At 30.2% G+C, this 57,756-nt stretch overlaps 1 protein-coding gene across 3 annotated transcripts; it reads left to right on the forward strand.

Annotated features, from left to right (window-relative positions):
- Positions 1-482: 482 nt before the first annotated feature.
- On the forward strand, positions 483-39,399 carry LOC132727799 (uncharacterized). 3 transcript variants are annotated; one of them, XM_060713383.1, is made up of 2 exons: positions 483-693; positions 36,761-39,399. In XM_060713383.1, the coding sequence occupies exon 2, from the start codon at positions 36,796-36,798 to the stop codon at positions 38,530-38,532; it is 1,737 nt and encodes a 578-aa protein (XP_060569366.1). In that variant the 5' UTR covers positions 483-693; positions 36,761-36,795; the 3' UTR covers positions 38,533-39,399. The 3 variants fall into 3 exon arrangements, with proteins under 3 accessions (XP_060569366.1, XP_060569367.1, XP_060569368.1); XM_060713384.1 differs by lacking the exon at positions 483-693 and adding an exon at positions 33,697-34,423; XM_060713385.1 differs by lacking the exon at positions 483-693 and adding an exon at positions 35,589-35,714.
- Positions 39,400-57,756: the final 18,357 nt, after the last annotated feature.

Raw genomic sequence — 57,756 nt, forward strand, 5'->3', positions numbered from 1 at the left:
TTGAATTAAGAAAAAATGAAATCTAAACATATTTTTTTCAATCTGTTTAACTTTAGTTATTATCAATGCAATAGTTTTCTATGAAAATGCACCGAGCTCTTCATTAAAATAAAGATAAAAGTATAAAGATACAATCTAATGCGCACGTTTTTCTTTCATTTTGACATAAATTTTTATGCACCGAGTTCTTAAATAAGATTAAGCATGTTAAAATTTATAGTATATAATTTGATGTGCACTATTTCTTTCATTTTGACATAAATATGCAAACTTGTATCTTAAGACTGGCGCCAAAAAATGTACATAAACTTTACACGGGCAGTGTCAATGTAATAATGACAAGTTAGTACGCATTACGTAAATAATTACCGAACATTAAATAATACATGACATTCTTGACAGCTTTATAATTCACCGTACTTAGTACTATACTATTATTACTATTATTTTATGACGGGTAGCAATAATTGGCCTTTTTATCAACAATAACATATTTTTATCCTTAGTAAACAAAATATAGGAGAAATTATTTACACCGTGTTAGTATGTGAATTCCAAGACAATGCCTAAGATTCCGATAAAGTTGCGTAAAGAATGTGCGTTGGTAATGAATGTATTTTCTGAAGGATAGGAGTGAATTCGCCGCGTTGTTAATAAATACATACTACAGATATTTCGGATTTTATGCAACAGGTAATGGCGAAATAATTTTCTTTGATTTATATGAATATAATTAATTGTATATGCAGTGGTTTTTAGGTAAATGAACTTTAAAATCTCGCAACTCGTAAGATATATAAAAATATATGTTTTTGTATTTATCCACATTGTAATGATATTTTAATATGTATAATTTTTTGTCAAAGGAATATAGAATCTATTGTAAATACTATTACAATTACTTTTTATCTTTTCAAGCATAATGCAATAAGTTTATATGTTAAAAAGACATAAAAATTGGTAAAAAATGTATACAGCCTTGCTTTAGAAAATATTTGAAAGGGAAATAGCTCCTGATTAGTGAACAGAACAAATTTTAAAAAAAGATAAAATTTTAGAAAAATGTATAAAATATCGATGTATATACAAAAGCAGATAAATTAATAAATAATAATATTTTAATGATTTACTTTAAAATGCAAAAATGAAGGTTAATTTAGTATGTTTATCTCTGTGTTTCTATTCTATTACTAAAGGGAAATAAGAACTTTTTTCTATATATTTATGACAATTGTGTCTTATGCTAGCATAAATAACTTAATTTACTCAAATTAACATTTATTTACTATTAAAAACCATTTTTAATTTTCATTTTAAATAAGCATAAATTTAGATGCACGATGCTTGAATGTATGTTATGAAATTATATAATAATTTATATTTTTACACTTTCAACAATTTCATGATTCCATGATAAGACAATTAACATGAAACTAAGGTCACATACATGATTATATAATTTAGGCGATATATTGCACCAAAAGCTTATCCGAATAATTAGTTTTCCGAAGGCAAAGTAAATGTACGGAAAAAACAAACTTTGTAAGTACGACCCGGTAATAATTAGTATTTAGAGAATGTATTGACAACTATAAAAATCATGTAAATGGAGATAATTGCTTGGTACTCACGTTATTTTTATATAACACTGTGGAGTTTTATAGAATGAATTTATCGTTGGTAAGCTTTATATTTAGAAATGAGATATATGAAGTTACTCATGTTATTCATTTCTTTAAAAAGAACTTGAATTAAATTTATTTATTTTAAATATATCCTAAATGCTTTAAAGTGTCTATGCAATAAGATGACAACCATCTTATTTTTCTTTATGTTTTATATATCTTCAAGGTCGAGTGGTTAAAATCCCCTGCCACTTACCGCTTTGGGTTCAAATCCCGCCATGAAAATATGATTAGCGTCCGCGCCGAAGCGCGGCGCCCCTTTATGGAATGAAATCAGATTTTGTGAAAGGGCGACAGCAACTTCTCGAGCCTTTTAGTCGGTCATAATAAAATCCGATCATTCCGATCGGTATGAAGGTGCTTGTTTATTATTAATTAATCCGTGGTACAATAAATAGCGAACTTGCAAACATTTTCAAATGAAAATAATAACCTTTTCCGTCAATAAATCGCGCTCTTCGTTTTTTTTTATTTACACAGTGGGTTATTATGGTATGTTATTGTTGTACATTTATCCGAAAGCTGTAAATAGAATGATGAGTTGATGACCTAAATATTCCGAAAATCTATTTATAGAGGGATGTGCTCCTATCGGTAATTCCCGGTCTCTCCCGGCCGGTCTATTTTGAATAGTACCACACGTTTATTGTCCGGTCTCTCCCGGTTTTGGAGTAGATTACAGAACAAAACAAATATTTTACAGATAAATAAGCTTTTTTCCAAAATGAATGTTTGTCAGTTAATTTGGTTACAATGATTAATGAACACAGATCAACTCTCAAATTTATTGATTATTATTATACATAAACATACAATTCGAAAAAAACAAAAAAAAACAAGAACAACAACAATAGCATGTTTCATTTTATCTATATGCGATAAAAACAATAAATATGTACAATAATTGAGAAAAAAGGTACATTTTTATAGTAATAATACGACACTATCAACGTTGAAACATTTTATTTAATTTGTTATTCGTGGTTAACTAGTAAAGATGCCGAGGAATTATTCAAAGTTACAAATTAGATTTTATGAATTATTCAATTGATTGATAATTTAAAAAATGATAAAGAAAAATACAAATGTACATGGTTTAAGAATATAAGAATAAACAATATTATACATTGAAAGATTAACCATTATTTACTGACTTTTTCCAGTTAATTTTTGACTTATAATCGTCGGTCAATATGACAATTGAATTCTTAAAATTTATTTTACAATTTAAATTAAAAAAAGTAAGTAAACATAAAATAGCACATAAAACACAAAAAAGAAAAGAAAACAATATTCATAAAATCTGTAATTTTTTTATCAAAATTAATAGATATTACAATTATTGTATAATAAACAATTATGCTCAACATGATCAACATGGTAATATAACCAGTGTCATATTTTTACTAAGTGTGAATAAATACCTTAAGAGGGAGTCTTCGCTAATAGCGATAACATAATAAGGGACAATTACACAAGTGTGGTGTTGATCATGCGTTGCACATATGGATTATAAATGATTGTTTACATGTATATCCGTTGCTCGTCCATATGGTCTCTTTCCAGTGGCGAGGGTAAACAAACGCAAACACACAAAATCCGTTGCCATTTAAAACCACGGTCATAAAGAAATAACAAGTAATATTCTAATCTCTAGCATGCCAATCAAAGTTCATAATGAACAATGTCTTTCGTCCGCTCATTCATAAGTGATATACAATTCTGGTAAAAACCATTTAAAAGTTAATAAGAATATTTTGTCATATGTCTATTAGTTCATCTTCACTAGCTGCATTTCTTGCTTGGACGCCCTTTGATGCTTTGCATCAATGCTTTTCTTGTACTTTCATGTAATGAAGTTATCCAGCCAGTTTATGGAAGGTCGGTGGTTCTACTTAGACTGTAAATAAACTATTGCTGAATGGGAACCCGATGTCTTTCCAGACCAGTTAGCCTGGCAAACCGCCGTATTACCTTAACAAAGTGTCAGTGTAACTTAAAACCAAGACAAAAAGGATATGAATGTATTTTCATATCTTTAACATCAACTTTATATGTTTTAAATAATTGAAATATGTTTTTTACTTTTCAACTGACATGTTATTTTCACATACACTACTTCCTGACATGCCTTGTAAATAACTATTCATGGAAAGAGCATTTGACATTTCTCACAAGAAATTACCTTTTCTTTTATTTAACCGGAGGCGTGATGTATTTTGTTTTAGTTGTAAGGAAACCAAGCTTCAGTGAAAATTAGATTAATTTTATGCATTTTAGGATAATGTACTTTCTTTGTAAAACGTTTTTGCGACTCTAGAGACCAAGAAAGTGTTGATTATTCTGCAATCTGTAGTGTGACTGTAAATGACACTAACGAGGCTTGCAGTCCTAAGAGAAATGCGTTGGCAGAATGATTCTATTGGTCTTTTAAAGACTATGTAAACAGTAACAAAACAACTGATTATGTTTGACATGAATCATCCAAAACATGACTGGAATAATAATAAAGCAATTTCTAATGTATTAAAACTTCACATTGCCTATTATTTTGATGATCTTAGACCTTGGTTTCAGTTTGATGGCAGGTAAGAAGAATTTACGAGATGCAAATCGTGTGTTAAGTGATATTTAAGTGAGAAAGAATTAAGAGAGGAAAATTGTCGAAATATTTGCGTGAAAATATTCTTGAAATTTATTGAATGAAATGTTTAAAATAGACTTCCGTCATATGAATGAAACGATTTGGGTGTAAATCTAGCTAGCTTTTATGTAATGTATTAATGAAGTATTCGACCCTTACTACAGTGTTTAAGGATAAAACAGTTTACAAGTTATCTACAAGTTACATATGTATCTAATATAAACTTTTATTATTGTGGCGGCTTCAGGAACCGTGACGAAGTTGATAGGTCAGGGTCAAGGTCTCAAGCTCCTCTCGGGCTACTATTGTGTTTTCTCGCATGATTTCATTGCAGATTTATTCAAAGTAGCGGATACGAAATATCATTTTAAAAGAAAATTCCTAAAATTGAAAACAATAAGACTAAATGGACAATACTTAGAAAAGTTGCCAAATTTTGATTTAATCCGCCCAAATAATGATCACGTGTTGTAGTATGTATTACCACATTTATTGCACTATAATGTAATTATTAATTAACTTCCCTCTTACGATTTGATGATGAATTATAAACATAAACGGCTGTTCAATTAACTTCTCCTTTTTTTTAATCTCGTCCGTTCTTTACGACCTCGTAATTATCCAGGAAGATCATTCCAGAAATTAGCCAAGCAGATGATATCAGTAAAATATTAACACCACAACAAGATGTTTTTGTCAGGTATTGGCTAATTCCTTTGCTGTTTTGTTATTTGTAGAAATGTTTACCTAAACAATGTGCACCTATGAGCATAAAAATAAATCCTTGGTGTCTGGTATTTTAGGAAAATACAATATGGAATTTATCAACATTCCTTTTGTACCAAAAGGATGTGAAAGCGTTTGAAATAGGTAACCTAAAATAGTCGAAAAGCAATTTCAGTTTATGGGCGGCTCCTTTTAGTTATAATATACAAAAACAATACAGAACATATATTTACCAATCAATAACATTATTGTAAAACTCGGAGGCTTTAAGATCGCAATTACATTTTTAGTAATCATTAACCAATTAAAAGGAGCAATATGTTAATTTGCATAAAATTGTCTTAACTGTGCTCGATTTATGACTTTCTTTCTCTCTCTTATCCTTGATAAATAAAGTAACCACACATGTTAAGACACATACATGTTTGTTAAAGACATAACGTGCTGTATTTAACATTTGTTAAGCGATTCGTGCAATGTATAAGCTTGTTTTACTACGAATCGACGCTCTCTTGATAGGACGAAATATCAGAAAAAAATGTTTATCGTTACTAACGAATGAACACGAAATTCAAAAAGAATATTTGAATTTTAAATGTCGCCTATAATTCAAACCGTTAAATACATAAAAAGACGGTCTAGTACTTAAAGGCCCGTAAAATACATAAAATGCCATCTTTACCGCTGTGGCTTTGAATTATGTCAGGAACCTGGATTTTTTCGTGTAAAATGCTATCCTGCTAGGTTACAGAACATCGGTGATTATACTCGAATGTCCGTTCGTGCCTGAAATAATGCACAGAGGGGCACCTGAAATCTTACTCCACCTGCCAAATACGACGTAAAACGCAACAACAACAACAAAGGGTCACATACCACGGAATATGATACAAACTTGAAGCGACAATGCATGTGTGAACAAGTGAACTAAATTGAGCCTAATCATGATTGTGCCATATATTGTTTATCAAAAATCAAAACAGACATCCCCCCATTTTTTGTCCGTTTTTCCCCTATTGCTCCCTTTTAGGTCATAACATTTCACTCCCCTCCTTCCGACACCCTTGTATTCTCTCCGGGTTTTGGCTCAGTGCATTCTTTGTGCCCTGCTATTGCAACTGGTTTTTGTCTGGGGCTGCATCCTTTGAACGTTGTATTTGCCTTGTTGATCTTCGTCCTCAGTGTTTATGCTTTAATACGTTACGGGACTCATATAGTCGTGATTTAGCATTGAATAATAACTTATAAAGGGAATATCGTTCCAGGCCAAAGCTACTGTTTGTTTTAGAAATGATAAAAGCTCAATAAACTTTGAATTGTTTTTTACATTTAAAGAAAGGAACAGTAAATCGAAGAACATTTAGACAAGTATTCGTAAATCTATCAAACAAATTAAACATAAACGCCGAGCTTAAAAAATCATGTGACATAAATTCGTGTTTTTCTAATAATTATAAAGTTCTTGTCTCGACGGAGTCAGATTTCATTGTTAGTTAGGAATCGCTAATTTTATTGATCTATTTCTCTTGTAAGCAAACAAATAAAACGTTTCACTAAGAAGATTTTATATTATCGTAAATCACTATGATGGAATGCAAACTGATGCCCCTAGCCTTAAAGAGATAGAAAACCACCTCCATCACCTACAACAAAAACAACAACAACAAGTTTAAAGCGTTTTGAAATAAATATGTACGTATTTAAAAATTGGCGATCATGCAACATCAAGGAATCATATAGATTTATTTGTTCATTGATAGATTTATGATTCTTGAAATAATAACGCTGCAGACAGCTTACTGTCGGAAGAATTTCGAAAATGCAGTAAAAGAAGAACATGGAAATAGTTAAAGTTTATACTCTGCTGAATAATAATTGTTTTTAGTCATTCAACTTCTGAAACTAAATGATTGCTAAGTTCAATTCCCTTGATTGCATGATTATATTTCATATCATTACTTGTATACTTTTTTGTTTACATTGTTTGATACAATTTCATACCCTTGATTTTATACCCTTGATTGTATGAGTTAAGTTTATACTCTTGATTGTTCCATTATAAGTTCATATCCACAAATATGCTTAACAATCTTAATAATTACAGTATTATATACTTTGGTAGCCAAAAAATAAACTATCAAACATATATATTCTATTAAGTCTGCAATAAAACTTTCAAGTAAAAAGAGCAAAGATTAACAGTTGCATACAGCAATAAAGCAACAGACACAGTACAGTTAATGTCTTTAAAAAACAACAAGTATATAATGGCTTCACAAAAACATTGCATTCTGGAGATTATTGAGAATGCAGCTGTCATATTATATTAAATAATTTATAATATAAGCTATTGGTATGCTATTGCTGTATAATTGCAGCTATGTAAAAAAGAAGAAGAAAAACAAAAAAAAAGAAATGCATTATTATAAAGAAATATATATACATGCCCTACAAAATAAATCGCGTTAAACTCGTTTGCATATTTTATTTTATATTTCGTATAGCAACACCCCCCCCCAATAAATAGCAACAGAAACAACAACAAGAACAACAAAACAAAACATAAGTTCTAAGAAATTAAAATGATTTCAAACATATTTTATTCAAGGTCATAATGACGTCTATAAGTTTAAATCTGTGGATTAATCTACTAAATGAAAAACTTTAAAATATGTTAATCGCAATTGCAATCAGAACATCTCGGCTATTGTTCATAATAACCGAAGTTTGATGGAATGAGCCGAGAAGATGCGATTGTCTTAAATGCATAGACCTTCATGCCAATTCACACATTTATTCCCATAAAAATAAAGACACTCAACACATTGTGCTCGAGGTAGGCTTCTCACAGGAAATTTCCTGTCTTTAAACGAGGACATGACTTAATGGAGATAAGTTTGTTACTACAATTAGATTATTCAAAAAACAGTTTGCTGACAATCAATTCTCATTAATAAACCCTAGAGAGATTGAAAAAAGTTCGTAATGTAAGGAACAATCCCTTGGAATAAATGTTGAGATAAAATCCTAAATATGTGAGAAGTAAGTGCTTGTGGGTGTGTTTTTTTTTTGTCTTTTTTTTTAAGACAACATGTTTACATGTTTACAAAGTGTACGATTTTCAGGCGCAATTTTAAAGACGCTTGTGTGAAAATATACATTATAAGTGACTACAAAGTAAAAATAGTAGTAAACAGTTACATTATGTTAAAAAAGTTGCGTGCAGTTGAAAACATTTGGCACTGTTCTTAGTAATCATGTGAATTAGTTTAGTGGTATTTATCTAAAAGAGAAGATTGGGATTTTTAAAACTCAATAAAGCATTAATACTGTAAATAGTTTTGTAACCGTCAGATGATCATCTGTGGATGTTTCTAACTTTAAAACAAACTTATTCCACCATTGTATGTTTAAATGTTGTGTTGTATTCTGCTTGATTCAGTGCTTTTAGGTGGGTGGGGGATAGGCAGGGGTCGTGGACGTTAGCTGCTATAGTTTTAGTTTTTGTCGCTTGCATGAATTTATAGTAGAACTCATCTCAACATATGTTTTATTAACGTTTCACTGCAATACTACAGTATCATTTTATGTCAATACCGTACCGTGGTGATAATACATAATTTTATGGAATATATAACAAGAGAGATTAAAAAAACATATTTATTTATATAGTTTCAAAGGTTCCTTTATCTTATCAAAAATAATCATATTATAAATGCTTTCACAATTCAAAGAGTTGCAAAACTCCGTCAGAAACGCATACCTTACTTTATTAAGAAAACAGATGTCAAATAACATTAACTATAAAACAATGTGGGTTCGGTATGATAATCATTTGGATACGAAAGACCGGTGGGGACATTTCAACTTCACGAATTCCCGATTTCATCTTCGTGAATTCACAATTCTATTTTCATGAATTTAAGATTTCATCTTCACGAAGTCGCATCGTTCAAAACGTGACCTTATGAAGTTGAAATCGTGAAGTTGAAATTGTGAATTCATTAAGTTGATATGTTAATTCGTGAATTCTGTATGTTGAAATATTGAATTCATAAAGTTGAGATTGTGGATTTGAGAAGATTAACCCGAGAATTCAAGAAGTTGAAATGTTACCACCGGTCTTTCGTATTTGGCCATAGAAATTAGTTAAACCTTTGACTAGATAAAACTTAATTATCATGTACCACATATGTAGTACATAAACTTATTAATCAAATATATATTAATATAATAATTTGAAATTTTGATGTTGAGTAAGTCTATGTGTAAACTTTTCAATACAAGTAAGAGATAAATGTCAACGTTGTACATGTACAGTATGTGTAGCATTTTCATACGATCTGAATACCTTGTATTATAACAAATTGTAGAATCATATTTTTGTACAAAAATTTTGAACATAATGATTATAATATCAGCTCCTATTTTCTCTGAAAAGCACTCTTCATCTAGAACTTCTTAAAATACTAATATGTTTAATGTGAAAATTATTTATGATGTACAGAGATATGATAAATAACAATAAAAATCTGCCAGTAATAATTATAAAGACTTTAATATAGTTTGCATAACACGGCATAAATAAACCATTGACATTTGTTAATAGTTCTGAAACATGTGTTCAGAAAAAATGTTTACCACAAGTCACACTGTTCTACATTCTAAATTCCTCATGTCAAATTAAAGTTTTCTAATTCTATATCTGACAAAATATTTCAGTGGAAACGCTATTAAAATTTATAATTACTTTGCACCTAGAAAAGTTCCTTTGGGATAAAATCATTGGGAATCTGTGAAGGAAAGAAATGATATGTGCGTAAAATAATTGAAGCTTTCTGTTTGATTAAAGCAAGTAATTAATGTTGACGGATCTATAGACATATTTGTATTTGATATTATGATGATGTTTACAAACACGTGTTCGGCATGGTCGAATCTAAACTTAAACAAGCTTGAGAATTGTAAGGTAATACACTATAAATGTACAATGTAAGGCTCAACTATATAAAATTATATTGCTTTTGTAGATTAAAACACATGGCAACACTCAGCTTTCTTTTGAATTGCGTTCAAACTTGGCTACAAGTTATATTTTATAACCTCCTGTTCTACACTTGAATGCAATAATTAGAAAGCAATGGCTAACAGTAGATCTTATGAAGATATTCAACGTTAAATATAAAGTTCCATCACCGGTCTTAATACAACGTCTTCGTTGACTGGTGCTTTATTTGGTGCAATTATAATGCGACTGTTTGGCTGGTACAAATGTAGCATTTAAACTACTTCTATAAACATTACTCTTTAGGGTTCCTCTAACTCTTATAATATGTTCAGCATGTTTTTTTCAGAGATCAGAGATATTGTAATTCCTATCATTGAAGATCGTTCAACAAGACATTGTTGTGATGTTTGTGGTACTTTAAGTTCTTCTATTTGTTTTCTACTTAGTGGTTCAAGTACTTCTTCCTTATATACTGCACAATCACCCTTAATATATGTGGCTTGCTTTTTAAATTGATCTTTTGACACCTTATCTGTGATATGCAGACTTCATAACCTCTGATCCCCTTTCAAATTTTTTTAAGTTTCGCCTATTGCTTTTCTCGTTCAGGGCACACGCATTTCTTAACTTGGCGACCATATCCCGTTTTTAATGGAATTGCACGTACCTGCCACAGTGAAGGTTCCACGATAACCGCAAATTTTTGACTAAATTATATAAAAATACTATTGAGCTTAATGTGATAGATAGTAAACAAAAATAAATTAATATATAAGTAGCTCAGTAATTCAAAGACATTTTTACAACTTAACGTATGATAATTGCTGTATAAGAGCATTCAATTCTGATGATTATTTGGCATGCAGCTGTCATATTTATCATCCAATTTTCCGTTTCCTTGGTTATTCTTGTTTTATTTGTTGCTATGCTAACTGTAACAACATTTATTAAACTATTTTTTAACTCGAATCGGCCTAGGCAAATGTTTGAAAGTCTTCTTTTGTATCTTTAATCAAATACACGTACACAATTTAATCATTAAATGAATTAGAAAAACAAGAATGTATGATAACCGGAATAATGATAAAAAGACAAAACTCTTTTACAGTTCAATTCTTAAAATTTAATAATTTTTGAGGAAAAAAACTTTTATTTTAATTTTATCAACTGAAGCTTTTGTCCGGGAGATCTGAATGAGCCTGCCCATTGAGTAATTTTGGTTGTAAAACAACGTTTAGAATTGAGTAATTTCTTATGTTGATCGTAAGATTGCTTATAAAAGCTTTCAAAGTCCCTGGCTCGATTCCAACCAACATCGATAAGAGGCAAGTGGTTTGAGATCAACGGTCTTAACCACTCAGCTACAGACCTCCCGCAATAAGTCATCTATATTTATAGACGTAAAATCAATGAAAATATTTTAAGAACTATCATAGTGAATTCATTTTCCCGTTATATAATAACTCTTTTCAGTAGAGGTTTTCTTGGAATCTTCACTGATGACCAATATTACTATTTTGCCATAAGGTCCAGTGAAGCCTCGAGACAAAATAATTCCATCGCCCTTAGGACCCGAGTTTTTAATGCGTACTCGTTTTGGAAAAGAGCATTTGACATTTCTCACAAGTAATTATCTTTTCTTTTTTTATCGGAGGCGTAATGTCTTTTGTTTAAGTTGTTTAGAAAATCAAGCATCAAGCGAAAATAAGATAAATTGTATGCATTTTAGGATAATTTCTTTGTAAAACCTTTTTGCAACTCTAGCAATAGAGAAAGTGTTGATTGTTTTGAAATCTGTAGCGTTAATATACATGACACTAACGAAGCTTGCGATCCTAAGAGGAATGCGTTGGCAGAATGATTTTATTGGACTTTCATAGTCTTTGTAAACAGTAACGAAATTACTTATTATATTGAATATGAACCATCCAAAACATGACTGGAATAATAATGAAGCGATTTCTAGTGTATTGACATTGCCTATTATTTTGATGATCTTAGACCTTAGTTTTAGTTTGATAGCAGGTTTGAAAAATTTACGAGATATAAATCATGTGTTAAGTGGTTTTTAAGTACGAAAGAATTTAGAGGGGAAAATTGTCGAAATATTTGCGTGAAAATATTTTAGAAATTCATTGAATGAAATGTTTGAAATAGACTTCCGTCTTATGAATGAAACGATTTAGGTGTAAATCTAGTTTGTTTTTATCTAATATCTTAATGAAATATACGACTTTTACGACAGTATTAAACGATAAAAAGTTAAAAGGTTATCTACAAGTAATCTAATATAAACTTTCAATATTATGGCGGCTTCAGGACCCGGGACAAATTGTCTGTCTCTTATTTGATAAATCGAAAGTTCAAGCTTTTTTCGGGCTTCTATATTGCGTTGTCGCGTATGATTCTAATGCAGATTTATTCGAAATAGCAGCCACAAAATTTCATTTTGAAAGAAAATTCCTTAAATCCGAACAGAAAAAAAATGAAACTAATGGACAATACTTAGAATGAAACTTTATCAAATTTTGTAAAAAAAATCGTTATAGTAATGATCACGTGTTGTAGTTTGTATTACCACATTCATGCCCTAACGTGTAATTTCAAAGCAGAAAAAATGACTCCACCAACGAATTCACTCAAAAAGAATATTTGAATTATATATGTCGCCTATAATATAAACCGTTAAATTCAAAAAAAAGAAAGACGAGTTCTTTAAAGACCTATAAAATACAAAAATGCAGCCTTCACCGCCGCCACCACTACCTCTAACAACAACAAAAAATGTAAAGAAAAAGATTACAAACAGTTAAAAACATATGTTCGTAGTTAAAAAAGGGCGATCATGCAACACCAAGTAATCATATAGATTTTTTTGTTTATTGATAGATTTATGATTCTTGAAATAATAACGCTGCAGAAAGCTTACTGTCGGAAGAATTTAGAAAATGCAGTAAAGCAAGAATATGTGTAGATAGTTAAAGTTTAAACTCTACTGAATAATTATTGTTTTTAGTCATTTAACTTCTGAAACTAAATGATTGCTAAGTTCAATACCCTCGATTGCATGATTGTATTTCATATCCTTACTTGTATAATTTTTGTTCATACTTGTTTGATACAATTTCTTACCCTTGATTTTATAACCTAAGATTATCCCCTTGATTGTTTCATTTAAGTCCATACCATTATAGTATAATTTAAGTTCATATCCTTATGTTGTGTATTTTAGGTACATAAATTTGATTGTATAATCTATGTCCATACTCTGTCTTGCATGAATTAAGTTCATACACACGATTGTACAATTCCAAGCTCATACTCTTGAGTGTTTAACTTATGTATGATTTATGTTCATACCCTTGATCGGATACTTTAAGTTCATACTCTTTTGAAATGTATAATTTAAGTTCATACTCTTGCTTGCATAATTTAAAATCATTCCCTACGCTTGTAAAATTTATATTCATACTCTTGTTTTTATGATTTCAGTTCATACTCTTGCTTGCATAATTTAAGTTCATATCCGCGCTTGTGAAATTAAAATTCATACCCTTCATTGTATAATTTAAGTTTGTACGATTTTAGTTCATTTCCACAAATATGCTTTAACAATCTTAATAATTACAGTATTAAATACTTTGGTAGCCAAAAAATAAACTATCAAATATATATATTCTATAGATAAGTCTGCATTAAAACTTTCATGTAAAAAGAGCAAAGATTAATAGTTGCATACGGCATTAAAGTAACATACACAGTACAGTCAGTAAATGTCTTTATAAAACAACATGTATATAATGGCTTCACAAAAACATTCCATTCTGGAGAGAATTGAGAATGCAGCTGTCATATTATTAATATAATTTAAGTTATTGGGATGCTATTGTTGTATAAATGCAGTTATGCAAAAAGGAAATCTATAATTGTAAAGTTACATATCCATGCCCTACAAATAAAATCTCGTTACATAATTTTCAATGTTTTGTATTTATGTATTTGTAAAGAAAACAATACATACAGCACCAACAACCAACAATAAAAACACAAAAACAACGGGCCAAAAAAAAAAACAATAAAAAATCCACACTAACAACAACAAAAAAACAGGAAAAAATAAACGCACGTACGCACCCACGGACGCACGCACACACACAAACACACAACAAAAAAAACAACAAGTCCTTATAAATTATAATGATTGCAAACATATTTTATTCAAGGTCATTATAAAAGCACACTTAATCAAGTTTTAATCTAAATTCATTTTTTTTGGTAAATCTACCGAAGTTAGAAGCTTGTTAATCGTAATTGTAATCGGAACATCTCGGCTATTATTCATTAATTTCCGAAGTTTGACGGAATGAGCCTAGAAGATGTGATTGTCGTTATTGCAAAAGTTTATAGAATAGACATTCATGAATTGCCGCTTAAACAATTCACATATGACAAAAGTACACACACTCAACACATTATGCTCGAGGTACGCTTCCCACAAGAAATTTCCTGTCTTTAAACGAGGTAATGACTTAATGGAGATAAGTTTGTTACTACAATTAGATTATTTAAAAAACAGTTTGCTGACAATCAATTCTCATTAATAAACCCTAGAGATATCGAAAAATATTCGTAATGTAAGGAAAAATCCCCTGGAACAAATGTTGAGATAAAATCCAAATTTTTGAGAAGTAACTGTATGTGGGTGTTTCTTTTTGTCATTTTAAGACAACATGTTTACAAAGTGTACGATTTTCAGGCGAAATTTAAACGACCGTTTGTGTGAAAATATACATTATTAGTGACTAGAAAGAGAAAATATAAGTAAATAGTAACAGCTACATTATGTAAAGTTAGTTGCGTGCAGTTGAAAACATGTCACTGTTTTAAGTAATCATGTGAATTGTTTTAGTGGTATTTTAATCTAAGAGAATATTTTGATAAAGCATTGAAACTATTTACGCAAAATGAACACATCCGTGGATGATTTTAATTTAAAAAATATTTCCCCATTTTATGTTTGATTGTTGAATTCTGCTTGAGCCAGTGCTTTTGGGGGCAGGGCAGGGGGCGTGGACGTTAGCTGCTGTAGTTTCAGGTTGTGTCGCTTGGGTGAATTTATAGTAGAACACCTGAACATATGTTTTAATTAATCTATGACAGCAATACTACAGTATCATTATTTCATTGTAATAATATATACTTGTATGGAAAATATAACAAGATAGTAAAAAAAAACATATTTATTTATACAGTTTCAAAGGTTCCTTCATCTTATTAAAGATAATCATATTATGAATGCTTTCACAATTCAAAGAGTTGCATAACTCCATCAGAAACGCATACCTTACTTAATTAAGAAAACAGATGTCAAATAACTAAAACAATCAGACACTGTGGTTTTGCAATTACTGATCGGTATGATAATCATTTGGATACGAAGACCGATGGGACAAGTCAACTTCATGATTTCCCGATTTCATCTTCGTGAATTCACAATTTCATTTTCATGAATTCAAGATTTCATCTTCACGAAGTTGAAGCCGTGAATTTATGAAATTGAAATCGTTAAGTTAAAATCGTGAATTCATGAAGATAAAATTGTGAGTTCGTGAATTGTGTATGTTGAAATATTTAATTCGTGTAGTTGAAATTATGAATTTGTGAAGATGAACCCGATAATTCAAGAAGTTGAAATGGTACGACCGGCTTTTCGTATATGACCATAGTGATTAGTTCCTACCTTGACTAGATAAAACTATATAATAGTGTTACCATAAAAGTTATACTGAAACTTGTTCAAATATATATTGATATAATAATTTGAAATTTTGATGTTGAGTTAGTCTATGTGAATAATTTTCAATACAAGTAAGATATATATGACAACGTTGTACATGTACAGTATGTGTAGCATTTTCATGATATGTGCGTAAAATAATTGAAGCTTTCTGTTTGATTAAAGCAAGTATTTAATGTTGACGGATATATAGACATCTTTGTATTTGATAGTATGATGATGTCTACAAACACGTGTTCGGCATGGTCGAATTTAAACTTAAACAAGCTTGAGAATTGTAAGGTAATACACTATAAATGTACAATGTAAGGCTCAACTATATAAAATTTATATTGCTTTTGTAGATTAAAACACATGGTAACACTCAGCTTTCTTTTGAATTGCGTTCAAACTTGGCTACAAGATATATTTTATAACCTCCTGTTCTACACTGGAATGCAATAATTTGAAAGCAATGGCTAAGAATAGATCTTGAACAGAAATTCAATGCACTTCATAAAGTTCCGTATCAACTAGCCATGACCAGTCTTAACACGACGTCTCCGTTGACTGGTGCTTTATTTGGTACACTTATAATGCGACTGTTTGACTGGTACAAATGTAGCATTGAAACTATTTCTATAAGCATTACTCTCCGTGTTCCTCCAGCGCTTACAATATGTTCAGTATGTTTTTGTCAGTGATCAGAGATATTGTATTTCCTATCCTTAAAGATCGTTCAACACGACATTGTTGTGATGTTTGTGGTACTTTTAGGTTTTCTATTTGTTCCCTACTTAGTTGTTCCAGTACTTCTTACTTGAATACTGTACAATCACGCTTAGAATGTGTGGCTTGCTTTTTTTAATTAGTCTTTTGACAGCTTATATATATGTGATATGCAGGCTTCATAACCTCTCTTTCAAAATTTTATTTCTTTTAAATTCCGCCCATAATTTTCCTGTTTCGGGCACACACATTTCTCCACTTGAGACCAAACTCCGATTTTCTTGAAATGACACGAACTTGCCACAATGAGGGTTCCATGATAATCGCCTTATGAACACATCTGCGGATGTTTCTAAATTCATAATTTCATTATTTTCATCGTTTAAAGATGAATTTTGTTTCAGCCGGTGCTGTTGGTTTGCAGCGAGTGAGGACACTTACACTACAGCCAATGAACAGGCTCAATATAACCGAGCCTGTTACATTTCCAATTTTGTTGTTTTGAACTTTCTTTAAGGATTCTGTTTCTCTCTACCTTTATGTCTTGCTGAGTTCTCCAAAGGATTACGCTTCCTATTGAACATTGAGACAAAACCTACTTTCATTATATAAAACATATAAATAATGACGATTTTGTAATTGGTTAAAAGTATTCTTCGTCACAAAAAGTATATAATTGCAAAGAAAATGATGTAATAATTCTATTTCTCTCAAGTATCTCGTTATGATTAATTTTACGGCACAAATCTTATAAAAAATAGGGAAAAACGGAATCCCTAAAGAACGTCCAGAACGTCAAATTTGTAAAGGTAAGCCTATGCTTAAAAACAAATTTTGATTGGACAAAGAGATTGGACAACAGGCAACAATATGCGGACAAAATATGATTTTGCCTTTTATATATTTTATACTGCCGATCTTTATGTGATAGATTGTAAACAATAAAAGTGTTAAAAGTATAAGTAACTCGGCATTTCAAAGTCCTTATTTGCAACTTAACATATGATAATTGCTGTGTAAGAGCATTCAATTCTGATGGTTATTTGGTATGCAGCTGTCATATTTATCATTCAATTTTCCGTTTCCTAGGTTATTCTTGTTTTATTTGTTGCTATGCAAACTATTAAAAAAACAACATGTATTAAACTATTTTTAACTCGAATCGGCCTCGAATCTTTTGTATCTTTAAGCAAATACAATTTAATCATTAAATGAAATTAAAAAAATAAGTATGCATAAAACATTAAGCGGTATAATGATAAAAAGACAAAACTCTTTTACAGTTCTTTAAATTGAACAATTTTGGATAAAAAGACATTTTATTTTAATTTTATCAACTGAAGCTTTTGCCCGGGAGATCTGAACGACCCTGTCCATAAAGTAATTTTGTTTTAGAATTTAGTCATCTTTTTTGTTCACAGTAAGCCGGTTGGATGGCTCTTTCAAAATCCCTGGCTGGATTCCAACCCACATCGGTCAGAGGCAAGTTTCGGTTACAGACCTCCTGCAATGAGTCATCTTAATTTATAGACTTAAAATCAATGAAAACATTGAAAGAACTATAATACTGAATTCGTATTCCTGTTATATAATAACTTATTTCAGTAGAAGTTTTCTTGGAATGTTCACTGGTTATCAATATTATTACTATGCCATAAAATATAATGGTCCATATGGGGGTGATTAGCAGTGAGAAAGGTTGCGGAGTTCTCTCAAATTGAGTTACAATACCCTCGTTTTATAGAACAAAGAAAAAAAAAATCTTTTCTGAATGTGCCCCCAACCCTTTTTTAAAATAAAAACATGGGAATTTTTAAATTTTTTCATAATTCCCCCTTTTAATTTTTAAAAATTTAAAAAAAAAACTTGCCCTTTTCTTTAAAAATTACCAAGAAAAGGGCGTTTCAAAATTTTTTAATCTTTTTACTTCCGGGGGTTTGTTAAAAGTTTTGCATTGGCGTTTCGGAAAAAACCCAATTTAAATTGACCCCCAACTTTGGGGGGTTTCCCCTTTTTAATTTAATTTTCCCAAAAAAAAAATTTTTCCCAATTAATTTAAAATTATTAATCAAAAATGGTAATAATTTTTTTTCTGTTCCCTTTTTCTTTAAACAAACCCAAACCAAAGCAAAAAAAAACAAAAAAAAAAATTTCAAAAACCCCCTTTCCCAACCCCAATTCAATTTTTTGGCCGGGGAGGCCAAACCAAAAAAACCCAAAAGCGAAACACCCCCTAAGAAAAAAATTTAAAAACCCCAATTTAAATCCTTTTTTAAATTTAAAAATTTTATTTTTTGTTTATTGCCATGTGGTTGAGTTTTTTTCACAGATTTCTTTACTCATTATCATGGGATAATAAACCAGATGACCGGGGGTTAGATTTTAAAAAATTATATTTCAAACAAAATACTTCATTTTTTAAATTTTGCTTTTTGTTTTTTTTCCGCCTCTTAATATCCCGGAAAAAAACCCTTGTTTGAAAAAGAAAAACTGCCGATAACCGTAACCCTGTTAAACAAAAGCAAGGTTTTGTCATCTTAGTGCAAACTTTTTATTTTAGAAGGGCTTAACCTTTTCCCGTTACCAGTTTTTGATCAAAAAAACCCCCCCTTTGTTATGCCCCTTTAAAAATTTAATTTTCTTTTCTGAAATTTTTTGCATCAATTAAAAAAAGGCTTTTTTTAAAATTTGTACAAATTTTAAAAAAAAAAAAGGGGAAAAGTCCTCATTCTATGGGGGCCGGTTGCGCCCTTTCAAACCTGCGAGAAATTTTTTTTATAAAATTCGCGGGGAAATTACAAAACCCCCCAAAATTTTCTGAGAAAACGTAAACATGTGTTTTGGGAAACCTTTTAATTTTTATAACAGAATTTTGGAAAAAGTTTGGAACATTTTTAAAAAATCTTTCAAAAAATAATTTTTCAAATACGGTTTTTCCAAAAAAACCCCATTTTCATAAAAAAATAAAGGCATTTGCTAAGGAAAACTTTTGGTTATTCAAATAAAACTTTTTCTTTTTAATTTTTTTTTTACGAAATATTCCATTTAAAAACCCCCCTTTTAAAGGAAAATTTATTTTAATTTTCCTTTTCCCCGGGAGAAAAAATTTCCCCCAAAGGTTTAAATGCCATTGAGAAATATTAGAACGAAGTACCGGAATGTTTTGTTTGTTAATAAGGCAAAAAATGTGATGTTGACAGATGTATTAGAATGCATCTCTGTATTTTTCTTCTGATTTATATTTTACAAACATTTATGCTCAGCACGGCAAAAATTTGTTACAACACAGACAAATCAATCTGCTGCAATCGTTAGGATAGCACAGTTTAAATGTTTACGTTATATTGTGCTATAAGATTTTTTTATATTCCTTGTTATAGATTAACACATTTGGTACCACTCAGCTTTATTTTTTGAAAATATGCCTTTCAAAACTTTGGCTACATAATATATTTTTTAAACCTTTTTGTTTCTAAAGAAGTGCTTATAAAACGGAAAACAAATGCTTATAATAGATATTAAAACAATATATCTTTAATACTTAAAAAGCGGTATTCAACACGCTTTTACAGTTTCCCTTTCTATGGCTTCTTGAACAACCGTTTAGGTTTACCGGTTTTTCTTTTTAAATTGGGGTTCAAAAAACCTTTTTCAAAATTTTTGTAAAAAAAACCTTTTTGATTTTAAACTTTATAAGAAAGGTAATTTAATTTCAGTGTTGGCTCAAAACTAGATTTTTTGAAGGAGTTAAATAAAAGGGCATGATGTAAGCCTATGGTAAGCATTCAACGACTTCAATAGTCAGTAATAAACTTACACGTATATAATATTCTATTTATCACATACCAAAAGTAAAGACTGTTTAAATGCAAAAGAATTTTTTTTCATTGACATGCCTATAGTATAACACTACATCTAGCCTCGCCTTTATACTATGCTACACACATGACCTCATGTCGAAACATATGCACGGTCGTGATATACCATTTTTACGGAGTAGCAAATCGGCATAAGTAAATGATAAATGATATGTGAAGTGCCGGTTTGTCTTTTTTTCCATAAATATAGTTAGACTAAACTTTCGTTCGTTATGTTTAATACGGTATATAAATTATAAAGATTTTGTGATAATTTTACGTTTTAATTACATCACAAAATACATACTGTGAAAAAGATGTTGTAATGATTCTAAGACTTATATCTTATATCTTATTATGATTATCTTCACAGAACAAATTTTATATAAACGTATGCTTTGCAAACCAAATATTGACTGGACAACATTTAACATTATGCAAACAAAAATATGATTTTGACTGTTGAATATGAATATTTTGTCGATCTTTTTGGATGGATTGTTTAAGAGTAAAGGTGCAATGAAATACAAGTAGCTAAGTGTTTCATAAATTTTTCATTTACAACAAAACATGTTATTATTGCATTCCGTAATGATGATTATTGGTATGCAGCTGTACTATGCAAAGTAAAATAACATAAAAAGCGTAATAACTCAAACTTAAACAGGCATATATTTATTTATGAAAGGCACTTTTGTTTTTATCTTATTACTCCAAATATACGTGTACAATTTTACATTTCAACAGACCATTTGAACAGTAAAGGAAAAAAAAAAGAAAATAGAATGCATAAAATCTTCTTTACAATTCAGTTCTTATGAAGTGATCAATTCTTTAACGTTTTTTTTTATAAAGCAATTGCTTTGGGATGGTTTTTAAAAACACAATGAATATCGAGTGATAGGTCACATTTAATCATCGTCAACATTTGAAACAATAGCATGATTTTTTATAACGACTTTTTTAAGTGTAAAAGGTTTCGACAATCTGTGCTTCTTCTTTGTCATAAACTATAATGGTCCATATGGGGGTGATTAGCAGTAAGGAAGCTTGCGGAAATGTCTTAAATTGAGTTAAAGAAGTCTTGTTTTATAGCACATAGAGCAAATCAACAAGTAATGCCATGTTTGAAAGTAATTTCAACTTTCACCATGTGAGACAAAAACTGTTACTATAAGGACAATGTCAACCATTAAGTATTATGTGCGAAATAGTCGCCTATTCTGAAAATAACTCTAGTATTACAGTTTACAATGCAATGATAACTGATATTACACAGTTATAACTCGCGTATCAATGAGACATTTTCAATTCGGAGAGATTTTTCTTGCCAATCTTTTCTCTAAGATATTATCAGTAAAGAACAATGTGCATCAGGTGCAGTTTCCTTTAATATTCCTTGAAAACGTTAAATCTGGTCAATGTCTCATCTTAAAGATAATAGTCACAATGTGCACTGAAATGTTATATTTATTCTTTATTTGTCGTATTGGCATAGAATTTACTAAAAAACGAAATTCTTTATTAATTCAATCATTGGAAAGCTTGATAAAGCAAAAAAAGTAGTGCACCTTTATATTTGTGATTCTAGCCACACGTATCTACATTTATATTTTCAGAAAATATAAAATCATATACATGTATACAAATATATAAGAGAGATTGTTTAAAGTGCTATATTTTCTTTGCAAGTTAGGTTAGTAATAAAAACAGGTAGTAGAAATCCGCTTTTCAACCTCCAGATAACTGAACGTTACCTTGTTACAACATCTTTTGATCTATACGCCGCCGTTTAAATTGATTACTGTGCAATAACTTGTATCTCTATCGATGGCATAATGAAATAGGCTCCAGTTTATAATTGTATAAGTTAACAAATGTTAAAATAAACAAGGATTTTAAATGATGAATGAAAACTAAATTGGTTCACAAAGACGATGCGTTATTATACAAAATTAAAGGAGCAACTGCTACATTTTAATGTATTTCGTCATATATACATTTAACCGGAAAAGTGCTTTTGTAATGGATAATCGACTGAATTTTTCAGTCATAAATTGTTTACGATGTACTGTTTCTCTCTCTATTTTAAGATGAATGAATTTATGTGAAATATCTATGACTTTACTTTCTTTTTCTTTGTACGGATAGGGGAGTGTGTGTGTGTGTGTGGGGGGGGGTTTGGGGGTGTTTATCATTTTCAACAATTGATATTTTGTTGTCCTTGCTCCTGGAACCATCGCTTGCCTGCGTTTATAAAACAATTACTTTTAGTAGCGTTTTTCAAAGACGAATATATTTTTTTTCCTAAGCCTAATTATTTGCTGTTATTCTCGTACTAAATATATGACACATTCAAAGTATATAAGAGATTATTTGTCAGAATATATTTTGTAGAGACGTTACTAGAATTACTAGAATCATAATTACATTTTACGTAGAAATTCTCCGGGGTCCTCATTTCTAGAAAATTGGCAATGGATATTTTTCTCATTTTCTTAAGAACGGTATTCTATGTTTATTTCATGCAACGAAATCATGCTTATCTATGAAAAGGACTAATTTAGAGTAATTATTTTATTGTCATAGCTATTCCACGATGAAATATTACCCACAAAGAAACACTTCAACTAAATCGAGACTAAACTGTTGCACGGAAAGCTGTTCCAAAAAATAATAACTAAAGGGTAATTTAAGAAACATTGAGTAACACAATGTTAAATAGCTACTAAATGTGTTGATAAATTAAAAACAACATGTACATTCGAATTATATCAATGATTTAGGAAGAATTGAAATTACATTTTAAAGTAATGTTCTGTTCATAGACGGAATTTTTAGTTTTAACATGTAACAGTTTTAGATATTATAATTGGTTTAATTGAAAAAAAAAGATGCAAATATAAGGGTGTTTGCCAATAAGAATTACATTTCATGAATTGTACAGTTAGAATAACAACAATAGCAATGAAGACGACTTTAATAATAATAATAATAATAATAATAATAATAATAATAATGATAAAACAAACAACAAAACATCAACTTGAACAAAACATAGAAATCACAAAAATACACACAAACAATTACCACAAACTTAATTAAGGACTTCATCGTTTGTTTCATCTCCATGAGTTTGGGTTTATTTAACAGATGCTGACATTTAATTGTAAGCGTAAAATATGCCAGCTGACGTGTTATGAAATTAATTAATTATACGACTACTTCAATTCATTTCGCTTCTGTTCAATCTCGTCTGCTTCTTACGACCTTGTGATATCAGCCAAGACAAAACAGCATTCTAGACATAAGCCAAACAGATGATATCATTGAAATATTATCTCAATGAAATATTATCAACATCACGTTCTTGATCAAATATTAAGTCTGTGCCTTATTTTCTTAACTATTTGCATGAAAAGCATTTGCACCAAAGAACATAGGCATTTTTTCAAATCTGTTATATATTCTAACTTAAAATCTAACAGTTGTCATTTCTTATAAATGTAGAAAACATACAGATATAGTTTGAAGAAAGACTTTTTTCTTAGTGTTTACTGTAACATTCAATATCATATGGTTTTTCATGAATGAAATGCACTGTTTGCATAAATTCGCATAAGCATCAGATTAGAATATGTGGTGTATAAAGAGTTTTATATACCAATAGATTATTTATTTCTTTCTTAGATGTGTCGAGGGGTTTCCGTTTTGTTTATGTATAATATCGACTGTATTTTCTTTTTTCCACTTTTTTTTTATTTGACAATTATAAATAGTTCTCAAACGCTGTTTTGACGAAGTCTTAACCGTAACATAATAAAATCACTGAAATGATTAGTTTGAAACAATACAGCCTTGTTTTTCCAACAAAAAAATGAAAGCCGCTTTAAAATACAAAAACGTTGACTATGAAACTTATTTATGAAGCACATAGTAATTATAAATAACTATGAAAATATCAAAGAAAAAAATATATATGGCACTGCATAAAACGCGTTGAATTTCTTCTTTTCAGAATAAAAGAAATCATAAATTGTGAGCCTTTGCTTTCAGCTTTTTATAGCATTTCAGTTGAGTATAAAAAGGTTATAAAATATATCTTGTTGCCAAGTTGAACGCAATTCAAAATAAAGCTGAGTGGTTCGGGCCATGTGTTTAAATCTACAAAAGTAATATAAATATTACATACCTGAGACTAACATTATCTCACATTATTCATTTATAATGAATTAAGTTTCCTAACAATTCAACCATGCATGCACCAATCTGTTTAAAGCGGACTTCAGCTTTTGTTTATTCGTTACAAAAACAATTATGTGATGTTCGAAACTAAGTATTTCAATAATTTTATCTTGGTAAAGAGCATCATATCACTGTTAATCCTTCTTTAAAACAGCGTTCCGGGAGCCAGTAACGTTCGTTTCTAAAAATAGAAGATCGGAAAACGAATTGTCCGCCGGTAGATTAAAGGTATTGAGGGGTTCCTTATTGTTTATGTATTTTATCGACAGCAAATTTCAGTTTTCACCTTAGTTCTTTTGATTTGACAATCATATGAAACGCTTTTTCTAAAATTGCATATTTAACATTAAGACATGCTAAAGGCCGCTTTAAGTTTTTAAACTGTCGTCCCGAGCACGTGTTTATAAATATAATTACAGAGATGTCTTTAAATCCGTCGATGTTTATTTTTTGCTTACAATGTATAACAGACAAGAAATTTCCCAGTATTTACTTACATATCATGTTCCTATTTCACATACTCTCTCGGCTTTGATCCCAAGAGAACTTTTCTTCGTTCAAAGTAATTACAAACTGATAACGTTTTTTACTAGAATATGTAGTCAGATATAAAACAAGAAAGCTATCATTTGACATGAAGAATTTAGCGTGTTTCATGGTGTGAAAATTGGTCTGAACACCTGTTTTTTTATTTGATAAGAAATGTCAATGTTTCTTTTAATATTATCTTATTAGGATGCACTTTATGGCACTTTCTGGCACAAATCTTATATAAACATATGTTCAGCAAATGTTGACTGGACAAAGTGACTAGACAACTCTGCCACCTTCGAAAGCACATGGCACTTCCAAAATTATTCCTAGAAATATAGGTAACCTGGGACACCAGCCCACAAAGACATCTTTCTTTCCGATCTGGACATTCATACTCTCAGATACTTTCCTTTAGCAATTTGTTTTGGACAATAGATCTAGATCGAACTAACTCCATGACTGTTTGAACTAATTCTGTTTATCGTTCATTTATATCAACTCGATATTCTTTATTATTCTTTTTTGTGTTGTTTATTTAACTCATTTTTCTTTGACTTCTAAGACTTTCTAAGACTTGTAATAATATCTTATTATGATAATGTTCACAGCACAAATTTTATATAAACGTATGCTTTGAAACCAAATATTGACTGGACAACAGTCAACATTATGCCAACATAAATATGATTTTGACTGTTTTACATAAATATTTTGTCGATCTTTTGTGATGGAATGTTAAATAGTAAAGGTGCGATGAAAAATGTGTGATAATTGCTGTTTAAGAGCATTCCATACTGATGATTATTTTGGTATGCAGTTGTATTTACTTACTTACTGTACTTTGCAAGCTAAAAAACATAAACATAAAAAGCGTAAAATTTCAAACTTAAACAGGCATATATTTATTTTTGAAAGGCATTTTTGTTTTTAACTTTTTACTCCAAATAAACGTGTAAAATTTTACATTTCAACAGACCATTTGAACAGTAAAGGAAAAAAAGAAAAAAGAATGCATAAAAACTTCTTTACAATTCAGTTCTTATGAAGTGATCAATTCTTTAACGTTTTCTTTTTTTTATAAAGCAATTGATTTCGGTTGGTTGTTAAAAACACAATGAACTTCGAGTGATACGTCGTATAAAATCATCGTCAACATTTGAAACAATAGCATGATTTTATATAATGACTTTTTGAAGTGTTAAAGGTTCCCTCACATTTCCTTTATAATCCGTGTATTTTTTATGCCATAAACTATAATGGTCCATATGGGGGTGATTAGCAGTGAGAAAGCTTGCGGAAATCTCTCAAATTGAGTTAAAGAAGTCTTGTTTTATAGCACATACAGCAAATCAACAAGAAATGCCATGTTTGAAAGTAATTTCAGCTTTCTTAATAAGAGACAAAACTGTTACGATTTGGACAATGTCAACCTGCGAAATAGTCGCCTATTCTGAAAATAACTCTAGTATTATAGTTTACAATGCAATGATAACTGATATTACACAGGTATAACGCGCGTATCAATGAGACACTTTCGATTCGGAGAGATTTTTCTTGCCAATTTGTTCTCTAAGATACTATCAGTAAAACACAATGTGCATCTGGTGCAGTTTCCTTTAATATCCTTTGAAAACGTTAAATCTGGTCAATGTCTCATCTTAAAGATAATAGTCACAATATGCACTGACATGTTTTGTTTATTCTATTTTTGTCGAAATCCTTTATTAAGGTTTTACCATCCTAATGCATTGCCTCCGCTTTGAAGAGTATTCAAATAGGCTAGAACTACTGTTAACTACATTGTAAATGAGGGCCGTGGGTTCAATCCCCAGAACGGTCAACTTTTCTTTCTTTCTTTTTTTCTTTTAACATTATTTATGCATCTCTCATGTCCCATTTGGAAAGAAAAAAAGTGTTTAATTTTGATTATTTTATTTGTATAGGTATTTATTGTCTAAATTATGCTAAATCTAGTAATAAATGTGGTACCTGATATTTTCAAAGTGTAATAAAATCAAAACAAGACGGTAAAAGTATTTCATATTTTACAAGATCAACCAATATACTTCATCAAAATTTAGGGAAACTTTGAAAACAGGCACTCACTTGGGTAAATTTTAAGGATTTTTTAAATTAGGCTCCCTACGTAGGAAAATGGTCAGACTCGTGGTAAAAATAGGTGGGGTAGGGTAACATTTTTATACAGATTTCATAAATTTCAAGCAGAAACCATAATTTTGCTTATGTGGATTGTTAGCTGAATGCTACTGTTTGTTCTTACCAAATATTAATGGGAAAACATTTTTCATTAGAATGTTATTGCAGATAATATAAAGGTTCCTCATTTCTAAAAAAAGGTCCCTCATAACATCCTAGCTTGAGTTCAGAAAAATGACCATAACTTGATTTCCGTACGGTAAATTTGTTTAAATTTTGCATACATGTGTACATTAAGGTATATATCTGACCTATGATGTAAATTTTTTAGTTCCTTATAGTGCCCGTTAGGGTGGTAATACCTTAATTCAATCATTTGAAAGCTCAATAAAGCAAACAAATGAGTGAGAATCATTTGTGATTCTGGTCACATAAAGATTTAAAAAAACACATACACAAATATATAAGAGAGATTATTTAAAGTTCTATATTTTCTTTGCAAGTTAGGTTAGTAATAAAAACAGGTAGTAGAAATCCGCTTTTCAACCTCAAGATAACTGAACGTTACCTTGTTACAACATCTTTTGATCTATACGCCGCCGTTTAAATTGATTACTGTGCAATAACTTGTATCTCTATCGATGGCATAATGAAATAGGCTCCAGTTTATAATTACATAAGTGAAGTAATGCTAAAATAAACAAGGATTTTAAATGATGAATGAAAACTAAATTGGTTCACAAAGACGATGCGTTATTATACAAAATTAAAGGAACAACTGCTACATTTTTAATTTTTTTATGTATTTCGCCATATATAATCGGAAAAGTGATTTTGTAATGGATAATCGACCTGAATTTGTCATAAATTGTTTACGAGTTACTGGTTCTATCTCTATTTTAAGATGAATAAATTTATATGAAATATCTATGGCTTTACTTTCTTTTTCTTTGTACGGATTAGGGAGGGTGTGTGTGTGGGGGGGGATTATCATTTTCAACAAATGATATTTTGTTGTCCTTGGTTCTGGAACCATCGCTTGCCTGCGTTTATAAAACAATTACGTTTAATCCTACTTTTCAAAGACGAATATATCCTTTTACATAAGCCTAATTATTTGCTGTTATTCCCGTACTAAATAAACGACACATTCATACTATATAAGAGCTTATTTTGTCAGAATATATTTTGTAGAGACGTTACTAGAATTACTAGAATCATAATAACATTGTACGTAGAAATTCCCTGGGGTCCTCATTTCTAGAAAATCGACCAAAAATATTTTTCTCATTTTCTTACGAATGGTAATCTATGTTTATTTCATGCAACGAAATCATGATTATCTATAAAAAGGACTAATTCAGAGTAATTATTTTATTGACATAGTCATTCCATTACCCGCAAAGAAACACTTTATCTTAATCGAGTCTAAACTGTTGCACGTAAAACAGTTGCAATAAAATAGTAACTTGTGGAAAGCAGTTGCGAAAAATAAATAACCTGTAGGTAATTAAGGACAAATTGAGTAACACAATCTTAAATAGCTACGTAATGTTTTGACAACTTAAAAATAACATGTACATTCAAATTATATCAATGGCGTGGGAAGAATTAAAATACAAGTTTTAAAGTAAGGTTCTGTTTATAAACATTTTTTATAGATTTAGTATTAAACATTTTAAGATATCATATTAATTTGGTTTAATTGAAAACAGATAATAATAATAAAACAAAACATCAAGTATAACAAAACATAGAAATCACACAAACAATCACCACAAACTTATTAAAGGATTTCATTTTTTAGCTTTTCTGGCCCATGTGTTTGAGTTTGTCTCACAGACACTTTATTGTAAGCGTTAAATATGCCAGCTGACGTGTAATGAAATAAGTTAATTTTACGACTACTTAAATTCATTTCGCTTCTGTTCAATCTCATCTATTTCTTACGACCTTGTAATATCAGGAAACAACATACTTGACAAGCAAGCCAAGACAAAACAGCATTCTAGACATAAGCCAAGCAGATGGTATCATTGAAATATTATCTCAATGAAATATTATCAACATCACGTTCTTGATCAAATAACAAGTCTGTGCTTTATTTTCTTAACTATTTGCATGAAAAGCATTTGCACCAAAGAACATAGGCATTTTTTCAAACCTGTTATATATTCCAACTTAAAATCTATAAGTTGTCATTTCTCAAAAATGTAGAAAACATACAAAAACAGTTAAAATAAATAATAGTGAGAATAAAATGTTACTGTAACATTCAATATCATATGGTTTTCAATGAATGGAATGCACTGTTGCATAAATTCAAATAAGCATCAGGTAATAATATGTGGTGTATAAAATAGCAAGAGATTATTTGTTTCTTTCTTAGATGTATCGAGGGCTTTCCGTTTTGTTTAGTATTTTATCGACGGTATTTTCTATTTTTTTCATCTAAATTCTTTTGATTTGACAATTATAGATAGACCTCAAACGCTGTTTTGAAGAAGTCTTAACCGTGACATTATAAAATCACTGAATTGATTAGTTTGAAACAACACAGCCTCTAGACAAGCTGAAGGCCGTTTTAAGTTTTTAAACTGTCGTCCCGAGCACGTGTTTGTAAATATAATCCGAAAAACAGTTACAGAGATGGCTATAAATCCGTCGATATCTATTATTTGCTTACAATATATAACAGACAGAAAGCTCCTAGTATTTACTTACATATCATTTTCCTCCTTCACATACTCTCTAGGCTTTGGTCCCAAGGGGAACTTTTCTACGTTCAAAGTAATTATAAACTTATAACGTTTCGACTAGAATATGTAGAATATGTAGTCAGATATAAAACAAGAAAGCTTTCATTTGACAAAAAGAGTTTAGCGTGTTTAATGGTGTGAAAATTGGTCTAAACTCATGTTTTGTTGTTGTTACTTTTCTCTGTTTTGATTTACTATCAAATGTCAATGGTTCTTTTAATAATATCTTATTATGATACACTTTATGACACTTTTTGGTACAAATCGTACATTAAACATATGCTCAGCAAAGCAAATGTTGACTGGACAACTCTACCACCTTCGAAAGCACATGACACTTCCAAAATAATTATTGTTAGAAATACGGGTAACTGGGGAAATACCAGCCAACAAAAACCTGTCTCTTTAGTAGTCCGATTCCGGTCTTGACATTCATACACTCAGATATCTCCCTTTGGCAATTTACAAATCTAGCTTGAACTATCTCTGTGACTGTTTATCGTTCATTTATTTCAACTCAAAATTCTTTATTATTCTTTTATATTTTGTCTATTTTACTCATTTTTCTATGTAGATATTTTTTAAACTATATTTTGTGTTATCCAAACGTAATCTTGGGTTTTAAGTTGTCCTGTAAGATATATTGCGAGCCGTTCATCAATGCAACTTTGTACATTTTATTTATATTACGTTTTTACTCCTGTAGTTATGCAAACTGAGCTGATAAAAATCGAAACGAAAAATTATCTAGCAACAAAATGCCGACAAAGTTTGCATTTGCGTTTGAAATATTAATACATTCTCGAACAAGCTTATGTGATTTTCTGTTAACAATGAAAGTGCAATCATATATAAGTACCTTAGTGTTTCAGAAACCTATATTTACAACTTAACATATGATAATTGCTGTGTAAGAGCATTCCATTCTGATGATATGGCATGCAGCTGTCATATTTTTTACCATTTTCTCTCGTGTCTTAGGCCATCTTGTTTTATTTGTTATCATGCAAATGAAAGAAGCCTATAGTAGATATATATTTGAAAGTCGTATCTTTAATCAAATCTTAAAATGATTTAATAAAAGTAAAACGTAACTTAATTTATATTTCATAAGTTACTTTGAATATTTGATGAAATTAGTGAATCATCTAAAAAAGGGGGAAACCCGTGAATAATCGGATAGCTTCCTCACGTTTTGGTGGGATACACATATTGACACGTGGTTTGGAATTTTGGCTAATGACCCCCCCTTCACCCCAAACCCTGCACATAATCATCAAAATCAATATATAATCAGTGAAAATATTAAAAGGAAAATACTGAATTCATATTCCCGTTATATAATGACTTATTTAAGTAGAAAGTTTCCCTTGAATGTTCACTGATAATCAATATTACTAGCTACTATGCCATAAAATATAATGGTCCATATGGGGGTGATTAGCAGTGAGGAAGCTTGCGGAATGTCTCAAATTTAGTTAAAGAAGTCTTGTTTTATAGCACATAGAGCAAATCAACAAGCAATGACATGTTTAAAAGTAGTCTTAACTTCCTCAATATTAGAAAACTATACATATATTACATTAAAGATTTTTTTATTAAAATCTGCCCATAAAGTTATATTTAAAAGAGAAGAAAACATGCATTTACGAGCACGCGCATTTATTGTAAATTTTGGAATATGCATGACACAGGGTGCCATATAAAAGCTTAATGCAGTGACGCACCGGGACAAAAAAAATTCATCGCCCTGAAGGCTCGGGACGTAAATAAATCATTATGTTTCTGCAGATTTTAATGCACGAAACAATATGTATTGATCCTCTTACTGTGTCCACTAAATAAAATATGCGAAATACTCGCCCTTTCTAAAATATCTCTGTGAATAATATTGCTCTTATGCCGATGCATTGGCGTATTCCCATTAATAAATGAAATGATAACTGCTATAAAATGATATCATACAAATGTATCGCGCATTTCAATGAGTCGGTTTTGATCCGAGGAGATTTTTCATGTCAATTTGTTCTCATAGATAGTTCAGTAATGTACAAGGTGCTCCAGGAATAATTTAATTATGTAATTCGTGTGGATGGACACCAAAGGGTTTAGGATTCAAAAAGAAACGCAGAGGTGTATTAATGATTTTCAGCGAAAAGTAACTTATTTAAAGGAAAGACCATTTAATGCAGAACGAAGGCTTTGGTATCTTCGGATTAAGGTCAATACAACACTGATCATTGATGTCTTGATTTCAAAATTTGACATCCGCTCTTTATCCGATGTAAGAACTTCGGTATTATTTGGCAGACATTTTAATAAGTCGATTAGTATAATGCAGTTTTGAGCTTTTTAAGATCAAGGTCAAGGTCATGTCAGTAGTTACTTGTCACTTTATATTTAGATGTCATAACACGTGCACACCAACGAAAATTTACAAAACCAAATATAAACTATGAAATATATATTATTTTAGCAAAATAACGCTTAAACTTAGCTTAGTTGATGAAAAATAAAACAATAATTCAGGAATAAAAATTTGTATATAACGCCATTAGATTATCATTGTATGCATTCTTCGCATAGTGGAAGAATGTATGCTTTTACTTATGCAAACACGCCTGACAGGAAAATAAACAACACAGAAAGAGAAAATGTCAAAATACTGTATGGCACACATTTTTTAATAAATCCCACGGTAATTAAACTGCTAGAAATATAACATGCCAAGGTCAGTTATTCATTAAAGCTAATTAGAAATGATTTTCCACAATGATTCACTTTTGATAACAAGCATAATATGACATTTAGAACGACCTCATTTTTAATAAACATTAATTAAAAATACAGCATTTTAGATTGTAATTACCATATTGCATGGATTTTGAACTTTGACACTTTAAATTATGACATCCAAAATAATTACACTACAATGTAATCATATATATTTGCATAAATAAGAATATAAAAATTTTACCTCGCTTACATTTTTCTAAATTTAGGCTGCGAACATTTTTATTCTTGAGTACGAACTATTTTGAGAGCGAATATTTTCTAGTATAATAAAATCGCGCAATAATTGTTAGATATGATATTGACACGTGACTCGATCAATAAATTAAATATATGATGACATTTACACTGTATTTAATAGTAGTTTTATTACATTATTTATTATATTACAGTTTTTTTTTCTTCTGGCTCGTTTTTGTATTTTGGTTTTTATAAAAATCAAACGTGAAAACGCCTTTATTTATAAAAAATTATATAGATTTTTTCATCAAAAAATGACATTTATGATTTAACATTATTTTTGTTATAATTTTGGACTTTGAATGAATAATTAGAACAATAAATCATTAACGATTTTTTTTTCTATAATTTTAAATAATTCATTTGCGAGTATAACGTGTTAAAAACTACATTTTTTAAAAAACCGATACAAATCTAAATTGTTTGAAGGATTTCACACTTTGAATGAGATTTTGTCCAAATTTTCTATACTTAAGGCATGAATAGGCTCAAATTCAGTACTGCGTAAATGTGTTTAACCGTCCTAAATTTTATGTATTGTGAAATTTTCTACAACATATGACAGTAAGAAATAAATGTCATCACACTTGACGAATTTTTGAACTATTTATTTTTATGATGATCCACACGTCTTAATAATACTATAATATTTTTATAACCTCAAATGATGGCATGGTGAACTTCACAGTGGACATAACAGAAACAGTTATGCAAAGAAGTGTATAGGGATAAAGTAAAATGTGGATCGACAAATTAGCTTAAATTGTGTAATTAACTTTTTTCGAGAAGTGAATTTCGGCAACAATTATTTAATGTTAAGTTATCAATTTTCAGTTAAGTTTTATTTATAAAGATACAAATTAAAGGGATCTTAAACAAGGACGTGTGCATACTGGACTATGTTTATATTTATATCCTAACTTTTTCTATTATTTTCGAGAGTAAAACAGACATTAATGCACACATGCCTGAACATACAGTAGGTTGAATGCACCATTAATTTTGTTTGTGTTGCTACAAATAACGGTTATACATGTTGTATTAATAGAAAACATGTACAAGTAGAAATTCTCAGAGTTTTATAGCGTATAAAGAACATTCGTTGAATAATAAAAAAAATCTGTCTAGAATTCCTCACAATATGCACGGATTTGAACTTTACTCATACAGTTTTCATTTTCCGTTTTAAAAGTACAAAGCTACAAAGCATACTTATTTTTGAAAGGAATTTAAAACAATGACGGATTTACGTGAAAATCGTGCTGAAAAGGTGAGTGTATGTTTAAGATAAGATATGATATGATGAAATGTGCATTTTAATGTTAACCGTCTGCCATATATAATACAAGAATATATATTTTCTTTTTTGACTTTGTAGATCTCTACGTTTTTACGTTCAATCGGTTCATTTAGCCACGTGACTATTATTAACAGAATTTTCAACATTTCTGATTAATCCTTTATTTCAAATGGGGGTAAAATAATTTCTTTTAACACTTATTGCTGTTGATTCGGATCAGAACGAAAATTAAGCTTTAAGAAAACTATCCAGCTTGCTTCCGGGAGGGTTATGGTTAAACAAAGTTGCCCATCGTACATGAAATAATGCCACTGCTGAAGCAAAACTGGGCTACACCCATCGCTATAGCTAGAAAGTAACGTTAGCATGTGCTTATAATAATACTAATAATAATAATAATAATAATAATAATAATAATAATAATATGTGACAGACATATGATTCGAACGTGTGTATATGATATTCAGGTTGGACGATAATCCATACGATACCTGTAACTACGCTGTATTAATCATTCCTTAAATAATTGAAATTCCAAAAAATTAGAAAAAAAAATCGTTTCAAATAACAAACTAAAGACCTCGATTATACATTAAGTTTAAAATCAATATTTCTTAACCTATTTATAGGCTATTTAAATGTTCTATTTATAAACAATACTTAAATCAAATGCACTCATACTCCACACCCACCCTAAGAAAAAAATAGAGAAAGATCGAGTGTATAACATCAATTAAGATAATCATCTTAACAAAACTTCCCGCTAAATTCTTTTCATCATGAACCTATTGGAAAGCAATTTTATATCTCTCCACATGAACATAATTCTTCCTAAGTGAAAAATGCATTTAAGACAAAAGCTGACAATGATCTCATAGTGGTTTTATTTCACACACTCGTTTTAATCTTCGAGATTTATATTTGAAAGAATTACTTGTTCAATTTGAGTTATTTGATGTTCAACTATGATATACGTAATATTTAGTGTAAATTAATAAATTGGATTACATATACGTAATATAGTGTAAATTAATAAATTACGCTACTTTTATGTAACATAGTGTAAATTACAAGATACACTTCTGATACGTAATAAGTGTAAATTAAAAATTACACCATTTATACGTAATATTAGTGTTTATTACTAAATTAAAACACTATGTGTCTGTTAGTTGTATTTATTTGTGTTTAAACATTGGAAAATATACAAAGAACTAAGATGGATACCTGTATGGTATTTCACTTGTGATATTATGTGAAGGTATTAACGAAATTAAATATTGTGTTCACAAGTAATATTTAAAATTATAGTACTAGTATACTTTAAAGAGTATTTTCTAAAGATATAAATGTTCACTTTCTCATTGGGAGTTAAATCATAAATCATATATTAACATTTCAATCTCTACAAAAAATATTACATGAACTGTCATAAAGAATTGTGTTTTGAAGTTTTCTATAAACATTATAAAAAATAAAACATGTGACAAATCATTGTGTGATAAAAAATGTTTATATCGAAAATGCATACGTCTTTCCTTTTTACTTTTAACTTAATTGTGCGTTGAGATTTTAGTATCTGCTGAAAAGAAATGAAAGGTATAATATTCTGTTTTATTACTTAAAAAAGGTATGAAATAATATGATAATGTGTCTGAAAATTTAAGACGTAATCAAAATAACATTAAAGTATATGGCTAGGTTTTCTTTAGTTAAACCTCGTTATTATACCTTCATTTACCTTAATATTAACGACTACATAGATCTATAGATGTAAAATATAATGATAGACTATTACAATATATCATTTTAATACTCAGAAATTTACATACAATGTACATTGTACTCATCGTGTGGCGATATATGTACTCTCCTTAAAGTTCCTAAATCAAATACGTTTCAATTAAGTATGTTAATTGACAAAAGTTAATTTCTCTAGGTTTACCCAGTTCACATATTTTTTCTTTGAGTTTTTTATTTTCATTTTTGTTGTTGTTTTTCTTTTCTTTTGTTTGCTCGTCAGCTTGTTTTTTTTTTAAATTAGACAATTATTACAACTCTATGTAATTTCATATTTTTGATCTACTTCAGTACCTAAAGAGCAGTTAAATATGTTAGATATATTTAATTCGTATCAGCATAAATCGTTTCCAATTAAATACATTTTTCCTTTCAATGTTTTTGAATCAAATTTGGATTGCCTCCCATTGATTTTATCTATTTCATAATAAGAATAAGCTTTCTTTGCTTGTTGCTATTATATATTTTTACAAGATGTTTACAGTCATGACGATTTTCTATTTTCAGATGACTTTTGGAAATTAGACAACCGATAGGCAGCGATGGCGGTATCGAATTTGACGTCAAACATGACGTCACCAAGAAATTCCACGAATGATAACATTTTATATAGCGGACCACTTGTTGACAAGGCGAGAGAAGAATTAATGGAGATTTATATTTATCCGCTTGTATTTGTGATTTTCTACATGGTAGTTGGATTTATAGGAAATTCAATTGTGATTTATATTTTCACAAAGAGATGGAAATTAACAAAAACAACTATCTTTATTCTGACGCTAGCTGGTGTCGATCTTCTATCGTGTATTATCAATATGCCGACAGAGGCAGCCATGTTATGGAATCCTATGGATTTTGATTATGACGTCATTTGTAAAGTGTCACGATACACAACATTTACGGCCACCGTTTCCTCATCGTTCGTTTTAATTGCTATTTCAATAGATAGGTATTTAATGATATGCCGACCATTTCTCGGCAGAGAGTTAGGTGTTCAATATGCAAAGCGGACCTGTATAATAGCTGTTCTACTCGGTCTTGTCCTAACTTGGCCGTCACTTATATTTTACGGAACATATACATATCAAGTGGAGAAGAACGATCCTAACACGGGGAAAATTGTGAAAATTGAAAGCAAAACATGCCTCATATCAAATTTCTACGTCGAACATTACAAATTGCCTGCAGGATTTTATTTCTTCTTGTTCGGTGGGCACATTATCATGTTCATTATATTGACGATGGTTTATTTACTAATTGGACGCAGTCTTTTCATGTCAACTAACACGGACGTATCCTATGAAAAGAGGCACAGTCTAAAATATTTCGGTATAAGCATGATGTCAGCGTTCACTGGTACGGTGCCAAATAGCCCGGCTGATAACCGCGATCGTTTAAGTTGGGGAAGTCGAAGTTCGCGTGCGGTGTCGCTTGAAAATATCCACCGTATTGACCAAAGTCCTATTAATAACCTAACTCGGCAGCAAGCACGCAAAAGTAATGAAACTACAGTAAGTATTGTTTTAAATGACATAGAAAAAAATAGAAAGGAACAAATAAACTCGAGCAATGAAAATACAGATAAAAGATCCAAAGATAATTTTTTGAAAGACAATGTTTCAAACTGTAGTGTCATTCGGAGTATCTCGGATAACGAAAGCGATGACAGACTTGATATCACACGTAACAATCTTTGTGTACAACCGGCAACATCAGACGATAGCGCGAGTGACACTTCATTTAACTCACCTGAAAAGAAACCCAACAATAAACTTTTGTATCTTAACATCGGTAGAAGAGATAAAAATAAAACGAACAATGGCCGTTTATCTTCCAGTTCACCAACTAGTGCTAACAGTTTAAACCCAATGACCCCAGTATCACCAATGACCCCTGACAGTGTCAGGGGAATTCTATATCGAAGTCAGAGTATTGAAAGTAGGGCAAGGCTAAATAGGATTATATCGGACGAACTTAGACATGCGGAAGTAAAAGAATTTAGTTTGCGTAGGAATACGTTAATCATGCGGATGGTTACAATAGCGTTTGTAGTGAGTTTCCTCCCTTACCTAGTAATTGTCACGTTACGGTATTCTAACACGGACATACCAACAAAACTAAGTAAAGTGGAACAAATCTTATACCACGTGTTTTTAAGGACTTACTTTGTTAATTCTATGATTAACCCATTCATATATGGATTTATGAATGTGGAATTTCGAGCTAAAATTAAAGCATTGTTTTGTAAATTTTGTACAAAGCATAATATATGCATGTAATATTTTAATTCGAAGTGAACCAAAATACACAAAAAGCTCTAAAACAGTCATGCCTGCTTGTTAGATTTCATTTTCAGACTTCCATCACACAAATATAACTTGTACCTTAATACATATGTTAAAGTGATATTATGAACTTCAAAGGTTTGTACCATGTTTGTACAAGTAGAAGCTTTATTTTTCTTTGCCATTATTCTGTTGTTAATTTTATATTCTTCTTCCCAAACAAAATAATCAATAGTTCACGTGACTAGCGAAAATTCCTTTAGTTAAACCCTTCGTAAAGGTTTACTTTAAAAAGACTAGGTCAATTATTTAATATTTTTTACCTCCTTTTAAAAATGTTCACCACCATTAAATGTATTGCTTCATACATGATAAAGCTCAAAGGTCAAGGTCAGATTTAGAGCAATTTGCTTTGTAATATGTATAATGCCCACATGTTCGTCAAAAGCTTTTATGACGGGCGTATTTTGCGACAATTTTACTTTCATTAATGTTTTATTTAACAAAATTAATTTTGTTTGGTTCATAATGCATTTCTCTTTTTGGTCAAAACATACGATGAAACCGGTGTTCTAAACAATAATATAACTTATTTAAAATAACAATTGTTATTAAATAACAATTTAAAACACATAAATCAAGATAATTATTATGATAATTATTATTATTGTTTATATTAGTTAATAAATTATTGACCATGTTCGTTTACTTACTTGCTTTTCTGTTATCATATGCGTATACATTCGATTTGTTATAATTATATTTTCAAACAATGCTTTATTGGTTTTATTTTGTTCGGCATCAAGTTTATAAAAAATATGCGATGCTATTTGTGTCATTATTAAATGTTAATGCATTCATCCCTATGTATTTGTATTCAACTGTCCTCCAGTTCAACCTCGGACTGTCATAAAAGAACTTCAGCAACTGACAACCGGTTGATCGATTATGGGCCCTATGGCTTAATAATTGGTGCAGTTAATATTCTGAAAGAAAACACTTGGTCTTGAAAGATTTATGACATAACAATGAAAGAATCTAACGAATGATTTCAAATAGTTACCTGTGGAAAAAAATATTATTTTTGATATTTGACAATATCAAATGAATAAATCTTATATTAATCTAAAAACTGCCAAAAATAATAAAAATAATAAAATATGTCGGACATATTCTATCTGGTTTTGATATGATCATGTCTGTTTCGTTTAAGAAATGCGCAAATGTAAATTTACAAAATTGTACCGAGGAGTTATGTCAACAATATCTTTTTCCTTCTGTTCCGGGATTTTGGGGATTTTATATATGACTTTAAAGATTACTTTTTTGACTTTCGTCTCACAGTATCATTATAAAGAAGGGAAATTACTAGTATATATCAACACAATTGACGTAAATCAAACTACAATGTGTATCAAATCGGTGAAGATGTGGCTACATGACTACCTATCAACAGATCTTTAAATAACACGCAACGCATGCGGATGAGCGAAAAACGAATATGAAAATGCATAATGAGTTTAAAGGGACGAACTGTGTATGCATTCTATACACTTTTTATATTGTACAGCTTTTATGTATTATAACAATAAACATTTAACAATGATGCACGATAGCAAAACTACGAGAAAGAAAGATAACCAAACTAAAAGGATGGAATAGTCATTTCAATATCAAGTAGCTATGTTAAAGGAACTAAATCTACTGATATAAACCTAAATATAATTTAAATGTCTTTCTAAATGCTCATTATTCACAATTTAAAATAATTATTCTGGGAAAAAAGAATGAGCGAATGATCAGATATTTAACCCAATAAAGTATTTGTCCCAACCAACATCAAATGGTACATAAATCCTGTTAATCTATTTCCGTTTCCGTCATGTCAAAAAAGTTCATTTGAGTCCCTTTAGTATTAAATTCAATTGTTCAATTAAATAGCATTATGTTTAATATATTAAAGAAAACAACAACAAACAAATATTGAATGATGAAATGCTTCAAATTAAACAAACAACAATTTTTCGATAAAAGACAGATTACGTCTGTCTTCAATCAACTTCATTCTCTTTCTTGTATGTGTAGTGATTGGACGTATTTATGATAATTTAATGTAAGTCATTTTTCCCCGAAAACGTTCACCAATTCTGCAATTATAGCTTTTTAAGTCATAGCACAATACAATAAAAGGTACCATTTTTGTATATATTTTTCTTGTGCTTAAGTCTATACCAAAATGATCAAGGTACACTCATAGAATTGACATTCTTTAAAATTTTGATTTCAAATTAATGAATCTTACTTTAAAGGCACATTTTGCCTCAAAAATCCGTAATTCTTTAGAAATTTTAAACCTGTGTTTAATAATGTTTTTATAATGGATTTAGGCCTTTAAACAGTTTTTTCCCGGTCAAAAATTCAACATAGCTCCGGTTTTCAAATTAAGCACGATTTTCCTGCACTATTAGAGATGATTTTAATTTTTAGCACAGCAAGAGGCAGACGAATTGCGCAAGTAATTTTATACATCCGTTATATCGCACTTAATGTTGCTAAACTAATTGATACGCTCTGTAAGTGTTAGAATATACAATGCTCGTAAAGCAGCACACCTCCAGATTCAGCTTATTTGTATGAAAACTTAAAAAAACAAAGATTTTAAAAGTGAACAAAGACAATAATTTTCACATTGCAAACCACACTTACCACCAATGTTAATAACCAAAAAAGATCAAACTATGCCACAATAGCCCTAACTGAGTTAGTTACGCAGTAGAAATATTGTGATAAATAATGCAAAATCGGTCATAAATCGAAAATAACATGGAAATTATTACTTTTGTCTTGAATCTTTTACCTTTCTTAAAATCTTTGTACTTTTTTTCTCAAATTTGACTTTCTTAAAATATTGTGATTCATTTGGAAGCATGCAGCTTTAAATGAACTACACTGTTCAATGTCCAAAAGCTTTAAAACGTAAACATTAATTAATTAGTACAGAGAAATCCGGGACACTTGAAAAGATGGATATGCATAAGATGATTAAGAAATAAACTCAGAAATATATTGAAAATTGTAATTGTGTGCTTTTCTTATTCTGATTTGAGTGAAAAGCGTTAACAAGTGTTAAGTATTATTATGGGCGGCCTCCAGTTTATAGGATCTTATGTTAAACCTATTTACTTTACGAGAGCGCATAAAACATTCTCTAAAATATATTATAATCATCTGAAAACAATTTTATTATATCGATCTTTGCAAACCTGCTTTCTTTAATTTCGATGCCCCATTATATCTAACATACTTCATGCACTTTTAGTTAACACTGCGTTGCAAACTTATTCCAGCAGGAACGAATCCTGTTTTTAATTAAAAGCATGCAAAATTATCACGAAATAGTCTGGTAACGTAGTTGATTGATAGCACAGCTGATGTTCTTTATGGTCTTCTGCAATCATTGGAAATAGTTTACAACCGTAACTTATAAAAATAAGTAGAAACCTTGAAGTGCGCATTATTTTGTTTTGCGGTAACGTTATTTTCATACGTTAAACATTATTGTAATGCATATTATTATTAAATATATGCACATGCATATTAAGGTAATGCTAGGGTCATTATTTAGAACGCACTATTAGAAATAAGTAAAATATGTCAACTTAAAGGTCATCTAACACGAAAGATTGTTAAAGTTCATAATAAAAAGTAAAATTTAAATTATATGTTATCCGACCTTTTATCAGTAAAAGTTAATCTTTTTCCTGGATTTTAAATAGTGCATTTGGTTGGTTGTTGACTAACTATGAATAGGAGAGGCAGCGGATCACATACCCCCATACTTCTTAGCCTTACAAAAACACAAGATGACATAAAATATGCTCAGGGAAGGGCTTTCTTAAAACAAACGATAATGCATACAATTATTATTGAATATGAAAATATGACTACTAAAGTTTTTAATCTTAAGTTAACCATGTATATATGTTTCGTTATAATGCGTATTGTTGAAGTAACAGCAAATACCCTTCTATAATTTCCCTATTTTATAAGAACACTTGAATCCTTTTTTCCATTTATTTCTGCCTCTCAGATATAACGATATACACCGGCGGTTCCCTGAATTTCGTTATAAGCGGAGTTAACTGAACTTCAGTTACTTATAAGGTAACTAGTTTTTTTTTATAAGTATAGAAGAATTCTGATTAACAAAATACAATGCATGTGTCCATTGCTTGACTGTTTAAATCACTTTATATCTGTTCGCACAAAAATGCATTTTAACTATTTTCCTCAACAAATCATTCTTAAAATTACTACATCATTGGTAAAATAGAAAAACTGGACGCTTAAAGTAATAATCAAGGCAAAATGGAAAAAAGTTGCACGTTTCATTTCAAGGAGCTTGTTTATACACGGTAGTTGTAAATGCAAGCTACCATTCACACCACAGCACCGGTTAAAGCAGATTCAACATTTAAACATGAAAACTTAGCATCAGTAAAATGTTTTGGAATGAATTTTCTCCTTAAGAAAGTTAACGATAAATAGATTATGTATAAAGCAGTAAAAACAAATACAAGTATGTGTTATGTATTCTTATGGCTGGCCTTTCGTTTTTAAGTTCTAATGCTAAACCTATTTGCACATTTTACTATTTAACACAGCGATGCAAACTTATTCCTGCAAGAACGAATCCTGTTTTTAATTAAAAGCATGCAAAACTATCACGAAATAGTCTGGTTAAGAAGTTGATTGATAGGACAGCTGATGTTCTTTATGTTCTTCTCCAATCATTGGAAATAGTTTACACCACAGGCACGAGTATCGGACCTGGGAAGAAAAAATATGACCAGATTGATAAAAAAAACCTGTGTTCATCTTAAAAGTGTCAAAAAAACAAAAAAAATGTAAATAATGACCCCCTTTGAAATATACTATAAGTTAAGAGAAGGCCGGAAACTCCAGATTCGAGCCTACGAGCAAGGGATTCATTTCCCGGGCCGTTGTGAAAACAATTGGCCAGACAATTAAAAAAACTTTTATCACTATTTCACGTTTATATTAAGCTTCAAAATGAGACCAACCCCAAGTCTCTAGCCCTTCCCGTTCATGAAATATCTATCAGGAAACGAGCGAATTCGTGCTAAAAATCCTTGGTAGACAGAATTGCGGCACAGCAATTCGATACGTAAACATAGACTAATACATGTATGTCAGCTGAGTATGGGTCAAAATCACTTGAATTTACTAAACAATATTACTAAATACATTAAGTTGGACCACTCACAACCGTCAGTAGCATCTGATACACGCAAAATATGAATTTCAAACCTTTCCACGGTCTTTAGATTACTTTCTACGCCATTGTCAGTCAGCTGTTCGATATTTTGTAACGAGTCTTCTGATTGGCCAATAGCAACGAAAACCGCAACGTTTCACACAAGATGCCTAATGGCGTAGAAAGCGATTGAAAGACCGTGTAAATGTTTGAAACTCGAGGTCAAACTTTTTCTTTGATTTAAAATAGTGCATTTTGTTGGTTGTTACTAAATATGAAAGAAAGAGGCAGCGGAACACAGACCCCATACTTCTTAGCCATACAAAAAACAAAATGACATACTATATGCTCAGGGAAGGGCTTTCTATAAAAATACGATCAAAAGAAAAAAAAGTTACCTGAATACATACTTACGACTAATGAAAGACAACTTTTTGCGTAGTAATGTTAAGTTATTTATGTTTATGTTACGTTGAATTGGGTATAATTGTTGAAGTAACAGCATCCGATTTAGAACATATTTCTGTGATTTCCCTATTGTATAAAAACACTTCCCTCTTTTTTTCTTTTTTATTGACTGTAGGATATAACGAAAGCCGGATATAACGATATAAATTTGGCGCTCTTCTGAATTTCGTTATAAGCGGAGTTTACTGTACTTCCAAGTACTTATAGGTAACTTATTTTTAACAAGTATAGAAGGATTTTTTCTGATTAAGAAAATCTATGAAAATAAATGCACTTTCAGCAAGCAATTAAGAAATAATGAAACTATGGGAAAAGAAATAAAAACCGAGATAATTGAACAATCAAAGATGAAAGACAGTCTTTCTTTTGAAGGTAAAAAAGAATTAAAAAAAAAAAGAAACAATTTAATAAAGCTTTTGAAATTGTGAAATGATGACATAGTTAATGAAAAATAAACAACATTTAATCTAAGTATATTGATAAACGAATTGCAAGAATATAATACTCTTTTCACCATTGACTAAAGCAAACTTTTGACTTGGGTGGTTCCAGTTTTCTTAATTGAATATTGTATAATCACCCTTAGGATAAGATGCCTGACTTTTGACGTCTTGTGTGTGATATGCAGGCTTCATAACCTCAGATCTCCTTTCAAAATTACATTCTATTTAGTTCCGCCTTTTATTCATTCGTTAGTTTAGGGCACACGTATTCCTTAACTTTGGGACCATGCGTAGCTTTTCATGGAAGTAGACCACCAATGTTCCGTAAGCTAACTGGATAGCTTCCTCGAATAAAATAATCTCGGGATTTGAATCCACAGCGGTGAGTGGCAAGTGGTTTAAAGTCAACACCCTTAACCACTTGGTCACGGACGCCTCATAGACTATGACATATTCGTATGCATTTGGCGGTTTGGTGTTTTTTTTCCAATATATTGAGAACTTTTCTGCTCATCAAACGTAAAACATCCGCAACATCCATTGTTTTTATTTGAGGAGCATATGTTTTATGTAAATTGATCAGAATAATTATCTTTAAGAATTTATTAAACGTGTTTGCTAAAACATTTTCTTTATATAATTGCTATAAGGCTCTTTTTTTATTTCAGTAATTGGAAAAAATATCAATAAAGCTATATAATAGTATGCCATATATCAACAAGTAATAGTTTTAGCTAGAAATATTATTGACAATAATCTCGTGAAATGATCAGCTATATGAAAACCTGATACGACTTCATCCACATATATATAGATGTACATATATAAACAAAAGTTCTCATACTGCTTTAAACAATCACTGGAGAGGAATGCCACATGGATCTTGAACATATCTTCAATTTTTGTATTGTTATTCTTTATTTCAGAGGTAAGCATTTTTATTTTAACTTATTTATATTATAATCAAAATCATAATAATAAAATTATAACAATATCAATAATGATAATAATAATGATGAAATACTATAAACATGTTCTTATCTATGAACTCCTTTGAACTTGATGAAAATTATAGTCCTTGTATATATAATTTTGAAAAATGTTCGATAGTTACGTTTTAAAATCAAAATAATGTACATGTAACCTTATGTTCTGCTTAAATGTTTTTAAAAAAAAAATAGAGCATTTGTATCATGTTAGCCGATTGTTGCACTGGGATCACGGCTTAGCGCTATACTGATCTAGATTGATCTGTTTTCTTAACCATGGGTTATGCATTACCTCCACTTTGAAGAGTAATCAAATAGGCTAGAATTACTTGTAAACTACATTGAAATTGAGGGGCATGGGTTCAAACCCCAAAAGGAGCAATTTTTTTCTTTCTTTTTTTTTCTTTTTAACAGTATTTATGTTTTTGTCAGATCCCTTATGGAAGAAAAAAGTGTTTGATTTTATTTACATAATTATTGTAGGTATCTATTTGCTAAATAATGCCAAATTTAATAGCAAATTTGATACCAGATATGTTCAAAGTTTATTAAAATAAAAACTACACGGTAAAAAAGTTTTATATTTCGCATGATCAACCAATATACCTTTAAGAAATGTTAGACAAACTTTGAAAACAGTCACACCTTGTGGTAAATTTTCGGGATATTTTGAATAAGGCTTTTTATGTAGGAAATCTGCCAAATAAGTGTTTAAAGCGGGTAGGATAGGTTTACATTTTTATACATATGAATAACATTTTGTTTAGAAACAATCATTTTGGTCGTGTAATTTGTTACCTGAATGATTTTTTTGTTTCTTAACAATGAGCTATAGGAAAACATTTTTCAAAATGAAGATATTATAGATTATTTAGAGTTTCCTCATTTTTGAAAAAAAGTTCTTCTAATAGCAAAGTTTTAGTTCAGAAATATATCCATAACTCACAAACGTGTGATTAAATGTTATTTAAATTTTGCATACAGGTGACCTTAAAGACATATAACAGACCTATGTTGTCAATTTTACCGTTCCTTATAGTGGACATTACCCACGGTCTACCTTCTAAAATATCTAATTTTCATATATTTTAACATACGATCGTATAGTAAGAGCATTATAAAGGAAATTGGAGTTGATCTCTAAATGCGATATCAAATATAAATTATCTATTTTTCCTTAGGCAGATAATACTGATTAAAGAATGCAAAACAATGTAATTATAAAATGATATACAAACTATATATAGTTTTATGGCATATACATAAAAATTAAAAATAAAAATCTGGAAAAAGGGACGATCCCTCAGAAGCAAAGACAACGATACGAATATGATAATTGCAGACTTGGTTTGATTGACTCTCGTAATGAGAGATAATGTAAAATTCAACATCTGTCACGCCCTCTAGCACCGCTTTAGGCGATATTTAACTTCCGTGCTGGAATCAATGAACAACGCTGAAGTGACCGGGTAACTTTTTATATTTGCAACACGGCACTTAACACCATAAAAATATGGAAAAGGGGTGATCCCTCGGAAACCAACGTCTTCATTTTTTACGTAAACAGCAGATGGAACTAGATTTAGTTTTGAATTTTTAAATTTGTCGGCCACGAGTTATCGGAAGTTACAATTTCTTATATCAAATAATACAATGTAGCCAGTCACCAACAAACAACAGTCAAGCTTTCAAAATATATAGTCAATTTAGCTCAACTTGAAAATGAAAAAAAAAAGACAACAAACATAATGTCTCTTTAGAATCACTAAGGATTACTTCATGCCAAAATATAACTGAAATACTTCTGTAAAGCGATATTAAACTGAAAAGTAAGAATATAAGAAGTTTAAACAGAAATAACATATTTCAAAAGATCTACTCTAGTATTGTTTATTATGCTGCGAAAATAAATATATGGGATAAATATTGAATGTTCATCGTATAAATATAATTTCTTTTTGATGTTCGCTTGGGATTTTGGTAAAATGATCTTGACACGAAAGTATTTGATTGATTCGCAATTTTAATTTGTTGCTTATCAATATATTATGTCAAATTAGTTGCTTTTCATCAAGATTTATTTTTCCTTTGATGATACAAAAAGTTGATTTTTCTCGGTGAATGACTGGCAAGAAAATTAAAATGTTATATTATTTTTATCTTGCACGTATGGTAGATTTTGATCCTTTGATTTTGTTTGAATGTTATACAGTAAAAACCCTCAATTAAGACCACCATCGGGACTGGACCAAAGTGGTCTTAATTGCGGGGTGGTTTAAATTGTGAGTATTCTTATTGCTTACATACTTTACGACCATGTTCTATTTTAGTCATTTTGTGTGAATAACAATATGTATCTTAACCTGCAAATATTAAAGTATGTTATAATGTTACATCTGATGGGAAGAAAACATTTCTGAAGCAATTTAATATCAAATTCTATTTGATCTGATTTCAATATTAATTATTACATGATGTACATAATACACCCATCAAATTCATAGCAAAATCAATGTGCTTAAAGCAACATTAAACCACTCTAAAATCTACTTTCTCACCTTATTTGATACAATATCCCAATAATAAAAGGTTTTTTTGACACCTTTTGAAATGAAGTGTCATGCCTAAGAGCATTTAAGCAGAAAATAACAACATAACAACTAATTAAAGATCTAAATAGGTGTTGACTTTAAATCTGTGGTCTCAATAGTGGGGTCAAATAAAGAACAAAATAAAGAATTGGGACTGAATCTGGTGGTCTTAAAAGTGGATAAGCGAGGTGGTCTTAATTCTGGATCATGTTACCATTGACATAAAGAACAGAAAATTCCGTTCTTCTAAAAAATGGTCTTAATAGCGAGGTGGTCTTAATTCCGGGGTGGTCTTGAGGAGGGATTCTATTGTATTATAGAAAAAATATCAAAGCGATACGGGAAATTTAATCATGTCTGCAAATTGTATAAATAAATAAGTGGGTCAGTGAGTGGTAGGGCATGTGAGTGAGTGGTAAAGTGTGAGTAAGCGAGAGAGCGAGCGAGGTAGCAAAATAACTACATGTATCATTCCAAGGATGTAATATAGCATTTTCCCATTATGTATTTGTATATATTTCTGTATATATACTTCTGATGTTTCCCGCTATTGCGGGATTTGTGCATTTTGTAAATAGATTATCTGAATTATCTGAAGAAGTAAGTAACTAAAACTTATTTATTATAATAAATAAGAAAATAAGAAACTTAAAAATAACTAAAGACAGCAAACGTTGAAAAACAGACAACCTTATTAAGTAAACAAGCGAACGGAGGAACTAATTAAAGTGTATAAAGCTAGATATTTGCTGCTTAAATTATCTCCTGAATTTTAAAAAAAAAGGTATACTTCCAAAATTTTTGTGTATGAACAGACATTCTATGTTACAACTCTTTCGAGAATAAATCATCTGATTATAAAAAACCAAAACCAAATAGTTGCTATTGATAAATTGTATAAGAAAAAGTTTTGTTGTTTTGTTGTTGTTGTTGTTTTTTCCCCATAAAAGTTTGATCTGATAAGTTTGCCTAATAACTTGTATTTTAATAATCCACTTAAACGAGCCAAATCTTAAAGTTACTTCCCATTTCTTATGATACATAGTTATCATTTTGCTCAACAAAAAAGCGTTATCTTTTCTTTTAATTTAAAAGTCAACCATTACAAAATATTAAGCTTGAAACGACATAGTCAAATTTCAATTTTGTATCGGTGCAACAAAACGGTGTTACTGCTGTTCGACGCATATGGTTTGAGGGGCTGGTATCTTTCGTTCGCTTGGAAAAATCCACATGTGTTTGAATCAGCAAATGAATGCAACACCCATACTTTACCCCTAAAAATAAGGGACTACTGAAGGGACTTCTTGATATATTATTTGTTCTTCTAGATTTAATGTGAAATAAATATATATTAAGATGTTATGGTGTGTGCGCAAGCGGATGTTATTTCATGTTGAATGATTTTATTTTTTCTTAAGGAATCGCCGGGGCGTCGGAGGACTTTGCGTATACAAGATGTTCATCTCAGAACGGCGAAACTTGTCATGAAGTTAATCAAGATCCTATAACAAATGGTAAATTTGCAAGCTAAAATTTTAAATTACTTAGTATTTATTGCTTAGCTGCATCTGAAATTATTCTCAAGTGTCAAGCTATACTTTAAATCTCATTTATTTAGTTACTTTCAATTGTGTTATATTTGCGATGCTTACATTTATACATTCTATTTATGCAGAAGATACGCTGAGTAAATGGCCTGGAGGACCTTATGCTTTGCTTACACCAAATGAAGGTTGTCCCGAGTCGGACGCACATGGTTGGAGGCGTGGGTATCTTTCGTTCACATGGAAATATCAACATGTGTTTGAATCAGCAAATGAATGCGATACCGATACCTTACATCAGAATACATGGGACGGAAATACCAATCATCAACACATGCGTTGCAAAGATGATTTGTCAGCAAGTTCTTGGCCATATCACAAAAGTAATTTATTGGGACCATTTAGTAGATATGCGATGCGATTAAACTTTTGCTGCAAGGAGATAAACACTACTAGTCTGTATAACTGGCCAACAGGGTCATATAGGATATTAGGAGATGCATCTGGGTGTCCTGGAGGTACGCAACATTAGTTTTTACATTTGCTTCAATCTGCAGGACACAGAACTTCTTCATGAAAATTGTGCAATGTTCACCCTTGTTTTGTTTTCTTCATAATCTTAAACATTTGTGCTTGATATTTCATACATGTATTTACGATTTTCAAATCTATGAACAAATAGCAATGTGATTATAGTTATTGTATGAAAGTAAAGTATCAGACATGACCTAAAGAAATTCTTAAGAAAGATAGGCATATAATCAAAGACCAAAATTTACAAAATAATAATTGATAAGCTTCCATAAGAAGTAATACTAAGTAATTACTTTTATCGGGTTTCACAGAAACTCATGAGTTCATCTTTAAACTTTACGATTTGTAATAGTAAAAAGCTTAAATCATTTAAAAACCTTTTACACTGATCACTGACCCCTTAAATTTCTTAAATGAAATTGTCTTTCTTTCAATCTAAACAAAACCAATCATTATTCTAAAGGGAAATTTCAAAATATGTAGACACAGTATTGACCATGATCAAACGCCAAGGACATGCTGGCTGATCATCGTCTGGTCTTGCCACATGGTAGATTAAGTTGCTGCCAGATGGCTCAGGTTTAAACTGCACAATCAGGAGGTTACGTACTAATTTCTATAGAAATTTATGAATTTGTTCATGTCACAGACACGATTTTCTATTTTAGGCTTTGAGTCATCGTACGAAACATTCATGCTACCGGCGATACATTCTTGGCGCTTCTACGGCTGTATACCTGATATATCTGTGGATAAAACACAACGTTATAGTGAGAAATGTTGTAGTATTGTGGAGAAACATTTTCAAACAATCCTTTGACAATAACTACTTGTATCTTTTAAAACAATTTAACAGACATATCTGGAAACAGATTATCAAAATGTCATGGCAAATGGGTACACCAGAGAAAATCATTATGCTCATTTAAACAATATGATAAACATTGTGCTTAAGTCTTTTTCTGAAAACAACCGTATGATTTTTAAAAAAATAATGCATTCCTTAAAGAAGCAATGTTAGAAAAATATTCAGCAGGATTATTTAACCTGCAGCAAAGTGGCAGTTTCTCGGATAATATTTTCAAAAATTTGGGATTTCTTTTCATCCAAATTTCAGGTTTTGAAAATAAATAATATATATGCACTTTTTCTTTAAGTAGACAAAATTTAATTGGCTTACTTTTGTTAAAATTTCATTTAATTTAAATTCATCGTAACATAAATACGTACACTTGTCTAAAGTGCATTATTTGCAGTTCAATGAATGTGCATCGTTCATTTCAGCTGAATTGAAAATGAAACTTTGCAACCGTAAAATAACCGCCAATGACGAAGGTGAAAGCAATCTCAAGATACTGGACACACATTTTCCTTTTATTTTACTGAAGGTATGTATTGTAATTTTTTTAATCAATGTGAAAACATTAAATATATACCATTAGAGGTCGCTCATTACGGCAAAATTGAACATGTTTCAAGCTCATTTTGACTGAGTCTTGGACAGTAGTAGAAACCCTACGCTACTGTCCATGTCCCTTGCAACGGCTTTAGCAGAATACGTAAGTAATATATGATAAGTTTTTATTTAGTAAATTCACGTGAAGTGATCACCAAACTTTTAATCATTTTTGTGTCATTCCACATTAAACGGCGTAAGGTTTCTATGTCAGATTGCGTTTTAGATCAGCTAAATAGAGAAAAGCAGAATCCCTAAAAAAAGTTCAACACATCAAAATTAAAAATGTTGAAGACTCGGTTTTATAGAGCCGTTTCATGGACGGCAGTGATAATAACAAGCCACTGTCCATGTCTCCTAGCACAGGCTTATGCAAAATTCAACATTTAACATGAACTGGTAAGCCTATCTCATTGACACACCGGATCAATGAAAACCTTGAACAAGTGAAACCCTCGAGAGCAGTGAAAACAATTTCAAAAAGTTGAAAGTCGCAGATTTCGTTTCCACTAACTTTGTTCATGAAAGGATATCGCATACCCCATAACACAGGTTTTATAGCAATCTTCCCGAAAGAAACGAAAAATATTCCAACACTATGAGGCAATTAATCTTACCAATTTTCATTGTTTTGGTATGCTGAGCACTATTTTAAAGTCATTTTTGTCAATGTTCAAGAGTTTTAGAGTGATGTTGTGTATGCAAAAATATATAATAACGTTTCACTGACTTAAGTTTCTTTAAGTTATCAAAAAATAATCTTGTAAATCACTGTTCAATACTACATGAAGTATATAAAGAAATTGATTAACTTGCTATTAATTATTGTTATTTTACATAAATGTACACATGTACACTAAATTTGTTTAATTTTAGGTTGAAAATGAAACATGCCCAAAGTTAGACGATATTAATGTAGAATATGAAACGCTGCAAGTCATAGCAAAAGGTGTTGGAACAGAAGAAACGTTTGACATGTTTGGCATCTGCTACTTTCGTCACAAAACAATTTTTAAAGGTAGATCAGGATTTCAAGAATAGAAGAGCATCTTATCGGATTAAAATTTTAAAACTGTACTCCATGAAGTTAATGTTAGGTTACAGGGCAAATTTCATATGTTTTGACAGGATGTATGTCTTATACGACAATTTAAATTATGTGTTCAATTTCTCAATGAAATTTTATTAAAAATATTTGAGTTTGCCAGATGTTTATGTTACTTTATGTTTCCTTTTCTATTATAGAAAAAAATACGATCTTTATAATATGTTAATTTATATAGAATAGACACCCCTACACATTTTTCATTTACAATAACTATTTATACTATGTTTACACTTTTCTTAAGATATTTTTAATTTTTCAATTTGTATAACGACAAAAATAGAAGAACACCCACAAACATTTTACACAGTCTAGTATCATCGTTTTCAGTTTTTCCCTTGGTTTCTTCATTAATTTTGAAAATTGATGAAAGTGATTAATATAAGTTGCAAGGACTTGTTTCGCAATCAAGCTTGAATAAATATGTTTAAACCAATTTTGAATGAGTTTGACACTTCTTGTATATATGTCACGACGAATATCTTTACAGAATATTTGTTTTAAATACGTGTGATAAAAGAGTATTACAATAAAACAATTTTGCTGCTAATTAACCAATTTATAAAATAGCTTCTTATTTCAGATTTTGATTCATATACATACATACAAGAGACTCTTCCGTCGGATCTAGATGGTATGTCTTGCACATATATCAATAATGATCTACATCAAGTTAGTTTATACGGTTCCCTAACGCCAATCTTTATATATTTTTGTTCATATCTCGGCAGTCAGTCTGACCGGATTTTATAGATAACTTACCATGGCCAGGTATTACCAAATTTTCATAATTATGTCAAAAATATAAACGATTTAATGATTTTCGGAAATTATGTTTTGAAATGTTCACGTATTTTTATCATAGAATTTTTTGAATTTCTTTTTTTAAGTGTATGCTGTTTCGAAGCCAAGTATAACCGTTGTTAGGAAATCGTTGGCGCGATCGGCTGGTATGTAAAAATCGAGTGTCTCAAGTGCTTATGTTTCCTTCACTGTCGAGCTAGATAGCCTACACAACGGCTCATATACATGTGTAACAAGCTGCACATAAATAAGATAGCCTTTGACTGTTTCTTTTCAATATCAATTTCACCAATTTACCTATTGACTAACTCATGCATATAACGGATAATCTATTCAGGGCTTCCTTATTTTTACCTTTCAAATTCAAAGTTTCAATTTACACAAATTTATTTGCATACTTATTTGATCTGTTTTGTTGTTGTCTATTTCAAATTTTAAAACAATATTACGTGGGCAATTTCAGATTCTACTCCGCCATTATCAAATGGTTATATTGGCGGGAAAACATCAACACCTTGGCTGTTGTTAGATTTAGGACAAAACCTTATGGTGTCTGGACTGCAGATCATAAATTGTAAGAGAAAATGATGTAAATTCATGTTGTTTCTATGATGATTTGCTTTTCAGTTCGTCTTTTCCATTTTATACAGTTTTATTATATTCAGTATTAAATACCAGGTTGTATGTTTTAACAACTTTTAGACTGATCTGGTAATCTTTATTATTAACAATTACGAATAATTCTAGTGGCTACGAAACCCTATAATTTAAAAAGTCTACAATGACCACTCGGCTATAAGGGATTTCAAATATTGATAAAAACAAAAGAAATGTATTATTTGGATATTCTTATAAAATATTGCTTGAAAAGAAAAATGTTGATAAAGTTCTCAGTGATTTAGAATGAACATTTATCTGATGAATAATAATATTTTGTGCTAGAACATTTCATATTCTGCTATATAGATGTTTGCAATATCGGATTATGTATCTCTTACTTGCCAACGAATTCCATGTATGATTTTTTCGTGGTTTGTTGTTTTGCCTTATACTAAATAACTAAATGCTTTCAATCTTATATAAGTTGTATCAGAGAGCATCTTTAAAGACCAATTTACTGTAATACCAACGAAAATGGATCGCATTATAAAATATTAATGATCTTTGAAGGTTGTATAACACAGTAAAATTGAAAAATGCTGCATGCTTATTATGTTTGACTAAGTACAAGATATTTATCCATGTCCCCCAGCACCAACCCATGCAAAGCAATAAATAAACTTGCTAGTTTAATATACGCCATTGTTAATATTATATTTCAGAAAACAACTTTTATATGACTTTTACCCTTTTATTAAATAGATCCTTTGGATAAAATACCTATATTGTCATATCCCGGAACACTGAATAGGACGGTAAAAGGGTTACCTTGTCAGTTATGGAACCATATGACCCCGCATAGTCACGGCTATTTGACATATGAAGAACTATACCCGGATAAATCGGTTTCGGACGCGGAGAATTACTGCAGAGGCCTTGATTATGAGGAATGTATTTGGTGCTTCACATTGGATCCTAGCACAAGATGGGACTGTTGTGCAATCAAAGGTATGTACCTAAAAAATAAATAAAGTTAAGCTTCTGTATGTTTTGAAGCAGATCTTTAAAAAGAATAAAATGATGTAAATTCAAAGATGATGTTTTAGTAATTTTGCCATAATATTCATAAATGAAACAATGTCATATTGGTTATTGTGTTATATATTGGTTATTGTGCTTATGTATCGTATTAATTGAGATATTTTTGGTAAAAGTAGCAGATAAACTTTTTTTCAGATTGGTTGCCATCGACATTTTCATATAATTATTCCGATTGTTAAGAATAAGTGGCATATTATATGAACAGTTTTATGTGAACAGCGCAGAAAATCCAAATATTACAAATATTAGCAAATATAAGTTTTTATTCGTTTTTTAAAATCACTTCTTCCGCGAGAAAAAAAAAACAATAAAAAAGCAGTGCTGTCATTTAAAAGTGATATTGAAATTTAATGGATCTCATAAAAACATAAAATGTGTTAGTAGCTACCAAATAAATGTGTAAGTATTTATCATAATAAACGATTAACTTTCAGTTTGAATTTTATTGTTAAATAGACACATTTAAAACAACTCAACGAGATTTTTATTTGTCTTAAACTTGAAATAAATGCGCACTGGTATATTTTTCTTGCTTTATATGAGCGACAATTTTTCATTAAATGAGATTTATATTTCCCGCCGCTTATAATAAAGAAATAATAAGAGTAGAGCAACAGCTATTTATTGATATAAAGAAATAATTACACCGATATTAAACTTTTTTGTAGTTTGTAAATCTGGTTTATCACCACGGCGCAGGAGTATAATAAATAGAGGGTATTGAATGAGTTGGTTCAATACAGTATTTACTGAATGAGTTGAATAACATTATAATATGCAAGCCTCTGGTGAGCTTAAAGATCCTGTATGTTGAAATTGAGGTTGTATACCACACTTAAGTGAAATTTTATATATGTATATAATTATGCTTATAAAACAATTTTCAAACATCCAAGAATATGTAAAATATGTACTGCAAATATTTGTGCATATTATATGTTATCATTAAAATATATGCTTTGAAATCGAATTTTTATTTGACTTTATCGAAAACAAATTTCTTATTACCTCCCTTTATCTACATAAAACGTTAAATTTGGTATTATCTTAATAAAAATGCTTTTTGGAACTTACAATATTGATAAATCTTAATTTGAGCATCATATTTATAAAACCATAAAAAAATTTGTAACAGGATCTTTTAATATGATTTTATTCAACAAGATCAATGAATTTAATTATGAATCAGCACGAATATAACATTCAAATACCCAAAATGACCTCGTAGTCTTGAAGAGCGGTTAATTTTTCCGGCCAAAGACGGTCTGTTTTCAGTTTGACTTCCTGTAAAACTTGCAGGGAAGAACTGAATATAAGAAGAGTTTTCATTGTTCATTATAAAATTACAAAATGAAATCTGGGAATCTCATTAGCCCATTCTAAAATAAAAAGTAAAGGATAGTTCTTGTTATTCTAAGATAACGAAAATGTAAAGGAAAGTTCTTGCCATTATGATATGACAGTAAAGGATAATTCTAGTATAAAATATACATTTAAGTTCTTTAACTTTCTACTTAAATTGCTCAGAGATTTAAGTTCTGTTTAACATCAGATCTCATTACATTTACTAGCGAATAGTTTTCAGTTTCAGTTTCAGCTTTGTTCATGCAATAAACGCGAAGCTGAGTGAACAGTTTATTCTATGTATGAAGTGAACGGTTTATTACCGAGTTTATTTTACACAAGATCTAAGTTCTAAATATTGTCGAATAATAATAGAAGTTATCTGGTACCCTTAGTTTATGTTGTTCAATAAGTGTCTTATATATTGTATGATTACAGTGTTAATAATTTTTATATATTTATGCATATTAATCAAGATAATGGCCGTATTGTGTATATGTTGGAGTTATTAATTGAGTTCACTTACCGAAACACGACAGGTAGTTTAGAAACACATACATCTTAGAGTATTCAATTTTTCTAACCCTACACGAAATTATTATGTCTTTTTATGCAAACTATGCTAACATTTTTATATATCACTTTGAATGGAAAACTAAGAACTAACATATGCAAGTTTACCAGTTTTACTTCGGTCGAGTATCTTTTTTTAAAGATACTTCTTGTTCGCAGTTATTTGAATTTTATCCTTACTTTTTAAAACTATCAATTTTTGATCATTGATAATATTCACTCTCTCTTTATAATTGATTAAGTTCGACTTGATAACGAAAAGATGAGCATAATGTTACCTTAAATTCAAATCAATATAGTCATGTACTTCATTTATTGACACAGATATGATGCGGCCGTGCATTAAAGTAATCAAACCACGTGATTATCCGGTGGGTTTGAGTAA

This window comes from Ruditapes philippinarum, unplaced genomic scaffold, assembly GCF_026571515.1.
Source record: "Ruditapes philippinarum isolate M1 unplaced genomic scaffold, ASM2657151v2 ctg432_1_1_1_1, whole genome shotgun sequence".
Taxonomy (NCBI): Eukaryota; Metazoa; Mollusca; class Bivalvia; order Venerida; family Veneridae; genus Ruditapes; species Ruditapes philippinarum.

Coding starts and splice junctions, on each gene's coding strand:
- LOC132727799 (XM_060713383.1), top strand. CDS start 36,796: ATGGCGGTATCGAATTTGACGTCAAACATGACGTCACCAAGAAATTCC.